Source organism: Neoarius graeffei, chromosome 18, assembly GCF_027579695.1.
Source record: "Neoarius graeffei isolate fNeoGra1 chromosome 18, fNeoGra1.pri, whole genome shotgun sequence".
NCBI lineage: Eukaryota > Metazoa > Chordata > Actinopteri > Siluriformes > Ariidae > Neoarius > Neoarius graeffei.
In genome coordinates, this window is record NC_083586.1 from 2,214,683 (window position 1) to 2,286,771 (window position 72,089).

Sequence of the window (72,089 nt, forward strand, 5' to 3'; positions counted from 1 at the left end):
GATTTTATTAACTGGTGTAAGTCATCCTTTTTAGACATAAACGTCAGCAAAACTAAGAAATGATCATTGATTTTAGAAAAAAACAAATATGTCATCTCCCCTGTATATATTAGTGATCAGGTAGTTGAAGTTGTGGAGGAGTATAAATACTTGGGTACCATAATCGACTACAGATTTACTTTTGACAAACGTGGCTACTGTATGCAAGAAAGCTCACCAACGTATGCATTTTTATCATAAACTGAGGAATTTTAACATGGACAGCAGTTTTATGAGAATGTTTTACAGTTGTTTTATTGAATCTGTTCTTTTTCTTTTATCTGCTGGTTTGGGTTGCTGACAGAAAAACAAGAACCATATTTTTAACATTATCAGTCTCTGTAGCAAAATTGCCAATACTCTCCTGAACAATATCTCCACTCTTCATAAAATCAGGTCACTCAAAAAAGCACAGGCAATTTTTAGCTGACCCCAGTCAGCCCCTGTTCTCAGAGTTCTCCCTTTTACCATCCGGACGCAGATTTGTTTTAAAAGGTTGTAGAACCAACAGATTCAAAAACTAATTTTTTACCTGCTGTAACCGTCCTTTTAAACATTTCTTGATGAATGTTTTTATTGTTCTAATTATTTATGGCTGGTTTATGTCTCAATTGTGACTGTATTTATTGTTGGTGCGTGTTTTTTCTGCTGGCTGCAAAATTAATTGCCCTCAGGGGACATTAAAAATACCTTGAACCTTTCACCACCACAGGTAGCTTGAATATTTAAAGTATACCTGCCTTTCCTGTTAATGTAATCTGTGGAATTGGCTGAAGGTTGTTTTATCTCTGTGTGTGTGCGCCATCTACAGCACCTCGACACTGGGGGAGGCCATGCGCTTGCTGAAATCCATGCATAAGCTGTTGGACAGCAGTTTCTGTTGTCGGCAGTCGTATGTACTTAGGACCAAGATGCACAGTAATCACTTTACACACTTGTCTGATTATTATGGAAACCATCGATCTAGAGAGCCCGAATGTATTTGCCGTTTTCCGTATTCTACCCTCATCAGCTAAATAATATAGGGTGCAGGCTACTTTTGTTAATACACTGACTGGGCTCCGCATGACAGTCGTCTGGCCTTCAGTGTAGGGACGCAGTAACTCCGGAAGCGAGAGCAGCGATGACTGCGACATTTGGAAGTTCTCATGCCATTCCTCCGGGAGAACAACTTCATTTGTGAAGTTTAGCCACCAGGCAGCAGTTCGCCCGGGTCGGATCCAAAAGCGGCGGCAATGTTGGTAAGCAGCAAGTCTTTGTCTTGGTGGGAGGAAAAGTGCTTGAAAAACTGCGACCCTCCTCACAGTCCTTCTCCTCTGCTCCTCATAAAGCAGTTGTAGTCCTATTTGCAAATGCAAACAAACCAAAAGTGTTTGCAAATATGTAAAAAGGACGACCACCCATGTTGCATCCATGAGACCATCAAACCAAAATATTGAGCGCCTGACGCAAATATTGTTCTGTGACGCATATCGTGACGTCGGGAAAACCTAAAACTCCGTTTTCCACTATTTACACGCAGGCATGGAAACAGAGTTTTCAAAGATATCCGTTTTCAGCGACTGAAACCTCCGTTTACGTGTAAATGAGAGGTGCAACTGCATAAATAAATATGCGTCTTCATAGATATCCGGCTACGTGTAAACGCACCATGAGAACGCGTGTCGCTTTATAGCTCTGCGGAACACTGGGAGCTGTTTGAGATGTGCTATCCTGGGGTTTAATATTGAAGGCACGTTCATGCTGTCCCTCTTCTTCCTCGTCACCTGCTTCCTCCTTTTCATCACTTTGTTCGCACTGAACCCATTTTATAATGCCAACCAAGAAGTCTTTGTAAAACTGAAATTTTGGTTCGTACCAGTCTGTATGATCGGCCTCTCTTTCATAGTCCTCTTTTATCAATCTCTGTACTGATGCTTGCAAGTTATTAAATTCAACGAAAAATCCCTCAAATAACTTAATTTGTTTCTCAACAGTTTCTTTATCTTGGCTGGATTCAATAAGGCTGTTGATTTTGTTACGTTTATGTGTTAGAACACCAAGCTTCCCTCTGCGTGTTGCAATTAACTTAAACAGTTGTCATTCATTTGAGAAATCCTGGTCTTCAGTCTCTTCCTCAGTCATATTGAAATTTAACTCAAAAGCTTTTGTGTTTAAAGTTCGTTACTAACTTAAAAAGGTTGAACACAGCGCAGTAGGAAAGGCGAAAGGCAGTGTGCGCACAGGCCGGTTCAGTTTGTAAAGTGCATGCGGCGGCCCGTTCAGCAGTTCAGCCTTATTCTCACCAACCAGAAAAGTCAGTCAATCCTACAAGCACGTAAATCCACATCCACGAACTCCCGACAAGTAATCCACAAGCTTACGACAACGCAACTTCCAATCTTCCAAAACCGTGTGCCTGCTGGTGTCTCCAAGCTTCTAAACTTTCCATACACCCTTGAGCACTCACGCGCGCTCCGCTAATTAGCACAGGTGAACCAATTAACCCTTTCATGTACCGGGCTCCACTTAAGGCCAAGGCCAACATCTCATATCATCTTGAGCCGCTTTATCCTGTTCTACAGGGTCGCAGGCAAGCTGGAGCCTATATTGCAACAGAAGGCTTGGTTCGTCTTAGAAATGGTCAATGCACGACATAGGGGATGGCGTATGAATCCCCAAGAACGTCACAAGAAACTAAATTGCTATAAAGCATAATTTTTTGACACTGAATTTTCCTGATTCAGGGATTATTCTTTTGAGTACAAATTCCAACTCTGGACCCACCAGAGAGAGGGAGAGAGAGAGAGGGGCAGGCAGGCATCCATCTATCTAAATTGTATCCGTCATTGGTCAAGGGGTTGGCTTGGGAAACAGAGAATTTTGAGGTCAAAAATCGCAATCATTGCTGATCAGTGGTGAAGGTTTTGGGTTAAGAAGCAGAACATTTAGAGTTTAAGAACGCAATTATGGCTAGTTAAGTCATGCGTCAAGAATTAGAAGGTTTTGAGGTTAAAACAGCAATCATTGCTAGTAAAGGGGTCAAAGTATTGTATACAGAATTAGAAGGCTCTGAGTGTAAGCAGACAATTAAGCCTAGTGGGGGTATCCAGTCAATCAGACTTGTTTTAAGGGCTATTCCCCACAACCCCCGAACCTAACCACAACCTCTACACCTAAACTTGACTGTGATCTCAGTACCTAACCCCAACCCCGAACCTCTCAACCCTTAAACCTAATCTCAACCACTAAAATCAAATCTTGGATCTAGACCTTCCCCTCATCCCGTTCCCGAACCCTGGTTGAGGACCAGCAGACTGATCACCAACCCCTTCGACCAACATCCAGATTAAGGTACAGAAAGATTGTTTGCTCGGGGGTGTGGTGTCTGGGCTGTGGGGGATGAGAGAGTAGATGGACTTTGGACAGGCCTGTGCAGAACGCAGGCTCCAGCTTTTGCTGGGGCAATGGAAAACTTTCACCCTAACCTAATCCTAACCAGAGGTAGCCTATTTTGGGGAGTGGGCCAAAGATAGCACTTTCTGGAACACCAAACTTTACTTTAGCATGCATACGAAAGTCACCATTTACATATACAAACTGACAATGATCAGTTAAATAAGACCTGAGCCAGCAGAGGACCATTCCTTTATCTCCAATGACATTTTCTTGTCTATCCAGCAGAATGGAATGATCAGTGGTGTCAAAAGCTGCACTAAGGTTAAGCAGCACAAGCAAGGAGACACACCCCTGATCAGGAGCCATTAGTTGGTCATTTACTACTTTAACCAGTGCTGTGGCTCTGCTATGATGAGATCTAAATCCTGATTGATACCTTTTATGGATGTTATTCCCATGTAGATATGAGCATAACTGTTATGCCACAGTTTTTTCTAGGATTTTGGAGATAAAAGGGAGGTTTGATATTGGCCTATAATGGGACAGCTGACAAGGGTTGAGGTTAGGTTCTTTAATCAAGAGTCTGACAACTGCTAGGTAAAAGGATTTAGGTACATAACCATTGCTAAAAGAATAACTGATTGTTTTTCAAAGAAGTTTGTTTGCTTCTGCTGTTATTTGTTTAAAGAATCATATAGGTAAGGGGTGAAAAAAATCCCCACAAGTACACAAGTTGAAGATTTTGATTGAATAAGTGAAATTAGTTCGGTCTCTTTAAGGAGTGTAAAACACAAATCATTGCTCATAGTCATAGTGTTGGATACTTATCAAATTGTCTAGTTTCAAATTAATAGTTTGATATTTTTGCCTGATATTTTCAATTTTGCCACTGAAAACAACTTCATTAAGCCACCACTACTACATATTGAAGGTTTGCATGTTTCTGTGGTGGTCTTATTCCTAGTTAATTTTGCTAAAGTATTCCATAAAAATTTAAGATTATTTTTGTTATCTTCTATTATGGTGGAGAGAAACATTGAACAAACAACATGAGAAGCTTGTCTCTGGAGTTCCAGTGGCTCTCATTCCATGCTAATTGGAATACTATCAATTTTGTTTGACACCATTTTCTAATTTTACATGTGTTTTGTATGTTTTAAGGTGCATGTATGATTGTTATACCAAGGTGCTCGTTTTTTTCCTCCTGAATTATTTTCTTTTAAGTGGAGCTACATTATCTAAAGTAAAGCAGAATGTTGACTCGAAGCATTCAGTTCTCTGATCAAGTTCTGTGAGGTCTAATGGGGATCCAATCATAGTTGATAACTCTGGGAAACTACTGATAAAACTTTATGCAGTAGTTGCTGTGAATGTACTTTTGATGTGATGGTGTGCAGGGTGCATATATTATTGTTAAGACATTTCAAAAAAGATGAGGTAATGGTCCGAGGGAGCATCAGACTGTGGAAGTATGACTATATTTAATACAAATGCAAGTGCTAGATCGAGAGTGTGACCACTAGGAATCATATAAAAACCTGAACAAAAATAGGGTTAGGTCCTGTGACATTCTGATTCACCCCAACTGAATCTAGAATGGACACAGATGCTGTTCTCAGAGTCTTCCAGGTGATCAAAACAATATCTCTAACAATTAATTTGTTGTCTAAAGATACAACCAGGTTTGAGAAATTCCGCAAATTCAGAAACAACTTCAGAATTTAAACCACGGGTCTGTAAATAATTAGTTGAATCAACTGCGTAGATTTTTTTTTTAAGCTACATACATTAAGATAAAGAACTTCAAGCATACTGAATTTTTGTTCAGGTTTTTGTACAATTCCTAGATTATTATAAACAACTTTGATGTCTTCTCCTCAACCAGTCAGACGAGGTGGATGCATATGGTTGGACAAGCTTCATTTAAGTGCTCTGTACTCATTTGGTTTGATCAACATTTCCATTAAACATTAAAATCCTGATCAGTAATAATTCCATGAACAATTAGTCTCATGCTGCAGTACTACACTGATGAGTGTTACAGTTAAATCATTATTTGTATGGTGGTAATTAATGACTACTTAAGAGCAAAAGAAAACATTAACGGTCTCATTTTAAACATCACTATAAGGTTACAGATTTTAAATCAGTCATAGAATACTGGTCTACAGCCAAAATGTTTCTGAAATAAATATAGTCAAACTTTACTAACTCTGGATAGCTGAGAACGAAAATGAAACTTAAAATTGTTCATTGGCTCGTTTCCAAGATTGGCTCTATGAATAAATCTATGAGTGGGTTTGGATAGTACTTACTTTTTTGGCAAAACAATGAATGATGCAATCTGAAGCCGGTATTGCATCATACATGACATTAGGTTATTCCTAAAAGTCACTGATGATGCAATCATAAGTCAACTGACATCACTCTGCTGAACAAACTGGTCTTATATCAGCTCAAAAAAAAAAAATCATACAGTGCTATGCACTCGAGATCAAGTCTTTGCTTGACAAGAGATGCTCCGTTTCATGAATACAAGAGACAAGCTGCCAATAAATAAATAAATAAAAACCCACTGCGTACACACAGAATAAGGACGAAACCTATTCAGTACTTATACATAATTGGTTTTTGCAATTTGGTTCATAATACATTTTATTTATATAAACTTTTTGCTGATTTTCTAGTGTAACAAAGAGAACAGGTGAAATATCATGTAAACTGACCATAAACACATGAAGAGACCTAGTTTTACAATTTATATTTAAAACATTATGATCTACACAATGTACATAAGTATAAAATTTAAAATCTTAAATATCTTGGAAGCCATAGCCAATCAGCTGATTAACTGTCACTTCTAATTCAACACACCAAATTTCATAATAGCCAATTTCATCTCTGAAGCAGACAACTTCTGAAAAATTGTTGACCAGTGTAACATGAACAATAAAGTTCAAAGTACAGGTCATTTTCAGTTAAAACTGTAACAACCATATTTAATTTAACAACTTTAAATCATGCAGTGTCTCTGAGTTAGTGCACTTGAAGGTCTTAAATGTAACTAAACAAGCAAACATCTTCCCACACTGTGAGCAGTGATACGGCTTCTATCCTGTGTGAATGCGCTGGTGTTGTTGGAGATGACTCTGACGAGTAAAACTCTTCCCACACTGTGAGCAGTGATACGGCTTCTCTCCTGTGTGAATGCGCTGGTGTATTTGGAGAGTACTCTGCTGAGTAAAACTCTTTCCACACTGTGAGCAGTGATACGGCTTCTCTCCTGTGTGAATGCGCTGGTGTAGTCGGAGATGACTCTGACGAGTAAAACTCTTTCCACACTGTGAGCAGTGATACGGCTTCTCTCCTGTGTGAATGCGCTGGTGTGTTTGGAAGTGACTCTGACAAGTAAAACTCTTCCCACACTGTGAGCAGTGATACGGCTTCTCTCCTGTGTGAATGCGCTGGTGTATTTGGAGAGTACTCTGCTGAGTAAAACTCTTTCCACACTGTGAGCAGTGATACGGCTTCTCTCCTGTGTGAATGCGCTGGTGTAGTCGGAGATGACTCTGACGAGTAAAACTCTTTCCACACTGTGAGCAGTGATACGGCTTCTCTCCTGTGTGAATGCGCTGGTGTGTTTGGAGATGACTCTGATGAGTAAAACTCTTTCCACACTGTGAGCAGTGATACGGCTTCTCTCCTGTGTGAATGCGCTGGTGTTGTTGGAGAGCACTCTGATGAGTAAAACTCTTCCCACACTGTGAGCAGTGATACGGCTTCTCTCCTGTGTGAATGCGCTGGTGTCGTTGGAGATCACTCTGACTAGTAAAACTCTTCCCACACTGTGAGCAGTGATACGGCTTCTCTCCTGTGTGAATGCGCTGGTGTATTTGGAGAGCACTCTGCTGAGTAAAACTTTTCCCACACTGTGAGCAGTGATACGGCTTCTCTCCTGTGTGAATGCGCTGGTGTTGTTGGAGATGACTCTGACGAGTAAAACTCTTCCCACACTGTGAGCAGTGATACGGCTTCTCTCCTGTGTGAATGCGCTGGTGTATTTGGAGAGTACTCTGCTGAGTAAAACTCTTTCCACACTGTGAGCAGTGATACGGCTTCTCTCCTGTGTGAATGCGCTGGTGTAGTCGGAGATGACTCTGACGAGTAAAACTCTTTCCACACTGTGAGCAGTGATACGGCTTCTCTCCTGTGTGAAAGCGCTGTTGTGTTTTGAGAGCACTCTGGTAAGTAAAATTCCTACCACACTGTGAGCAGTGATGTGGATCTCCTCCTGTGTGAATGCGCTGGTGTGTCTTGAGTGCATTCTGATAACTAAAACTCTTTCCACAATCTGAGCAGTGGTGAATTTCCTTCTGTATATCATTATGGGAAGTATCAGAATGGATAATATCAGTTGATGTTGGTTGACGACTGGAGCATTTGGAGGGGATCTGAAGCTTATATTTAATCTCTCCTGATTCTCGCAGTCTCATGTACTCTTCATAGTGGCATCTCTGGATATGCTTGTCGAGGTAAATTGGAGATGCATCGGAACGAGGGCATGTGGAGCATGAAAAGACTTGCAGCAGAGCATTCTTTACTTCTGGAGAAATGAAAGGACAAAAATAAATTGAACATGAAATGCAACAAGATTATAAAATATAACAACACTAACCCAATGTAAGGAGTGCTTTTATTAAAACTTAATCAAGATTCTACATGAATTAAGACTGAGACAAAAACAAAAGGTTGCGGACTAAGATATAGCAGCTTCTAGCTTGGAATACTGGGAGATTCAATAAGGTCCTGGAACAGCAGCTATGCACAGCATTGGCCATAGCCCTATGGGTCTGAGCGACCAAAGGGGAGTTGTTGGCTCCTGTTGGACATCATGTCAAGTCTAGGTAATGGCAAGCCTAGCCTTATTTACATTTCATCCAGGATTGAGAAGGAAACTCAGCCCTCACATTCAAGGTTCTGAAAGATCCAAAAATGGGCCTTATTTATCAAACTGGATATGGATAGATTTATTTGCAAATAGTTTTTTCTAGTAGCATTTACACAAGCAAATATGTATTTTCTATCTGGATTTTTTATATGGATTAGGTTGTCAAGTTTAAAACACTTATTAATTTCAATTACACACTAATTTCATGAAATTAAGTTTTGTGGGATTTTGTGAAGCCCAGTTGATTCATATTAATGTAATTGATGAAAGCAAGCCAACATCCATAAATTAAGACACATAACAATAGTCATTTAATTTAAATGTAGGTGTATAAAAAAAAAAAAAGGGACACTGCATCGGTTCAGATGGCATTCAAGTAGGTCTGCAGCAATAGGAATTTCCTGACTGCAGTATTTGAAGAATGCCATGGTGTGATTTGTAGTAATGAAGCAACCAAACCTCCATGTGTTTGTTTGTTAATTCATCAGACGCTATTTGTTCCTTAACATGTTGAAGTTCTTCAGCTGCAAGAGTTTAAAGTGCATATCCTGGACCAATTTATTTATTTATTTTTTAATATATGAAAAGTATGTTCCTTTACACACTCATCCAGAAGGGTAATTTTGCACAAGACCATCCGTCGACAGCAGAAAAAAATAAAATAACAAAACGCGTCTGGAAAAATCCCAAGGGAGTCTGGAGCCAGATTCGTGACATCACCTGCGGAAGCGCCAGCAGGCTGCAAGAGCTTGCACGGTTTCAGTGCACAGCCTGTGTAGACCAAGCACTCCCATTTCTCTCTCATTGTCCAGTCTTTTGGGAAACGATGAGTACTAATCCCATCATGATTGGTGTTGCTACACCCTCCTACGATACATCTGTTAACCATTTTAATAATTACGTGATAACGTTGAAGAAATTTGCAGAAAACCACCAGGTCGTTTTCTCATAAACAAACCAGCGCTGACGTAGGATTCAGAGGGAAGCGTTCCGCACGCGACGTCACGAAAATCAGTGTTTGCCGGGAAATTCAAATGCCAAGTTTTTCCAGAGGCGGACCAATTCGCCTCAAATGGCTTGATTTCAACCGAATTTTTCTGGTATTGCGCAAGGTAAAAAAATTGCACAATGTTACAGATATTTGACCAAAGTTTAATATAAAATAGGAGAATTACATTGATCTTGCTCCTGAATTTACTCGTGATATGCACTTTAAGGAGCTAAAATTTAACATAAAAAGATAAGTTCTCCATGGTATGACTCTTGTGGAATTATTGAATTCCATAAAAATACTAAAATTGTTATTGCTTGTTAAATTGCTTGATAATATAACCATCACATATGCTCCTGAAATAAAGCAAATGTGTTGCAATTGATTTTTATAATGGTTGATGGGTTTGACTGACATCTGCATTATCCAATTAACAACTTCTCTTGGTTCAGACACACTGCACGTGGGTGTCCAACTAACTTCTTTCCAGCCAGCTGGTTATATTGCACTGAAGGTATTATAATGCCGCACCCCCTCCCCAGTGTTTCTGTAATATGGGGAGGCCTGACATTATCCTATATTATGTGTTTGCTGTGAACGGGCATTCCCCCCCGATTTCTCCCCAGTTTTCTCCCTAATTTAGCCATGGCCAATTCCCACCCATCAGACTCCTCTCCAGTATCACATAACAGCTACCAACCAGGGAGGGCTATCATGTGCTTCCTCCAAGACAAGAAACACCAGTTGACCACGTTTTACTCATACAATGTCAGGGGGCTGCAAAGCACACTTGGACGAAAGCCCAATCCACTTACTTCCTATTAAATGTGCTCTCACACACCCATGACTGGCCAGTGTAACTGACAGGGCAGAGAAGAGAGAGCATGCCATCTCTCCCTCCCAGAGAGCCCAGACAATTTTGCTCTCTTGAGCTCCCAACCACAGATGATTGTGGTGTCATCAGGATTTGAAAGTGGCAATATCTGGATGATGGGGAAGATGACAGGGACAACACTTTTCTGCTGTGCCACTCGGGATCCACAGGGCATGCATTTTATGCTACTTCTGGTTAAACTGGGCATGATGAATAAAACTACAACAATATCTTGTGGTTTACTATATACAGTGGTGCTTGAAAGTTTGTGAACCTTTTAGAATTTTCTATATTTCTGCATAAATATGACCTAAAACATCATCAGATTTTCACACAAGTCCTAAAAGTAGATAAAGAGAACCCAGTTAAACAAATGAGACAAAAATATTATACTTGGTCATTTATTTATTGAGGAAAGTGATCCAATATTACATATCTGTGAGTGGCAAAAGTATGTGAACCTCTAGGATTAGCAGTTAATTTGAAGGTGAAATTAGAGTCAGGTGTTTTCAATCAATGGGATGACAATCAGGTGTGAGTGGGCACCCTGTTTTATTTAAAAAACAGGGATATATTAAAGGCTGACCTTCACAACACATGTTTGTGGAAGTGCTCATCAGGCTGGAAAAGGTTACAAAACCGTCTCTAAAGAGTTTGGACTCCACCAATCCACAGTCAGACAGATTGTGTACAAGTAGAGGAAATTCAAGACCGTTGTTACCCTCCCCAGGAGTGGTCAACCAACAGAGATCACTCCAAGAGCAAGGCGTGTAATAGTCGGCGAAGTCACAAAGGACCCCAGAGTAACTTCTAAGCAACTGAAGGCCTCTCTCACATCGGCTAATGTTACTGTTCATGAGTCCACCATCAGGAGAACAACAATGGTGTGCATGATAGGGCTGCAAGGAGAAAGCCACTGCTCTCCAAAAAGATCATTGCTGCTCGTCTGCAGTTTGCTAAAGATCATGTGGACAAGCCAGAAAGCTATTGGAAAAATGTTTTGTGATGGATGAGACCAAAATAGAACTTTTTGGTTTAAATGAGAAGCGTTATGTTTGGAGAAAGGAAAACACTGCATTCCAGCATAAGAACCTTATCCCATCTGTGAAACATGGTGGTGGTACTATCATGGTTTGGGCCTGTTTTGATGCATCTGGGCCAGGACAGCTTGCCATCATTGATGGAACAATGAATTCTGAATTATACCAGTGAATTCTAAAGGAAAATGTCAGGACATCTGTCCATGAACTTAATCTCAAGAGAAGGTGGGTCATGCAGCAAGACAATGACCCTAAGCACACAAGTTGTTCTACCAAAGAATGGTTAAAGAAGAATAAAATTAATGTTTTGGAATGGCCAAGTCAAAGTCCTGACCTTAATCCAATCAAAATGTTGTGGAAGGACCTGAAGCGAGCAGTTCATGTTAGGAAACCCACCAACATCCCAGAGTTGAAGCTGTTCTGTATGGAGCAATGGGCTAAAATTTCTCCAAGCCAATGTGCAGGACTGATCAACAGTTACCGGAAACGTTTAGTTACAGTTATTGCTGCACAAGGGGGTCACACCAGATACTGAAAGTAAAGGTTCACATATTTTTGCCACTCACAGATATGTAATATTGGATAATTTTCCTCAATAAATAAATGACCAAGTATAATATTTTTGTCTCATTTGTTTAACTGAGTTCTCTTTATCTACTTTTAGGACTTGGGTGAAAATCTGATGATGTTTTAGGTCATATTTATGCAGAAATATAGAAAATTCTAAAGGGTTCACAAACTTTCAAGCACCACTGTAGTCAGTTTCGCAATAGCAAGATATGCAGTGGGCGGACTTCACGTATCTCAAAGGAAGCTGATAGCCTTCACCCTCTCTGGTTGGTCACGGTCATATGATCGAGAAGACCTACCTGGTTGGTGGAACAGGCCAAAATGAGTTCTCTGGGGAATGCTCTAGTTATTGCAGCCTGCATTGTACAACAGCTTTCATCCCAGAAACACTGCTAGGCTCAGAAACGTCACGAAATGATGCAGAAAATAACCTCTATAACCTCTTAGACAAAAGTAACACCTTGCTGTCTGGTTGTTCCTGTAGGTGCAGGACTGAGTTCTTTGGTGTACTCCTCTTCATACCACACCAAGAGCTCCTGTCCTGGGTTAATGGATCGACAGCAACGATACAGAATTCCCCCTTGATACTCAAATGCCACAAGATTCTGTTCTTCTTCATTACGGGCACAATTCACATACCTAAAAAAGAGTGAGGCAATGTTTCAGAAAAAGGTAAAAATCAGATCAGAGTTACAGACTTGGAGAAAGCATGGCGGAGATATCAATGACATGAAGATAAAGTTCTTCCAACAAATGAGGATCTGTAAAATCAAATCACTAAAAAGACCCAACAGCTGGTGTACTGCTCACCTCATCCAATTCACATGCGTCTCTCTTTTGGCATCGATGTATTCTTCACACTGCATGCTCCTGTATACCTGTAGAAAAATACCACATTTACTTTTTTTTTTTACAAGAAATCAATACAGTGGGGCAAAAAAGTATTTAGTCAGCCACCAATTGTGCAAGTTCTCCCACTTAAAAAGATGAGAGTGGCCTGTAATTTTCATCATAGGTACACTTAACTATGAGAGACAGAATGGGGGGAAATAATCCAGGAAATCACATTGTAGGATTTTTAATGAATTAATTGGTAAATTCCTCGGTAAAATAAGCATTCGGTCACCTACAAACTGTTAGGATTTTGCTGGGATTCAAACCTGGTTCGCTCGTGTGATAATCCAGCAAACCCCCACTAGGCCACCAGGGGAATGACTCAAGTGCAGAGGCGTGAGGCAGAAGTAGAAAGGTATCAAAAACAGTTTATTTACACTATGTACAATCTAAAGGAAAAAAGAATAATCCAAAGCTCAGAAGATAAACCAAAAATAAAAATATCCAAAAGGTACAAAGTCCAAAATCCAAATAAGAAAAAAGGCAAAAACTCAAACGCTCAGAAGATCAAAAAGGTCAAAAACAAAATCCACAAAGTCCAAAAAGAAAGAAGCAAAAACCAAGAATACAAAAGACACAGGCAAGGTACATGGGACAGAGGGAACTAGCACTAACAGCATAGCATAGGAAAAAGACTCCGTGACAAGGGAACAAACAGAGGGGTATTTATACAGAAACTAATTAAGGACAGGGCGGGGCAGGAAACAGGCAATAAGACAAAAACAAAACACAGAACACAGTGGTGACCTCTAGAGGCCCAAAACAAACATGACCAGAAAAGGAAAAAACAGTGGCCTCTAGAGGCCAAAACAGTCCCAGTCCTAACAGGACCCCCCCCCCCCCCCCCCAGGAGTGTCTCCTGACGTTCCCAGGACGATCAGGATGGGCTGAATGGAAGTCCCGACAAAGTTCTTTATCGAGGACGTCCCGAGCTGGGACCCAGCAGCGCTCCTCAGGGTCATAGCCCTCCCAGTCCACAAGATATTGGAGGCCCCCGCGAACCCGGCGGGAGTCCAACAGGCGGTGCACGGTGAACACAGTCTGACCCTGGAAGATGCGGGGTGGCGGGGGGTTCCTAGGGGCAGGGGCATACGTGGACGTCAGTACGGGCCGCAACAGGGAAACATGGAATGTGGGGTTGATCCTTAGCATACGTGGTAACTGGAGCCGGTAGGAGACAGGGTTAACTCTGCGTACAACCTTGAAGGGGCCAATGTAGCGAGGAGCAAGCTTGCGGTTCTCCACCCGCAGCAGAAGGTCCTTGGTGGACAGCCAAACCCGCTGCCCAGGGCGGAAAGTGTGGGCAGGTCTCCTATGGCGGTTGGCCTGAGTCTGGTTGGTACTGAAGGTCTGGATGAGTGTCTTCCTGACCTTGCTCCAGGTCTTGCGACACCGTCTCACGTAATGGTTGACCGAGGGCACCCCAGCGTCCTCCTCCTGGTCCGGGAACAGAGGTGGCTGGAACCCGAATTGGCACTGGAACGGCGACAGCTTGGTGGCCGATGACTGCAGGGTGTTGTGGGTGTACTCTGCCCATGGCAGCCAGGTGCTCCATGATGTCGGGTTATCCATAGCCAGGCCTCGCAGGGTGGTTTCCAGGTCCTGGTTGAGCCTCTCCGTCTGGCCGTTGGACTGGGGGTGGAACCCAGAGGAGAGGCTGGCAGTGGCCCCAATGCTCTTGCAGAAGCTGTGCCATACTCGGGAGGAGAACTGGGGCCCCCAGTCAGAGACGATGTCCTGAGGGAGACCAAAAACTCGGAAGAGATGAGTGAACAACAATTTAGCAGTGTCAAGGGCAGAGGGGAGTTTGCACAGTGGAATAAAGTGGCAGGCCTTGGAGAATCTGTCCACTATGACCAATATGACAGTGTTACCTTGAGACTCAGGGAGACCCATGATGAAGTCGACCGCCACGTGGGACCAGGGACGCCGGGGAATAGGCAGAGGATGCAGGAGACCCTGGGGACGCTGTCGCGGGTTCATGGTTCTGGTGCAGACCTCACAGGACAGGACGAATGACCTCACTTCCTTCTCCATGTTAGGCCACCAGAAGCGTCTTTTCAAGAAGTCCATGGTCCTCCGAGCTCCCGGGTGGGCGGTGAGAGGGGAAGAGTGACCCCACTGGAGAACCTTGGCCCGGACTTGACGAGGGACATACAGGAGGCCCGGTGGCCCCGTCCCAGGATCAGGGTCCCGGCGTTGAGCTTGATGAATGGTCTCCTCAATACCCCAGCGGACAGGAGCCACAATCCGGGATATAGGGATGATAGGCCCGACTTCACTCTCCCTGTTAGTGTCCGAGAACAGCCTGGACAGTGCGTCAGGTTTGGTGTTCTTGGAGCCGGGGCGGTACGATAGGGTGAAGTCAAACCGACTGAAAAACAGGGCCCACCTAGCCTGTCGTGGGTTCAGTCTCTTGGCTTGCTGGAGGTACTCCAGGTTCTTGTGGTCCGTCCAAACCAGGAATGGATGTTGCGCTCCCTCCAGCCAGTGCCTCCACTCCTCAAGGGTCAGTTTGACCGCTAGCAGTTCTCGATCCCCCACATCGTACCGGGACTCCGCAGGACTCAGGCGGTGGGAGAAGTAAGCACAGGGGTGCAGCTTTCCTTCCGAACATTGAGAGAGCACTGCACCGACACCACTGTCTGAGGTGTCCACCTCCACGATGAATGGTTGGGAGGTGTCTGGGAGGACCAGAATGGGTGCCGTGCAGAAGCAGTGCTTGAGGTCTTTGAACGCCTTTTCCGCCTGAGGAGACCAGACATAAGATCCACCTGTCCCTTTGGTGAGGTCCGACATGGGTGCTGCTACAGAACTAAAGTTCCTGATGAATTTGCGGTAGAAGTTAGCAAATCCTAAGAACCGCTGAACCTCTTTGACGGACTTGGGAGTGGGCCAGTCCCGGATGGCCAGGGTCTTGGCTGGGTCCATTTGGAGTTGGCCTGTCCGTACAATAAAACCCAGAAAGAAGACCTCAGGAACATGAAATTCGCATTTCTGGGCCTTGGCGAACAGATTGTTCTGTAGCAGCCTCTGGAGAAACTGGCGGACATGGTGGCGGTGCTCCTGCACGGTCTTGGAAAAGATAAGGATGTCGTCGAGGTAGACAAAAACGTACAGGTTAATCATGTCCCTCAAGACGTCGTTGATTAGGGCCTGAAAAACAGCTGGTGCATTGGTGAGTCCGAAGGGCATCACCTGGTATTCGTAGTGCCCAGACGGGGTGTTGAAGGCAGTCTTCCACTCGTCTCCCTGTCGGATACGGATGAGGTGGTATGCGTTCCATAGGTCCAACTTGGTGAAGACGGTGGCACCTTGGAGCAGGTCGAATGCTGTGGACATCAGCGGAAGGGGATATCGGTTGCGCACAGTGATCTTGTTCAGGCCCCTGTAGTCAATACATGGTCGGAGCCCCCCCATCCTTCGTGCCGACAAAGAAGAAGCCGGCACCAGCGGGTGAGGTGGAGGGTCGAATGAACCCAGAGACCAGGGCGTCTTTGAGGTATTCCTCCATGGCCTTGCGTTCTGGCTGAGAGAGGGAAAACAGTCTGCCACGAGGAGGGGTAGTCCCAGGGAGCAAGTCGATGGCACAGTCGTAGGCATGCTGCGGAGGAAGAAGGAAGGCGGCCCTGCTCTTGCTGAAAACTTCCTTAAGATCCCAGTACTCTGTGGGAACTTGAGATAACTCGGTGAGATCAGGAGGCTCGGCAGGAGACACAGGAGAGCTAGAGAGCAGACAAGAGGCATAGCAAGCAGGACCCCACTCCACAACCTGGCTAGTGACCCAGTCTATACGAGGGTTATGGCGGGTAAGCCAAGGGAGACCTAGAATAACTGGGAACTCAGGTGAAGGAATCAAGTGCAGGGATATTTCTTCCTTGTGACCTTGAGACTGGAGGAAGACTGGAGAAGTTACTTGGGTGACTCTTCCATCACCTAAGGCTTGGCCATCCAGGGCAGACACAGACAGTGGGACTTCAAGAGGTGCAGTCGGGACATTGATACTTTGGGCGAAGTGAATATCCATAAAGTTTCCAGCCGCCCCCGAGTCTAACAAAGCTTGACAAGAGTGGACGGACTCACCCCAGGAGATGGAGACCGGGATGTAGATTCCTTGGCCAGGGAGTCCGGGAGAGAGGGTAGGCCCCGTCACAACCCTCCCTCGGCTGGACGGGGCGGTCCTTTTCCTGAGAGTTCGGGACATGATGCTCGGAAGTGACCAGGCTTGCCACAGTAGATGCAGCACTTGTCCCTCCTTCTGCGCTCCCTCTCAGATGAGGAGAGGCGAGTACAGCCCACTTGCATGGGTTCTGGACAGTCACTGGAGGAGGTAGACGGTTTCCAGGTAGAGGCAGGGAGGCCGGGGAGGCTCAGGACTTGGCGGCGTTCTCTCATCCTGTTGTCCAGATGAGTAGAATGTGAGATCAGTGTTTCGAGGTCACTTGGGCATCCGATAGAAGCCAGATCGCCTTTGATGGGGTCAGACAGACCATGGTGGAAGGCTGACACCAGGGCAGTCTCGTTCCATCCACTTACTGCTGCACGCGTCTGGAACGAGATGGCACAGTCTGCGACGCTTCCCCCTTGCTGGATGGACATGAGCTTTCTGGCTGCGTCTTTACTGATGTCTGCTTGATCGAAGACACGCAGCATCTCCTCAGTAAACAGCTGGAAATCAGAGCACTCAGGTCCCTGTCTCTGCCAGATAGCAGTAGCCCAGGCTCGCACCTTACCAGCTAACAAGGTTATCACAAAGGCAATCTTGCAGCGATCTGTAGTGTAGGTGGTAGGCTGAAGCTCAAAGGTGAGTTGACACTGGCTAAGGAACTCTCGACACTCACTGTCATACCTCTGTGGTGCAGGAAGGCTGGGTTTGCGAGGTGAAGAAGGCAGCATGGCAGGAGGCACTGGAGCAGGAGCGGATGGTGGAGCAGGAGGAGGAGATGGGGGCAGAGAAGTCAGCTGTGCCAGGGTTCTCCCAATCTGCTGAAGCATTATCTCGTGGTGAGCAAGGGTCTCACGTTGGCTTGCGAGAGTCCGTCCATGGTGGATCCGAGGCATGTTAACGCAGCCATCATTCCCTGAAGGCTGGCCGGGTAGACAGATGAAGAAGCCTCTGCTGAGTCGGTCATGACAGAGTCTTTCTGTTAGGGTTTTGCTGGGATTCGAACCTGGTTCGCTGGTGTGATAATCCAGCAAACCCCCACTAGGCCACCAGGGGAATGACTCAAGTGCAGAGGCGTGAGGCGGAAGTAGAAAGGTATCAAAAACAGTTTATTTACACTATGTACAATCTAAAGGAAAAAACAAAAAGAATAATCCAAAGCTCAGAAGATAAACCAAAAATAAAAATATCCAAAAGGTACAAAGTCCAAAATCCAAATAAGAAAAAAGGCAAAAACTCAAACGCTCAGAAGATCAAAAAGGTCAAAAACAAAATCCACAAAGTCCAAAAAGAAAGAAGCAAAACCCAAGAATACCAAGACACAGGCAAGGTACATGGGACAGAGGGAACTAGCACTAACAGCATAACATAGGAAAAAGACTCCGTGACAAGGGAACAAACAGAGGGGTATTTATACACAAACTAATTAAGGACAGGGCGGGGCAGGAAACAAGCAAAAGACAAAAACAAAACACAGAACACAGTGGTGACCTCTAGAGGCCCAAAACAAACATGACCAGAAAAGGAAAAAACAGTGGCCTCTAGAGGCCAAAACAGTCCCAGTCCTAACACAAACAAGCAAGATTTCTGGCTCTCACAGACCTGTAACTTCTTTAAGAGGCTCCTCTGTCCTCCACTTGTTACCTGTATTAATGGCACCTGTTTGAACTCGTTATCAGTATAAAAGACACCTGTCCACAACCTCAAACAGTCACACTCCAAACTCCACTATGGCCAAGACCAAAGAGCTGTCAAAGGACACCAGAAACAAAATTGTAGACCTGCACCAGGCTGGGAAGACTGAATCTGCAATAGGTAAGCAGCTTGGTGTGAAGAAAATCAACTGTGGGAGCAATTATTAGAAAATGGAAGACATACAAGACCACTGATAATCTCCCTCGATCTGGGGCTCCACACAAGATCTCACCCCGTGGGCTCAAAATGATCACAAGAACGGTGAGCAAAAATCCCAGAACCACACAGGGGGACCTAGTGAATGACCTGCAGAGAGCTGGGACCAAAGTAACAAAGGCTACCATCAGTAACACTACGCCGTCAGGGACTCAAATCCTGCAGTGCCAGACGTGTCCCCCTGCTTAAGCCAGTACATATCCAGGCCCGTCTGAAGTTTGCTAGAGAGCATTTGGATGATCCAGAAGAGGATTGGGAGAATGTCATATGGTCAGATGAAACCAAAATAGAACTTTTTGGTAAAAACTCAACTTGTTGTGTTTGGAGGAGAAAGAATGCTGAGTTGCATCCAAAGAACACCATACCTACTGTGAAGCATGGGGGTGGAAACATCATGCTTTGGGGCTGTTTTTCTGCAAAGGGACCAGGACGACTGATCCGTGTAAAGGAAAGAATGAATGGGGCCATGTATCGTGAGATTTTGAGTGAAAGCCTCCTTCCATCAGCAAGGGCATTGAAGATGAAACGTGGCTGGGTCTTTCAGCATGATAATGATCCCAAACACACCGCCCGGGCAATGAAGGAGTGGCTTCGTAAGAAGCATTTCAAGGTCCTGGAGTGGCCTAGCCATTCTCCAGATCTCAACCCCATAGAAAATCTTTGGAGGGAGCTGAAAGTCCGTGTTGCCCAGCGACAGCCCCAAAACATCACTGCTCTAGAGGAGATCTGCATGGAGGAATGGGCCAAAATACCAGCAACAGTGTGTGAAAACCTTGTGAAGACTTACAGAAAACGTTTGACCTCTGTCATTGCCAACAAAGAGTATATAACAAAGTATTGAGATGAACTTTTGTTATTGACCAAATACTTATTTTCCACCATAATTTGCAAATAAATTCTTTAAAAATCAGACAAATGTGATTTTCTGGATTTTTTTCCCCTCATTTTGTCTCTCATAGTTGCGGTATACCTATGATAAATTACAGGCCTCTCTCATCTTCTTAAGTGGGAGAACTTGCACAATTGGTGACTGATTAAATATTTTTTTGCCCCACTGTATATGGCTTTAAATGAGGTTTACAGAAACAAGAACAATGGCTCATGCCAATATTTTTAAGCCTCATGAAGGCTGAATTAAACGTTTTCGACTGTATCGTAAGATTCACAAAACAGCTGACAAGCTCTGAGATGAATTTAGTAACTATAGGAAAATGCAGGCAAGGCTTTATCAGAATTTAGGCAAAGGAAAGGTTTCTCATAAAAGGCTTTATTTCTGACATGGCAAAGCTGTGCTGTGAATCAGACCTCTCTGATAAATATCTGTCCCTTGTGTTTTGGTCTCTAAACAGACAGCTACAAAAATACACAACTTTAAAAGTCAGTTCTGTCTCTAAATGGGTTTTATATAAAATATTCTTAATCTGTACAAGTAATATTTATTTGGGCGCCAATGTTGTTTTAGTTCAGTGTAGCAGTGTTCATCTTTAATTTAAATTATTTTAAATTTACTTTTGGTCTTGTGTCCTGAAAATAGTAGTTACATTTTAGACTTTTTTTTTTTTTTGGTCAAGATTTCATCAATGGAACTCAATTTTAATTTTAGTCTAATTCTATCAACGTTTTAATCATAATTTCCTCAGATAGTTGCATGGTACTTGTAAAATATGCCCTGCAGTTTTAAGAGGGCCTGTTGCAGCAGGGGTTTAGCCGGATTCCCCCCAGCATATGGCTGGTTTTGTCACTATGCAGAAATTACAGTACTCAACGTAAATGAGTATACCCCCTTTGAAAAGTAACATTTTCAACAATCTCAATGAACACAAACAATTTCCAAAATGTTGACAAGACAAAGTTTAATAGAACATCTGTTTAACTTATAACGTGAAAGTAAAGTTAATAATATAACTTAGATTACACATTTTCAGTTTTACTCAAATTAGGGTGGTGCAAAAATGAGTACAACCCACAACAAAAACTACTACATCTAGTACTTTGTACATGGCCTCCATGATTTTTAATGACAACACCAAGTCTTCTAGGCATGGAATGAACAAGTTGGCGACATTTTGCAACATCAATCTTTTTCCATTCTTCAACAATGACCTCTTTTAGTGACTGGATGCTGGATGGAGAGTGATGCTCAACTTGTCTCTTCAGAATTCCCCAAAGAAAATAATTTCTTTACAAAACAAAGGTGAAGGCTACAAGATGATCAGCAAAACTTTACTGATCAGTCAGAATACTGTAGAAAAAGTGGTACAAAAATTTAAGAAAGCTGGAACTGCACAGAGACATCCAGGTCGTCCACGGAAGTTAACACCTCGACAGGAGCGTCTTCTGATGAGAAAGGTTGAAGAAAATTGGCATGCAAGTTCACTGCAGTTACCTAAAGAAGTAGAAAGCCAACTGGGGTGACTATTTCCGGTGACACAATACGGCATACACTGCAGAGGAATGGCATGCATGGATGCCGTCCACGAAAAAAGCCTCTCCTAAAGCCCAGGCACAAAAAAGCCCACCTAGAGTTTGCCAGGGCCCATGCTGACAAAGATGAAGACTACTGGGACTCTGTACTCTGGAGTGATGAGACCGAGATAAATGTTTTTGGAACTGATGGCTTCAAAACTGTATGGCGTCGCAAAGGTGAGGAATACAAAGAAAAATGCATGGTGCCTACAGTGAAACATGGTGGTGGCAGTGTCCTTATGTGGAGCTGCATGAGTGCTGCTGGTTTCGGGGAGCTGCGTTTCATTGATAGCATCATGAATTCACAGATGTATTGCTCTATCCTGAAAGAGAAGATGCTACCATCACTCCATGCCCCTGGTTGTCATGCACTTTTCCAACATGACTAAACACACGTCTAAGGCCACTGTTGGATTTCTGAAGAAGAACAAGGTGAAAGTGATTCAGTGCCCAAGTATGTCTCCTGATCTGAACCCAATCGAACACCTATGGAGAATTCTGAAGAGACAAGTTGAGCATCACTCTCCATCCAGCATCCAGTCACTAAAAGAGGTCATTGTTGAAGAATGGAAAAAGACTGATGTTGCAAAATGTCGCCAACTTGTTCATTCCATGCCTAGAAGACTTGGTGTTGTCATTAAAAATCATGGAGGCCATACAAAGTACTAGATGTAGTCGTAGTTTTTGTTGTGGGGTGTACTCATTTTTGCACCACCCTAATTTGAGTAAAACTGATAAATGTGTAATCTGAGTTATATTATTAACCTTACTTTAACGTTATAAGTTACAGATGTTATTTTAAACTTTGTCTTGTCAACATTTTGGAAATTGTGTTCATTGAGATATTGTTTAAAATGTTACTTTTCAAAGGGGGTGTACTCATTTACGCTGAGCACTGTATGTGGAGTTAGCCACGACTGTAATGGTGATGAGTGCTATTTTCATATGAAGACGTTACTTTGTTCAGACCAATGCCGTGTGTGTGTCCTGACTCATATACCCGTTAGAATCCAGGAGCATTATGAAAGCCATGCGAGCAGGGAAGTGAGCGAGTCTAGCAAACCGGATTCACTCCCGCTTCCCAACTACGGTCAGGAATATGAAAAAGAGGGAAGGCAACATACTGGAATGGATTTTGCTAAGGATATTTCCCCTAGCTGTAAAAATTCCCTTGAGAAGTAAGCTAGGATGACTGTCTGAACAGAACCAGCTATCTTGAGTCACGTTTATTCGTCAGGGCATAATGAACAGAGATTTTGTTTTGCCGTGCTTTTACCGGCCCTCTCTGTGGGCCTGTCATTTCAGGTTCACATGACAGCATACGTGTTCTCACCAGTCAATCACAACCAAGTTAGCGAATGCGCATTAACATTCTACACTAATGCAAAAGCAGTGTGCAGCAATGAAACAAAAGCCATGGAAAGGTCAAAAATTAAAGGAGGGGCCAAAAAAACAAACAAACAAACAAACAAACAAACAAACAAACAAACCAGGCATTAGAGGCATAGCCTTCTAAATGTTTAAAAAAGAAAATCTACAAACTGTTTGGGCATCAGCACCCTGAATTGGCCTGCAATGCCATTTTCACGGACCAGAATGAAGAGCTTAAAATGGACATTAAAACATAGCTATAGACTCGGCTGTTGCCTCTCGCGGTGACCAGAGGACGAGCCCCCCTGTAACCCGAGCTGTATAGGTGAGAGGCCGAGGGCTATGGAAACGAAGGTCAGCGCCGCCCAATGTGCCTGACTGCATGGAGCGGGAAGGACTTTAGAGATGGGCTAGGCTGCATGTTCACTTAAAACTACTGTAACTTGCTCAACCATAAGTGAGTATCATATGTACCAGAGACTTCCAAGCTTGTTGGGGCTGAAGCACATCAAAGGTCAAATCAGAATGTCAAGGCACACCAAATTAAAAGTTGGCTATCAATTATGAAGAATGTCACACACATTATGATGGGCTAGAAAGTCATTTGCAAAATTTGACCCAGATTGCACTTCAGCAGATTGTCAAATAATTATTAAAACAGATAGGTAAATCAGACAGGCAATTGTATAATTTATTAAAAACGTGAGGCAACGTTCATTACAGTGTTTTCCATGAGTTACCTAGACTATAGTGACGGAAGCATTTTCAGAACACAAACACTATTTGATTTGAGACTGATAACATTAACTTTACAGTGTCCACTCCAGTCATCCACTAGTCCAAACACAATGCTATGGTTATCAATTTAAAATAGAAAACAGATAACATCAATGGAGAAGTTAGCATTGATAATTAGCATTCATCAAACTTGAGCTTAGAGAACGTTAACATCAGCATGTCCGAATCTCATATCCTCGCTTTAAAACTGCACGGTTAAATTTGTAGAGTTTTAGCTTATTTGAATCAAAAAAGCTGCTACCACATCCGGTAGCATGTATTTGTCATTCAAAACACAAGTGCATGCTCTAACCAGAGTTCAAAATAGGTTTATTTTTGGCTAAAATGCATGCTCTCTATTCAATATTTTAAATTTTCTAAAAAAATAAATAAACCAGTTGAACACAGGTAACCACTTCTGCTTCATTTCTTTGAGGGCTGAAGTGTATGCTCTAGTCATTTTTTTTAACCGTTTATGAACTGTTAAACTCCTTAACCATGCTTTGCGGGTGTGGCCTTTTTGCTGTGGCATCACCATTCATATCAATACAACTAGTGTGTTTATGCTTAAATTACTAAAGCACAAAATTGTTTTGTGCAAGGTCTTCATAGATCTAAAACTCTTAATTTTGCTCTCAAAGTGCACCAGTTTGATACATTTAACTTTAAAATAAACAAAATTATCTCACAGGGGAGCATGCCCCCAGAGCGAGGGCCACTGACCCTAGTTTCACAAAATCCTGAGGGAAACACTAATATTCTGTCTTTTTTTTTTTAATAACTACTGCCAGAGGAAAAGCTACCTGTTCTTTTGCAAGTTAGGGTAGCTGTGAAAGAAATCTCTCTCAACTCAAACGTAGAAGTAGGTGACCGTGATTATGCAACATATCCTAGAAGCATGTTGATGTTCAAAAATAAACTTGACGGGTAGTGAACTAATGTGGCAAGTGTGTGTGGAAGGAGAAATCATGAGACGGAGAGCTCCACTTTTGAATATAAAAGTGTGTCATTGCATATCGTACAACGAAATTGGATGCCATCCTACCAGTGCAACATCTGCTTATTAAAAATAAAGAAATAAAATATGTCCACATAATATATATTAACAACTCAAAAACTCTAAAGAGACATACACGCACAAAACATTCACACACTGCTGTTTTTTTTTTTTTAAATTGCACAGTCCCTTTAAAACAAGCACTGTTTAGTGCAGTTATGGCTCTTGGGTAGAAGCTCTTTTTCAGTCTATAGACCCCTTACACTGACATCACATTTACGTTAGCAACGGTCACTACCCTACCCTATACCTGGGGGACAAGCAAACTTTGTTTACATACTGTTCACATACTGAAGCCAAGCAAAGATGTCAGACATCCGTTGCTGTTGTCTGAAGAAAACTACAGCTAAAAAAGCTCTACTAACAGATTACTTGGATAATCTTAGTTATAAAGAAGTGAAGGATACATGGAAATTAGAGTTTATTAGTGACTACGATCTGTATAAAATTCCTCAAAACCAATCCATTGGTTTTGATGAATTTTATACAGATCGTAGTCACTAATAAACTGTGGCGGTGCAGATTTGTGGCCTAGTGTTAGCTACATGTTGGAATGTACTTTCCTTTTCCGGAAGAATCCGGACATGGAAGAACAGTTTAAAAAAAAAAAAAAAACTGCACACCGCACTACATAAACAAGAAAACCTTTGTGTAAAGAATTTTTACCGACATCAGCTTTAGGGAGGGCGGCACGGTGGTGTAGTGGTTAGCGCTGTCGCCTCACAGCAAGAAGGTCTGGGTTCGAGCCTCGTGGCCGGCGAGGGCCTTTCTGTGCGGAGTTTGCATGTTCTCCCCGTGTCCGCGTGGGTTTCCTTCGGGTGCTCCGGTTTCCCCCACAGTCCAAAGACATGCAGGTTAGGTTAACTGGTGGCTCTAAATTGACCGTAGGTGTGAGTGTGAATGGTTGTCTGTGTCTATGTGTCAGCCCTGTGATGACCTGGTGACTTGTCCAGGGTGTACCCCGCCTTTCGCCCATAGTCAGCTGGGATAGGCTCCAGCTTGCCTGCGACCCTGTAGAACAGGATAAAGCGGCTAGAGATGATGAGATGAGATGAGCTTTAGGGAACAGAATGCTGCAAAAGCCTGAGCATTTACTCTCAAAGGACTACTACTTGAACTGTGGGCTAGATGGTATTCCCGGCCCGCCATGTCTCAACAACCTCAAGGACATCAAGTTACAGAGCTATTTGCACTCATTTATACATTGATATTTATTTGTTAAAAAAGAAACAAAATCTCTGAAGTATTATTATTTGTAAAATAACATTATCTTGCTCTAGACTTTCAAACAATGTTGTAAGATTTTATTTTAATTTTATCTAATAGTGGATGGTACAATAATTACAAATGCAAACAGAATCGGCACATTCCAGTTGCAGCTGTAGTCATATAGCTAACTATAATCATATAGTTAACTATACCGGTAAATCACCCTTGTAATAATAATTTCAATAAACTGTTCATGTTCAGTTCCCTCTTCATTTATTCTCTATTCAAAAGGCACAACTGAGTCACACAGGTTGATAAGTGTGCAACAGACACTAACAATTTTATCCAAAATAGTTTTTCCTGCCTTAGTCGATTTATTTCCATTTCACATGCCTGCAGCTGTTGTAAAGTTCAGGGCGTTTGTGTAGAACTCTCTCAAACTGTAGGTTCATTACTACACTCTGGCTCCAGGTTGACATTTTGCACAGGACTGAGCTCCTCTGATAACAGAAGCAAAGCTTCAGCGCTTTTTGCTCTTAATCTTTTCTGTTCTTTCAGGATGTATCAGGAACATGTCGCTCCTTGTTGTTTTTTTTAACGAATTATGTCAGCGTTGTTTGTTTGGTGCCCAATCTGGGTTTTCCATGTCGAATGAGGAAGTTGGTTCATCTGGAAGAAAATCATTTGATTTTGTCTGAACACTTTCATGAAGAAGCTAATTCAAATATGAGCAGAAATAAAATGAGATTCTTAAACAAACTCTTCCATACTCTGTTGCACCTGTCTATTTAAAAAAAAAAACATTTTAAATAGTCGCAAATTTCTCTGCAATTTTTAGGGTTAGCTCCTCTCGCTGTATTCTCTTTAACCACTCATTTCTTCATTGTTCTTGAAGCATTTGCTTCTCTTTAACAGCATTTTTCTTCATAGCAGGGAAATGGTAATATCTTTTATCTATTCCTCGATTTAAATGATTGGTACAACCAAAAACAGTGTAAAAATGAACCATATTTAGGACTGGTTAAGCCTTGCTTACACGAAAACTGGTGTCTTTTCACCTGGGGGTCAATTATCACATGATGCGTAACGTCATGTGCAAGGGGTCTATTTGTCCATTTCTTAATTGACCTGAACTGCCTGCCCAAGGGCAGCAGTTCAAACAGAGAATTTCTGGGGTGGGACGGATCTTTTAATATACTGAGGGTTCTTTTGAGGCAGCAGGAACTGTAAAGCTCTTCCAGGCAGGGAAGAGGGCATCCGATGATCATCTGGGTGGTGGCGACAACCCTCTGGAGCACTTTTCTCTCTGCTCCTGTGCAGCTGACAAACCACACACTGATGCAGTATGTATGTAAATATGTTCTATATGGAGCAACAATAGAAGGACACAAGCAGTTTTTGAGGGAGGTCGTTCATCCTGAGGATCATCAGGAAGTAAAGTCTCTGCTGTGCGTTCATCATCACTTGTGTGGCATTAGAGCTCCAGGTCAGCTCCTCCTCTATGTGCACCCCAAGGAACCAGAAGTCCAGGATCCTCTCCACATATTGCGCACTGATGAGAATAGGCTGAAAGTCCGTTTTCTTTTTCCTGAAGTCTATGATCAGCTCCTTGGTTTTGGTGGTTGAGACCAGGTTTGTTGTCTCAGCACCACCCAGACAGCTGCTCAACCTTGTGCTGATAAGCAGACTCCTTCCCCCCAGAGATGAGCCCCACTATGGTAGTATCATCCGCAAATATGATGATGCCATTACAGGAGCAAGCAGGGTGCAGTTGTAAATGTAGAAGAACAACTTGTTTAATCCTAGATAAAGCCCTGGCACAGCAGTTATGCTCATATTTACATAGGAATAACATCCATGAAATGTACCAGTCAGGATTTAGACCTCATCATAGCAAAGAGACAGCTCTGGTTAAAGTAGTAAACGACCTACTGTTGGTGTCTGATCAGGGCTGTGTCTCGTTGCTTGACCTTAGTTCAGCATTTGATACCATTGATCATTCCATTCTTCTGGATAGACTACAAAATGTTGTGGGAGTTAAGGGAACGGCCCTCTCCTAGCTCAGCTCTTATTTAACTGATTGCTATCAGGTAAATGGTGATTTTTCTAGACATACTGCATATATATATATATATATATCAGGGCTTTACATTAGCGCCCGCCAAATGCGGGTAAAATTCGGCTTTGGCAGGTAATAACTTTAGTCTCACTAGCCACTTTGGTGGGTGGTTTATTCTGTGGTATGACAATATATTTTAATTGTAGTTTTCTCTGAAGGCATCTGATATAATAAACACATTGCAATGTAATATTACACGCCTACAACTCTCATGAGCACCTGCGTAAACATTCTGACATGTTAGAATTGTTTAGAACAGGGCTTTTCAAAAGTGTGGGGCGCGCCTCCCCTGGGGGGCGCCAGAGTTCTTCGGGGGGGCGCAACGTGAGGAAACATAAACCAGAATAAGTTACTATTGCGGACATTTAGCGAACTTCAGCTAGCCTTTGCCAGAGACAAAATGGATCGATTTTTAGTACCTAAAGCTACAGTGAGTGAGGAGACAGAGTCTGGGCCAAGCAAAAAACCAGACCCTCCAGGATTTCGCGATGTTGCGATTCAACCAATCCCCGCGAATTCAGGGCGGTGTTGCAATTATATCCAATCACCGCAACGTTCCCGCAAATTTGACCAATCGTTGGCGTCGTCTTGAGGTGACGTCAACAAACTACCTTCCGCCTTACTTCCGTGTATACGTTCAAGGGAAGCAGCATGTGCGCAATGTTGCCAGATTGGGCGGTTTTAAGTGCATTTTGGCGGATTTTGAACATATTTTGGACTGGAAAACGTCAGCAGTATCTGGCAACACTGCATGTGCGAGACAATGTTTATATAGGCTTAAATTCTGTTACTGAAAGTGTGTTATATTTACAGTGAAGGACTGTGTGCACTTTACATTATTTTTTTACTTAATACAAGAAATTAATGGCTGCCAACATTTTTGCCAAAATGGTATTTTATTTTCCATTGTTTAGGCAGCTTCAGCATCATACTGTGAGATTCTGTTCAAATTGTTTTTTTTCTTCTATGAAGCCTGAGCCATTTATTTTATTAGTTTATAATTATTGTTTAATTTAGTCTTCAGGAGAGACTGCCTGCACACAGTACTGATGTAACCCCCAGTTCAAATAGGACTATAAATAATCCTAGTGAAATAAATAAGAAATATTTCTGAATAAATAGCAATAAACACATAAATAAGACACAGCCATTAATAAATACACTTATTAGAATCCACTTGGTACAAGTTTCTATGCTTTTAATGGTGTTTGAACCATCCCTTTAATTTAAAGACACTGCCCCTTTAAGACACTGTCCCAGTTATGCACGCGCTAGTTCTAAACACTAACGGCAGACGCTAACAGAAATCACTACGAATCAACACAAAATATAGACCTCTTGAATCAGTATCCAAATAAATCGCATTTAACATCTCTAATATAGTTCATCAACAGTCAACCCGACAACATCTTAGCGGTGATCTTGATAAGAGTGTTTTGAAGAGTGTTTTGGTTAGTTTTACTTTGTTTTTGTATGTTCAACGAGTTGAATGAATGTATTACAATGTAATAAGCTAGCGAGGTGAAACGATGGTTACGTATGTAACCGCGGTTCTATGAATTTCGGATGACCGCCAGAGGCAGTGCTTAAAGCACCTGAATGTTCATCACATGCTCATGCAGTTCGAGTGTATATACCAACAAAGTCGCTTGCGACAGGGGTGACGTATGCCACTGCACCGGTACTTAAGGTACGTTCACCCCGGAAACATTCTCTTGGCAGTCTTCTCGTCAGCCTTCCGAGTGACAGCCAAGCTCTGGCGGTCATCCGAAATTCATAGAACCGCGGTTACATACATAACCATCGTTCTATTTCATTTCTCCTGACCGCCAGAGGTGGTGCTTAAAGCACCTAGATGACTAATACCAACAGGGTCACGAGGAAGACCTACTTACCCTACGAACGGCTGAAAAGGGTGGCTGTGGCCAGTGGATTGTGCATGGCCACATTAACCCTATAAAACCTTGCAAACGTGCAAGTTGAGACCCATGAGGTAGCAGCACAGATATCAGAGAGTGGAACTCCACGTAGAGCCGCCCATGATGCAGCCACACTCCGAGTGGAGTGGCCTCGGATGTGGGGAGGGACCGGGAGGCTGTTGTTAGTGTAGGCATGGCTAATGCCCTCCACGATCCAGTTCAACAGTCTCTGTTTGGACAACGCGTGGCCACGCCTATGTCCAGTGTGACACACAGACAGTGCATCCGACTGTCGAAATGCAGCAGTCACTTCAATGTATGCCCTCAGTGCTCGAACTGGGCAAAGAAGGACATGACCTTGGCCCTGCTCATTCTCCTCAGGCGGTGGTCTGAAGGCTTCCAGGCTGAGGGGCTGATTGGTGTACGAAGAGGAGAAGTTCTTGGGCAGAAACGAAGGATTAGACCACAATGTTACACCCGTGCCATCGGGGCTCCATCGTAAGCACTCCCGGACGATAGACAGGGCGTGTAGTTCACCCGCTCTCTTAGCCGACGCCATAGCTAATAGGAATGCTGTCTTTAAAGATAGCCATTTGAGCTCCGTCCCCTATAGGGGTTCAAATGGAGGTTTACACAGTGCACTTAAAACCAGAGGCAAGTCCCAAGCTGGTCTTGGACTGCGTTGAGGGGGTCTCATGCGCTGAGCACCTTTAAGAAAGTGGCTCACCAGTGTGTGAGATCCCACAGTCAGCCCGTCCACCCTGTTGTGCATTGCGGATATAGCCGCTACATACACCTTGATGGTGGAGGGTGCAAGGCCCTCGTCCAGACGGGACTGTAAAAAGCTGAGAATCACCGGTATCGGGCAACACGTTGGTTCCTGATGCCGTGCTTCAGGACCCCCCACGTTAGGAAAGAGCGCTCTCTCCATGGATGCAGACATGAGGAGCAACTGGCAGTGATTCTGACTGACCTGTGCCTGTGATGTTGTGGATGTAAACCAAGGCTGTTCATCCAGATCTGTAGAGGCCCGAGTGTGAGGAGGCCCAAAGGAACTACCGACGAGGCTGCGGTGAGCATCCCTAGCAGTGTCTGGAAAGACCTGAAGGTCAGGGTTCATCCCTTCCTGAAGCGGTGTAACAGTCGGACAATATCGCTCACCCATCGCTGAGACAGGGTTGCCCTCAACAGCTGAGAGTCCAGCTGAAGGCCAAGAAACAGTCTTCTGGCTGGGTGTGAGGGAGCTCTTGGCGTGGTTCACCCTGAGCCCAAGTTTCAAGTTTATTTATTTGTACAGCGCTTTTAACAATAAACATTGTCGCAAAGCAGCTTTACAGAATTTGAACGACTTAAAACATGAGCTAATTTTATCCCTAATCTATCCCCAATGAGCAAGCCTGTGGCGACGGTGGCAAGGAAAAACTCCCTCAGACGACATGAGGAAGAAACCTCGAGAGGAACCAGACTCAAAAGGGAACCCATCCTCATTTGGGCAACAACAGACAGCCTGACTATAATATTAACAGTTTTAACAGGTATAACCCTCAACTGTCCTCATGGGGCCGTCCTTCACAGGAGTGGGGCGATAAAACTCCGACCAGACACAGGGCACCAGGATGGATCAAGCAGGTCCGAGGGGCAGAAGAGGCCAGCATCTCAATCCCAGGATCAATATGTAACTCAGAGGGACAGATGGGGGGGCGGGGGGGGGGAAGAGAGAGAAAGAAAACACGTTGTTAGGTATGCCCTAAAAATGACAAGTATTAAATCTGTGTGGTAGGCTCGCAGAGACGAGAGTCTTTACATCAGGCATGATGCACAATGGCATGTTAATATGGTAAAAAATATATCATGACCTGCTCTGGCTGGATGCTTGACTGGGTGATGGGAGCACACTCCTCAGCAATGATGAGATGCAGATGGGACCGTTAGGCCTGGCCAAGACAATTCAGTTACATTTCACCGGGTCTGGGACATGCGACAGAATGTCTGACGGCCGATTCCCTGCAGGCTACGATAGCCAGTCGAGGTCCCCACCGTCTCCACCAAAAGATTTCCTGTTGACTCCATGTAACTCAGAGGGACAGATTTGGGGTGGGGGGGGGGGGGGGGGGGGAGAAAGAAAACACAGGTGGTTAGGTATGCCCAATGTCACCTGAATAAGTAGGAACAGTATACATATTGCACCGAGTACAAGCAGGGACTCCGGCAACTAACTATGACAGCATAACTAAAAGGAGAGAGCCAGAAGGTAACACAGGCATGAGGGAGCCCCGGGACATAAAGCAGCCAGCCACTGCACCGTCAACAAACTCGAGTGAGCAAGCGAGTGGGGACTGACAGCATCCATACATCCCAGTTTACCAAAACACTCTATGTCTGAGGACCCTCCAGATCTACTCCTTTACCTCATAAACACCATTAACAAAAGGCTTGACTAAACAGATATGTTTTCAGCCTAGACTTAAATGCTGAGACTGTGTCTGATTCCCGAACATTACTTGGAAGGCTGTTCCATAACAGTGGGGCTTTGTAAGAAAAGGCTCTGCCCCCTGATGTAGCCTTCACTATACGAGGTACCAGCAGATAGCCTGCACCTTTTGATCTAAGTAGGCGTGGCGGGTCATAGAGGAGCAGAAGTTCACTCAGGTACTGTGGTGCGAGACCATTTAGTGCTTTAAAGGTCAATAGTAGTATTTTATAATCAATACGAAATTTGATTGGGAGCCAATGCAGTGTGGATAAGACAGGCGTGATGTGGTCATATTTTCTAGTTCTAGTAAGGACTCTTGCTGCGGCATTTTGAACTAACTGGAGCTTGTTTATGCACTTATTGGAACATCCAGACAGTAAGGCATTACAATAATCCAACCTGGAGGTAACGAAAGCATGGACTAGTTTTTCTGCATCATGCAATGACATTAAATTTCTTATCTTTGCAATATTTCTGAGATGAAAGAAAGCTATCCGGGTGATGTTATCAATGTGAGTTTCGAATGAAAGACTGGGGTCAATAATCACTCCGAGGTCTTTTACTGCTGCACGTGAAGAAACAGAAAGGCCATCCAGAGTTACTGTGGAATCAGAAAACTTACTTCTAGCTGTATGTGGTCCTAGCACAAGTACTTCAGTCTTGTCAGAGTTAAGCAGAAGGAAATTTATAAGCATCCAGTGTCTAATGTCCTTAACACATTCCTCAATTTTATTAAGCTGGTGTCTCTCATCAGGTTTTGCAGAAACATACAACTGTGTGTCATCAGCATAACAGTGGAAACTAATACAATGTTTACGAATAATATCGCCCAGAGGTAACATATATAGCTTGGTGATGTGAGAAACCAGCACAGCTGAGTCGCTGAGCGCGTCTACCCTCGACTGAGAACAAATCAATCAGTCGTCCAGGTAGGGGAGGATATGCATTCCCCTGCTCTGAAGTAGGGATAGTGCTGCCGTGACGAATCTCGTAAAGATTCTGGGTGCTAGGGAAATTCCAAACGGTAATACTCGGAACTGGTAAGCCCTCCCTTCGAAGGCGAAGCGGAGGAACTGCCTGTGATGAGGAGCGATGGGAACGTGGAAGTATGCATCCTTCAGATCGATGGTTGTGAACCAATCGTCCCGTCTGATGCTGTTTAAGACGTCGGATGTGCGCAGCATATAGAATTTGAAGACCTTGAGGTGGTCGTTCAAATGTCTCAGATCCAGTATGGGGCAAAGCCCACCCCCTTTTTTGGGGATGATGAAATAGGTGGAATAAAACCCACTGTTTTGTGAAGGTGGATCTAATGGCTCGATGGCACCCTTTTCCAGGAGGGCCAAGACCTCCTGGCGTAGTGCCAGAGCTTGATCTTTTACTATGGTCATTTTGACCCCTTGAAATCTCGGCGGTCGGCATCTGAATTGTATGCTGTAACCCTGAGAGAGGGTGGATACAACCCAGGGGTCCGATGTTACCACTTCCCAGTAGGCGAGTTGTTGACTGGTGAAGTGTCCGACCGCCGGAGTGGAGTAGTCAACGTCTGCCTCCACGCCCCCTACAGCCCCTGGGGGGGGGGGGGGACTGGGAATTGTATCCCGACGTGCCTGGCGAAAGGGGCGGTTAGCAGCTGGCTGGTGGAATGTATCCGGCAAGGGTGTCTGTACAAGTCTGTACAAGGGGCCGCGGAATTGGTGGAACAGCGGCAGGCATCAAAGGTGGTCTTTGCGCCCGCGTGGACACACGCCTCAGGCTGGCAAACTGCTGCCTGGCTTGAGTCACCTGAAGGGTGCGCTCCAAAGCCTGTTGTGCAGCGGCACCAAAGAGCTGTCCCGGAACAACTGGGAGAGTGCGGAGGGCCCTCCTGCAGGGCTCCGAGAGTGGTGACTGAGCCAACCATACCTGACGCCTGGCGAGGGTTAAAGACAACATTAGTCTGCCCAGCTCCCTGGACATGAAAGCAAATGCCTGCAGCGAGGCCTCACTTAGGCTTTGCAGTGATGGGTCTGCTCCAGAAGACTGAAGGGCCTGAGACTGGGCCAGGATCAGGTGAGATAACGAATTGCCTATGCGTGCAGCCTGTGCTGCAGCGTCATTGCTCTTCCCGATGAAGTCATCGGTCAAACGACACTGTGGCCGTGGACAGCGAGCGTCGGGTCTCAACGCCTCGTCCAGCGAAAGGATCAGGGCAGCAAGGGCCGGTTCGATTGTTGGCATGCTGACCAGACCATGACTGGACGCATCCTGCATGCTAGCCAGCGCCCGGCAGTCGCTAGGAAGGTGGGAGAAACGCCTGGGGTCCGCCCAGCATCTCTGTAGCTCCTCAATAAAGGGGGCTGAAGGTGGAATAGTGAAAACAGCAGAGGGGGAGGCCTGTCTAAAAAAGGCACTCTGCATCCGTACTTCAGATGGCGCCGTGTCCAACCCCAGGCGGGCTAGCACCATTTTTACCGCGGGCTTGACCACTGATGTTCGGCTATCCACTGAGCCCCTCAGTGAACTACGGCCAGTGTCTATGGAGTCGCCCCCAGAGCCGTGGGACCTGTCTACCTGTTCGTCCTCCCATTCTTCCGCATCTAGGCTGTCAGACGCCATAGTGGAAAGCACGTCCTCCTCTTGAAGCTCCACGGCCAGGGACAGCACCGGAGGCTGTGGCTCAGGAGGAGTAAATGAAGCAGCAGTGGCGAGAGCATCAGCAGGCCGTGCCTCAGGCGGTTGTAGGTTATAGAGCAAAGCCTTAATCTCAGCAAACTCTGAAGCCAAGGTGTCCACTCGTTGCGCCAAGGGGTCCACCTTCTGGTGTTTGGGCCTACAGGGAGCCTCATGTGACTGCTGCTTAGGGCGCTTCCTAGACTTAGGAGACAGAGCGCAGTCGCTCGGTGCTGGGGGCAGTCGAGAGCCCAAACTGCTTTCCAGCTGAGCAAGCCTAGCATTGCGTGTGGCTAAACTGAGGCAACTGCAGTTCATACATGCCTGTTCAGTTAATCCCTGTCGCAGATGATCGATGCCGAGGCAGCTCAGGCATCGATCATGACCATCCTCTGGCTCGAGAGGGGCTCGACAATCAGCACAAAACAAACATGACCGCTGTTTATTTTACTTACCTAAATATGGATTAGGTGACGGTAAACAAGCAGTGTCAAAGTACCAATACAGAGCCAAGCAAACAAAACGAAATATCCGCGGTGGAATCAGGAGCGAACACACTCACCCAACTGCGTTCAGGTAATCAGCAATCAAAACTGAAATAAACAAGCTACAGCGTGAATCAAAAGTGCACAAAAACACCAAATAAGTATCCCACTTGCAACAAAACGATACTTATTAGGTCGCTACAAGGCGAGAAAACACCCATATGATCACGGTGAAACTGAAACTTATAATTAGAAGTTGCTAGCTGCTGAAGTCAGCGCATACTCACTCATAAACGGCTTAGCTGAAAATACTTTACTTACCTTAAAGCTTCGAGACAAATCACTTAACCAAATGGCAAATCGCAGTCTTAAGAGGGTGAGAAAAACGCAGCTCCAACCCGTTAAGGGTTTGCAAGACTCCAGGCAATTGCTCTTAGCAAAAATAATACGGCTCAAAACAAACCTGCTTTGCACGAGAAGATGCAAGAGAACGTTTCCGGGGTGAACGTACCTTAAGTACCGGTGCAGTGGCATACGTCACCCCTGTCGCAAGCGACTTTGTTGGTATATACACTCGAACTGCATGAGCATGTGATGAACATTCAGGTGCTTTAAGCACCGCCTCTGGCAGTCAGGAGAAATTAAATAGAACCTATGTTTCCACCTGTCAAAACACAGTTATTCAAGGTGTTTTCACTAGCTTCTGAATGTTTTGTGTTAAAGAAGGGAAATGCATGATAGATTATTCCCTATTCCTCGACATTTTGTCGGTTAATTTGTGCTTTTGAGTAATGGCTAATCCCGAGTTCATTTTACGCTGCTATGGTGACAGTCAGTAGCGAGAGGAATAGTTTAGCATTCCTCCGCTATCGCTATGTAAAATTAGAGTATACAGTTTTACTGGTGAGAGGAATATTTATTTATTTTATGTATTTTTATGGCCTGTGTGCAGGCCAGGTTTTTTTCCTACCCCCGGGAGAGTTTGAGGACAGCTCGACGGATCGGACCCTTTACTTCGGAGTGCTTCGAGGTCAGCGCGAACCCAGCGGCGGCCATATTGGAAGTCAAAGGTCGCTGTGTCAGTGCATTGTTGTTGTTCAGTGAAGCAAAAAGGGGTGACAATGCCGAATACGTGTGTCATTGTTGGCTGTAGTAGCCGGGGGGAAAAGGGTGGCAAAAGCTTCCACAGACTCCCTAAAGTCGTGACTAACCAGGGAATTGCAGCACAGGAGAAAAGCGAGCGGAGGAGATGACAGTGGCTGGCTGCCATTAACCGATCAGATTTAGGACAACTTGACTGTATCCGGATTTGTTCTGATCACTTTGTGACAGGTAGGTTAAATTGTCTTGAATTTCATAGTTACTAAAATAAATGTGATACAAACTATTATCTTTTCTATGTACTTTCAGCAATGATTAATGGATATATTTGTCACATTAGGTAGCTTATGTCTACTGCAGTGCATTGTTGCATCAAATGGCATTTAAGATCTAGGCCTAGTAATGTTTATGCACACATGCTTTAGTTCACAAAATGGACTTGGGTGAAACACTAGATAGTTCACAAGATCGATGTATGTCACATGCGGCAACAAGCTGGGGTCAGCTTTCCATTCTTTCTCACTAACAGTGTATGGATCTACATTCCCAATGAAACATACCTTCTCAGCATAACGCTCCCGTGCCTGCTTATCCAAACTTTCACAGTAGTGCTCCATCACTTCAGATGTCTAAATTCTTAAAAAATCCAAGCTTCTAAGCCCTTTAACACGGAAACGAATTGGCGAATGTGTACTCTATGATGTGTGCTCTATGAGCGCTCTGGAGCGAGTGACTTCCAAGATGGCCGCGCAGACCGCAGTGTTGCTATTTTTAGCATCATCTCGGAGCACTCTATTCAGCGTTTGCGAGGCAGCATACGAACTGAACGATAATTGAAGTGGACACTAGATGGCGAGCCTACCCAAGAGATTCTAACCCCTGCAAGGATTGAAACCAGCATTTGATACACGGTTTGACTCGAACTGAGCTATTCTTTGAATATTGACTGAGCTATTGAACAAATCGAATTGGACGGATCCATTGGACTGAAAAGTTAAAGTGTTGCAACACAGTAATCTATTGAAGGCCTTCAAATAGAATAGAAACTTGTGAAGTGTGAATGGGTGAATGTGTGAGTGTGAATTGGTTAATTTGTTTATTTTTTCTTTTATGGTTTTCCTGTCAAAGTAAAACTGAAAAGTTAAACAATTAATCAAACAAAAGAAACATTTAAAAAACTTACCTAAAATACTTACCTGTTAAAGAGAAAGAGCTAACTCAAAGAAAACTAGAAACGAATAAATTCAAATAGCTTAAACATAGCTAAAGCAATTGTTACTGAAATAAGCTATTCAGACTATAACAGATCGGTCAAGAAAAGCTAGAATAAACCCATATTCAAACTTATTTAAATTTATTCAACAAGAAAAGATTAAACTCATAGGACTTATTTAAATACGCATTTTGCACTGTAAATATTTATTGATCTATTTATTCACTTACATCTTGTACTGTATATTCATTGATCTATTTATTCATTTATCTCTTGTACTGTGAATATTTATTGAACTACTTACACTCAACCAATCCAACTTACTGATCCTTTTCATATTCATTATTATTCAGTAAACTGCCGGCTTATTTGTATCCATGTCTCATGTCTCTTCCTCTATACTACACACACCACTAACCAATCTAGAACTGGTCCAGTAGCATTATTTATTAATTATTGCATTTACAGTGTTACAAGTGCTACACTAGTATTAATAGTTTTTTTCTTACATGAAAGCTGAGGCATTTATATTATATTTTAAGGTAACTTCATGTTGTGCTGTGAGGTTCTATGCACTTTAACTTTTGAACCAACAGGTGCATTTGGATAAGTAAAGCCTATTTTTCTGCATTTTTGTAGTCCTGGTAATCTTTTATATTGGTAAAGTTGTTTATAGGACCATTTCTCAGTGTCTGTTTTTTTAATCAATAGTTTTTCAGTAATAACTTAATATTTAACGTATCACTCAATTTTAATCACAAAAAGAGAAAATCGCAACAATTTCTCGCAATTTTCACTTCCTCCCACAATGTAATCACAAGAAAAACCTAAAAAACACCGCAACCTTCATCGCAATTTTTTGGAAAACCCCCCGCAACATCAGACATTTTAGCCCGCAACAATCACAAAAAAGACCCGCGAAATCCTGGGGGGACTGAAAAAAGAAGGAAGTATGATCACGATTATTTAAAGTTTGGATTTTCATGGACTGGATCTGAAGATGCTCCACTGCCACAGTGTGTTGTCTGCCAAGAGGTGCTAGCTAACAATGCTATGAGATCTTTCGATTACGTTCATTATGTCTTATATTAAATATAGTTAGTTTTTTTTTTCTTTTTTATCAGACATCTAATTTTTGGGTTCAGAAACAGCAGCTGATAAAAGATGCGTCACCAATTAACATCCGGTGACACTCTGAGGAAGACGGAAGTTGTACGTCGAAACATGTCAGGTAAACAAACCCAAAAATTAGATGTCTGATAAAAAAGAAAAAAAAAAAAAAAAAACTAACTAATGCTATGAGATGTTTAAAATATGTAAAACAAGATGTTTTAAAAAGAAAAGCACAGATGTTTAAAATGTGTAAAAGAAAAAAATGTGTACAACAACCATTTTTTTTAAATACGAATGGAACATTAAGTATAGCAACAACAAAAATTGTGAGGGGGGGCGCTGGTGTTTATTTGCTCTCTGAGGGGGGGGCTGACTCTCCCACACTTTGAAAACCCCTGATTTAGAACATTTGTTAACGTCTCAGATAAAATCAAATGATATGGTAACCTACGGTTAATGAACAAAGCAACAAAGTTGCTGATGACTGACAAGCGCACTGTGTGGCAGCATATAGCTGGAGTTTCAAACCCTGCTGCTCAGGAAAAAGGGGGCAGAAATGAGCAGGGCCGGAGCAGCATTTTAAAATCACCGAGGTCCGTAATGCGCAAAGTGCGCGCCGAAAAATGTTCGCCATATTTAAATGAGAGGGGTGAATTACACACCACACAAGAGATCTCATCTCATCTCATTATCTCTAGCCGCTTTATCCTGTTCTACAGGGTCGCAGGCAAGCTGGAGCCTATCCCAGCTGACTACGGGCGAAAGGCAGGGTACACCCTGAACAAGTCGCCAGGTCATCACAGCGCCGACACATAGACACAGACAACCATTCACACTCATATTCACACCTACGGTCAATTTAGAGTCACCAGTTAACCTAACCTGCATGTGTTTGGACTGTGGGGGAAACCGGAGCACCTGGAGGAAACCCACGCGGACACGGGGAGAGCATGCAAACTCCACACAGAAAGGCCCTCGCCGGCCACAGGGCTCGAACCCGGACCTTCTTGCTGTGAGGCAACAGCACTAACCACTACACCACCGTGCCGCCCAGATTGGCTCGTTCATAGCAAAACCGAAAATACCCTGTACTGCGAAGACTGTAGAAAGTCTGGCAAAGACAGGCACCAGTAATTTTAAACTCGAAACTATAAAGGACCACGAAAAGTCAAATGCACACATCGGTACTATAACATCAAAACAGGCGAAGACAGCTGGTTCACTACAGGACTGCATTGCTTTCAGTTCCTGGCGGTCATGAAGTCGGCTGAGCTGGAGAGGATGGAGCTGCTGTTTAGAAATGTTCACACGATTGGAAAGAAGTTGATCTCGCCCCAGCTATCAACTTATAGCCTGCTGGAAGCCTCAGGTCACGAAGACCATTTTTCATGGACCATTCAGACTCATCTGATGATGAATGTAATGAGGACATTTAATGTCTCTCTACACATGTTCACACACACACAATTAATAGATAATACATAACATACATAATAATACTTGATAATACACATAATACTTGCATATCAAAACATCAAATGTTTTTCAATGATAAATGTTTTGAATTGGACTTTTAATATTAGAATCAGTTCAATTGTACTGAATGTTATTTTTCCTATATGATATTTCATATTGTAAGGGGCTTGTTCAATAAACAGAATACTCTATTTATATTTTTGTCTGAATTGGTTCCATGTTTTCACAGAGGGAGCTACCTTAACAGCACTGAATACTTGAGTGCTACTGTACAGATACATTATACGCTGCCATTCATTATTAAATCTAGATCTTCCGAACTTTAACGTATCATGGTGAAGAAAAAAACTGCGATTTCCTGGCAACAAAATTGTGGCTAGTGAAAAGGCTGAATGGCTAGTGACTCAGGAAATCCACTAGCCACAGTGGCTGGTGAGCAAAAAAGTTAATGTAAAGCCCTGATATACATATTACCTCTGGGTGATATTATTCATAAACATGATATTAGTTTCCACTGTTATGCTGATGACACACAGTTGTATGTTTCTACAAAACCTGATGAGAGACGCCAGCTTAATAGAATTGAGGAATGTGTGAAGGACATTAGACACTGGATGCTTATTAACTTCCTTCTGCTTAACTCTGACAAGACTGAAGCACTTGTACTCGGACCACATGCAGCTAGAAGTTTTCTGATTCCACAGTAACTCTGGATGGCCTTTCTGTTTCTTCACATGCAGCAGTAAAAGACCTCGGAGTGATTAATGACCCCGGACTTTCATTCGAAACTCACATCAATAACATTACCCGGTTAGCTTTCTTTCATCTCAGAAATATTTCTAAGAGAAGAAATTCAATGTCACTACACGACGCAGAAAAATTAGTTCATGCTTTTGTTACCTCCAGGTTGGATTACTGTAATGCCTTACTGTCTGGATGTTCCAATAAGTGCATAAACAAGCTCCAGTTAGTTCAAAATGCAGCAGCAAGAGTCCTTACTAGAGCTAGAAAATATGATCCCATCACCCCTGTCTTATCCACACTGCATTGGCTCCCAATCAAATTTCACACTGATTGTAAAATACTATTCTTGACCTTGAAAGCACTGAATGGTCTCGCGCCACAGTACCTGAGTGAACTCCTGTTCCTCTATGACCCACCACGCCTACTTAGATCAAAAGGTGCAGGCTATCTGCTGGTACCTTGTATAGTGAAGGCTACATCAGGGGGCGGAGCCTTTTCTTAAGCCCCACAGTTATGGAACAGCCTTCCAAGTAGTGTTCGGGAATCAGACACAGTCTCAGCATTTAAGTCTAGGCTGAACGCACATCTGTTTAGCCAAGCCTTTTGTTAAGAGTGTTTGTGAGGGAAAGGAGTAGATCTGGAGGATCCTCAGACAGAGCGTTTTGGTAAACTGGGATGTATGGATGCTGTCAGTTCCCCACTCACTTGCTCGCTTGAGTTTGTTGATCCTGTCATGGCTGCTGCTTTATGTCCCGGGGCTCCCTCATGCCTGTGCTACCTTCTGGCTCTCCCCTTTTAGTTATGCTGTCATAGTTAGTTGCCGGAGTCCCTGCTTGTACTCAGTGCAAAATGTATACTGTTCCTACTCATTAGGTGACATTGGGCATACCCAACAACCTGTTTTTTCTCTCTTTCTCTCCCCCTCCCCCCATCTGTCCCTCTGAGTGACATGGCAATCCTGACCTCTTCTGCTCCTTAGACCTGCCTGATCCATTCTGATGCCCTATATCTGGTTGGAGTCTCATCACATCGCTTCTGTGGAGGATGGCCCCATATGGACAGTTGAAAGTCACACTTGGAAGATGCTCTGGACTCTTACAGTAATGCTTTTATGGCTGAGCACTACAGCTGACTTGCTAACTTTAGGACTGCAGTTGTCATGAACAGTTTTGCACTCAAGTTTCCATCAATGAAGAGGTAGAACATCAACAAAACTGATTTCATGTTAAATATGTTAGAATCACATTGCCTCTTAACACCCAAATGAGGATGGATTCCCTTTCAAGTCTGGTTCCTCTTGAGGTTTCTCTCTCATGTCGTCTGAGGGAGTTTTTCCTTGCCACCGTTGCCACAGGTTTGCTCATTGGGGATAGATTAGGGATAAAATTAGCTCATGTTTTAAGTCATTCAAATTCTGTAAAGCTGCTTTGCGACAATGTCTATTGTTAAAAGCGCTATACAAATAAACTTGACTTGACTAGAGGGTGAAGAGTGGGGAGCCATTGCTGAGGCAATCAGACAGGAAATCCTTTATCCAGAGGCAGATGGATTAAGACAGTCCCAGGTCTGTCAGATTGGACACCAGTCTGTGAGGGAGAATGGTGTTGAATGCTGAGCTTGTCCACAAAGAACAGCCTAGCATAGCTCTCCTGCTGCTCAAGGTGAGTGAGGGCAGTGTGGAGAATTGTTGCTATGGCGTCCTCTGTAGACCCATTAGCTCTACAAGTATACTGGTGTCTAACATGGGTGGGGAACTTGAGATGATGCAAGTCTGAACCAGTTGCTCAAAGCGCTTCATGATGACGGGAGTAAGTGCCACTGGTCAGTGGTCATTCAGGCTGCTAATGGTCTTTTTTTGGCAACGGAAGATGGTGGTATAGGACTTCAGGCAGAGTGGGATGGTGGACTGGGAGAGGGACTGATTGACTTATGTGACATCCTATGCTCTGTACATAACATGGTTCTAGATGTTGTTTTATTTTACTACAAGATACATGCCTATCAGAAATACTGGACAGAGGTGGTCAATTACTGCAGGAGTCTTGGTCAAGGTGGCTCATTGCTATTTAGCCCCTAATGTTCTCCAAGCTTTAACATTAACAGCCCCATGAGCCTTTGAACTCTGGCAAGGCTCCGTGGAAATGGCAACAACTAAAGCGACTGCCTTTTCTGGTCGCTACAATAATAATCCTCCTCCCTGGAGCCAAATTTATTTTCAAAATGGGATTAAAGGCCATTTAGATAAAAAAAAAAGTTAAAAGTGACTACCTACAAACATTTTTAATGAAAAAGTAGTCATTGTTGTATTTAAAAAATATATTATTTCATGAGCCTACATGAAAATGCATGGGGTTGCTCAAAATTCCACAGCACACTTCACTTTGTCTCACAGCACACCGGGTATATACTATCTCATCTCATCTCATTATCTGTAGCCGCTTTATCCTGTTCTACAGGGTCGCAGGCAAGCTGGAGCCTATCCCAGCTGACTACGGGCGAAAGGCGGGGTACACCCTGGACAAGTCGCCAGGTCATCACAGGGCTGACGCATAGACACAGACAACTTGAGCACTGAGGTGTTACTAGTATTTTTATTAAACAGGCAAGTTCCACCACACTGGCTAAAAGAACCAATGTCGGACCGCATTGTGCTCAAACTTGCGATTTACACCACTACTCCACATATCATCTGCAAGAAGAAATTGATATTAATTGGAGCTACCTTCATCTAGTCATCATATTTTCTTACATAAAAATATACAATCTTTATAATAAAATTTATGACAAACTCACAACCGAGGAGTCTCCACTGTTCTTGGCTTCCTCTCGGTTCACCAGCTCTCCCTGGCAGGGGCCGAAGTGTGCACCTACTGGAACAGTCTCTCCCTTATTGAACACTCCCAGGCCTGCATCAGGAATACTGGACTTCTGGATTTCTAGTCCAGGAGGAAGTGTTTGTCTGGCTCGGTCAGGGACTCCCATGGGAACAGGAGTATCGGGGATGAAGAGGGGTGGTCCATGAACCTCGCATTTGTTGAGGAAGAAGGATTTGCAAACTTCACAGTCTAGGAGTAGAGAAAACACAACAGGAAGAAATGAGGCCCAAATGTGTGTGCAATCTGTGTGTGTCTATCTAAGACCATATACAGTACATTAGTACTGTATAAAGATTATCCTAAGAAAGCTTGCCAGTAAGGTTCACTGAGCATCTGGTTGAGACTAGGTGTCCATCAGGACTGGGATCAAACAGGACACAACAAAGTACCAGTATTGGCAAAAAATATGGAAAACACCTACCAAAATGACAAAACACCACAATTTGACCTTTTGTTCTCAAGTTCTCTTAATAAACTAAACATTTTCATCATAACAAACAAATGTTACAAGTAACCAGAGTAAATCATTCTAAAATATTATCAATATTTGGTATGGAACCCCTTGATACTGAAGTGCACGGACACGATCAGGCATGCTATCATAAAGTTTATGAATAAAATCAAGTGGAATTGATCTCCATATGTCTTGCAACACTTCCCAGAGCTGTGGCAGGTTTGAAGGAGCCCTTTTCACCTTCTCTCGCTCCATGTAGTTCCAGACTTGCTCAATTATATTCATGTCAGGACTTTGGGCTGGCCAATCAAGAATTGCCAAGCTGCCATCTTGTTCTTTGTTTTGTAAATACTGTTTAACCATCCTGGCTGTGTGTTTTGGGTCATTATCTTGCTGGAAGATAATGTTGTTGCCAATGAGAGCTCTTCCAGAAGGCACAGCATGATGGATAAGGATTTGTCTGTACTTGTCAGCAGTGAGGGTCCCATCCATTTTGTAGAGATGACCAACTCCATTGTAGGTGATGGCTCCCCATACTTGCAGGACCCCTCCGCCATGTTTTACTGTGGGAGAAATACAGTTTGCCTTGTATCTTTCTCCCTTTGTGCACCTGCCTTACTGTTGCATAGCGTTGCCAAATAATTCAAAATTTCTTCTCATCTGAGAACATGACCCTTTTCCACTGCTCAGAAGTCCAACTCCTGTGAATTTTTGCCCAGTTAAGTCTCTTCTGCTTATTTCCACCTCTCAACAAAAGTTTTGCGCACTGACACATGACCTTTGAGGCCTTCTGCTGAGAGCGTCTTCCTAACCAGGTGTGGGGAGACATCCTTGCCTGTAGCATCTTGGAGGTCCTGTGCCAGTTCCTTGCTGGATTTTTTCCTCTCTCGTAGGGATGTAGTCTTGAGGTACTGGACATCAGCTTTAGTCAACTTTTTCTTCCTTCCTCTGCCTGAAATGTTCTTGAAGTTCCCAGTCTTCTGGTGATGCTTGAGGCATTTCCAGACAGCACTGTGGGTCACATGCAGTTTCTTTGCTATGGCTCATTATGAATGGCCCTCCTCCCGCAAAACTTTCATCCTAATACGCTGCTCTTCTGTAGTTTCTCCCTCTGATGCCATTTCTGCCTGTTGCCTGGCTGTAGTCAGAGGATAAATACTTTTTCGAATGAATTATTTGTAGAAACCACATGATTTAGTTAATGGTTTTCACCTGTGGAATAATTAGCATATCATGGTAGGATTGTCCAACAAGGAGTGATTAAGGTGGTTTTTGGGGCTAAACTAAACAAAAAGAGATACTATTTCCAATATTTTTATGATGTTTATCACACAACGATGGCCAACACTGCTAGTGTTTTCATGGGTAAAGTATAAACTTGTGGTTAAAAGGTGTCTCTGTATCTTCATAATGTATTTCAGTTGCCTTCAGTGCAGATTCTGATGTCATTTGCACAGATTAAGTATGCAAAATCGATCTTTTCCTAGGCATTTCCATATTTTGTGCCAGTACTGGATACGAGTATGAGTTTTTTTTTAACTTCCTTGTGGGAGTAAACAAATGGTCAGATACGAAGCTTGCAGGGCAAAATAAAACGAATGTTCATTAACATGACTGTGGCACTGCATGATGTATTTACAGTATTCTCTTCGGACTTGCCTGGTCAGGGTTGTTTTAAATTCAGCTACTTGTTTGCTTATCTTCTGGGGAACAGAATTTCCCAAATTTGTTATGAAAATCACATGCAGGTACAAACAAAATTAACTGTGGCATGGTGGTGTAGTGGTTAGCACGGTTGCCTCACAGCAAGAAGGTTCTGGGTTCGAACCCAGCGGCCGACGAGGGCCTTTCTGTGTGGAGTTTGCATGTTCTCCCCGTGTCTGCGTGGGTTTCCTCCGGGTGCTCTGGTTTCCCCCACAATCCAAAGACATGCAGTTAGGTTAACGTGGGGTGGCCTTGGGCTGAGGTGCCCTTGAGCATGGTACCTGACCCCTGACTGCTCCCCAGGCGGTCTGGTGTGGCTGCCCACTGCTCTGGGTGTGTGCTCATGCGTGTGTTCACTGCTTCAGATGGATTAAATGCAGAGGATGAATTTCACTGTGCTTGAAGTGTGCATGTGACAAATAAAAAGTTTCTTCTTCTTCTGTCCACATAGTAAGAAAGTAAGTAAATAAATAAATAGTCCAACAGGGAGGAGAACTTGCAAAACTTCACACAGACAGCAACCCGAGCTTAAAATCGAATCCAGGACCCCGGAACTGCGCCACTGTGATGCTCCGAAATCCGTATACTTGGACTCCTGTCTCTCACACCCACTGTCTCTTATTGAACATCCCATTCCAGAGGCATAATGAGGGGCATACTCTCTGTCCCCTATTAAATCACAGCTGGTTGGGATCTTCTGCGAGCTTATGCATGTGGGGAACAGAGCACATAGCACTGTCCTCCAGGTGTGTTTTGCTATCATGTGACACAGCATGAGCTGCAATTGAAAAAGAGGAGTTTGATGGCTTTACATGTCTTGGAGGAAGTACGTGTTAGCCTTCACTCACATGGTTAGAGAGACCTGGCTAGTGGGTGGATACTAGCAGGTGACCACACTGGACGACAAATGGGTGGAAAAAAGAGGGGGGAAAACCCTATAATCTTCTAATGTGGTGAAGACGTTAGGACACATTTATTTAACATTTATGGAAGGAGACCCAGGTATCAGTCAGTAAGCTTCCCAAGATGGAAGAGTCTTCAGGACAGAGGACTTTGTGCTTTCTGGTTTCTCAGTCACACGACATCCCACATTTTTTTTTTTTGTCTCAGAATAAAACACAGGAGTGGCTGGAGAGAATGACAGACATTCTGCAACATTAAATGTAAACAGAAACAAATTAAACATTGAATGTGTCATTCATTAATAAATTCAAAATTGCAATAACAAGCAAATCACTATGGTTTGAGGGGAATCATACATTTTGGGCCATGCTGTAATATGAAAATAAAACCACGCAGCATAGACTTTTTTAATACACACCCATCGTGTGATATTCCATGCTTTTTTTGTTCAGGTTAACATCCTCGGTTTATAACGACTAAAGTATTTTAAATAAATAAATAAACAAACAAATAAAGTTTCTCTCACTCCTCGCTACCATGTTACACGCTCTATAAACAAAGCTCATACTTTAATCAATAAAAAAATCTAAATTTCAATGACAATTTGTTGATTAAAATTATAAGAGAGACTGAGGCTACATGCCAAATGTACTGTATCGCACTTTTAGTGCACCAGATAGTGTGCAGAGTAGAATAAACAGTGAGTGTTACTGAGCACCAGAGTGGCCGAATGTCTTACAGAGATAGTCTTTATCGTCAGGATCTTCCACTTTAATGGAGAGACCTTCAGGTGGGTTGTCGAGATCGTCTCCATAGCTGTAGGTATTCAGCTCCAGCGTCTCCTCTTTCTTCACACAGGCTTCTGAGGTCTCTCCATCCATGGATGTCTCTGTTTTCATGTCCTCACACAGCTAAGGATCAAACAAATCTGTTAGGGCGGGACGGTATCCATCCCACTCGGGAAGATGCTGCTCTCATTTCTCGCAGCATAGCTCATAGTCTCAGAACAGGCCTAGTTAATCCACGACAATCCAGAGCCAAGGCCAGGGAGCAGACGGACAGGCTAAACTAACTGTCTGCTGCCTGCATAGAGTCATCACACAGGTTTCATTACATTGAGACTGTGCCTGTTCCCCAAGCTATACAAAGAAGTAGAAATACTCAGAGTTTGTTCTAATAATCTAATTAATATAAAATTAGATCATACTGACTGTACAGCCGCTGCCAGCATCTTTGACCTACTGTAAAAGGTAAGACTTTTAAATATTTTCTCTCTTATGTCTGAAGCACGAACTGTTAATGAACTGCTTACTGATCAGCAGTTTAATGTACTGTGTTTAAACAGAAACATGGATTAAACCAAAGGAGTCTGTAGCATTAAATGAAACTAGTCCTCCTGGTTGCAGTTATATACACCAGCCTCGTCTAACTGGCAGAGGAGGCATCGTGATTCTTTATAATGATTATCTCGGCATGACACAAAAACCTGGACAGTTAGTATGAAGAACTTCAAACGCATTTGTGGCAGTGGGGGCGTAGCTTAGTGTCAGTTTGGGAATGTAGGGCGGGGCCAGGGAAGGTGAGTGGCAAAGTCAATGCACCTGTTGTCAATTAAATGTGTGTTTGTTGCAGTGACTGTGGAGAACAGAAAAAGAGGGAGAGAGCAGAGAGAAGAGATTTCCCCAGACCAAAACAACTGTGTGTACGCACATGTCTGTGTACCTAAACGGACGTTAAAGCTGAAAAACAACACAAAAATAAAAAGGTGTGCGTGAACGTCATCTCTCGCCTGCCATGTTTCTGTACTCCACCCACATGAGGGACGTATTAGAGTGGTGCCGAAACCCAGGAGTACAGAAGGGAACCACTACATGAAGTCTTCCCCATTGAAGGATCTCATCCATGCCCTCGCTACTGCCCAGCAGAACCAGAATCAAGCGCTGACCGCCCTCCGGAAGGAACAAGAGCAATGCTTTGAAGCCTTGATACTGGCCCAGCAGGAAGATCGCCAAGCGTTCCGGCATCTGCTTGTGTTGTCGGGGACCTCGACCACAGCAGACCCTCCCCACAGCACCCTCACAAAGATGGGCCCGTACAACGATCCGGAAGGCTTTAACTGCTCACTTCAAGCCAGCAGCCGAAGTGTGGGGGTGGCCAGTCGAGCAGAGCGCAGCACGCCTACTTCCGCTCCTGACTGGCGAGGCACAGCCCGCCACACACCAGCTTGCTGCCGGCAGCCAGCTCATATACACCGACCTGAAGAGAGCCATCATGCAGTGTGTCGGCCACTCTCCGGAACAACATCACCAGTGCTTCTAGACACGGACATTGGAGGAGGTCAGCCGGCCGTTCACATTCGACCAATAGCGGCTGAGGGTGGAAGACCATGACACCAACAGGATCATTGATCTGGTGACACTGGTACAGTTTATCGCTCAACTTCCAGAAGGAACGGCAGACTGGGTCCAGCGTCATCGCTCAGCATCCCTGGAGCAAGCCATCAAGTTGGTGGAGGGCCATCTGATGCTGGTTCCGACAGCAGGTGGATGGGTCGCCTCTTCTCCCTTCTCTTCCTGTCCCCACCCCATTCCCCCACCACAGAGACGGGGGCTGGCTCCCCACAGCTGGCCCACCGCACCAGCGGTGTCCTCCCGTATTCTCCTTCCGTGTCTGTGATTGAGGAATCACACAGTGACTGGAGCAGCCCGGCGGTCCTGGTACCCAAGACTGATAGATCGGTCTGGTTCTTTGTAAACTATAGAAAAAAGTCAACATGGTGTCTAAATTCGACACATACCCAATGCCTCGCATTGATGAGTTGCTTGATCGGTTAGATCAAGACTGTGAAACAGAAATGACAAAATACGAAGAAACAATTTTAGCAGGGGGTCTGGGGAGCACAGCCCCCCAGGAGCTGGGGGCCGCAGGGCCCCAGAAGCTGAACAGATTTTGTGTATATTGATAGATTTGAAGCATCTGCTGAAAGCAAATATTTTCTCAACCTCATCTCATCTCATTATCTCTAGCCGCTTTATCCTGTTCTACAGGGTCGCAGGCAAGCTGGAGCCTATCCCAGCTGACTACGGGCGAAAGGCGGGGTACACCCTGGACTACTACCTAACTACTTAATGTAAATTAATCTAATCTAAAATAACCTAATATAATATTGAGAGTGGAAGAAAGGATGATGTGGTGATGGTGTGTGTGTGTAAACAAGTATCTTCTGCATTATAGCAGGTAACAGCATAAACCTGTTTATGCAGTCATACAATCATCAGAGCATTACATTAAACACAGAAAAACAACTGTCACCTTTCATAACCATTATCTCATCTCATCTCATTATCTCTAGCCGCTTTATCCTGTTCTACAGGGTCGCAGGCAAGCCAGAGCCTATCCCAGCTGACTATGGGCGAAAGGCGGGGTACACCCTGGACAAGTCGCCAGGTCATCACAGGGCTGACGCATAGACACAGACAACCATTCACACTCACATTCACACCTACGGTCAATTTAGAGTCACCAGTTAACCTAACCTGCATGTCTTTGGACTGTGGGGGAAACCGAAGCACGTGGAGGAAACCCACGCGGACACGGGGAGAACATGCAAACTCCACACAGAAAGGCCCTCGCCGGCCACGGGGCTCGAACCCAGACCTTCTTGCTGTGAGGCGACAGCGCTAACCACTACACCACCATGCCGCCTCATAACCATTATTATCAATATTAATCGATGTGTTGTAATAACTGTAAACTAATTATCATCAGTGCAATTGTTATTTCAATGTTCATTATTAAAAATAATCATTAATTATCTATAATCCATGAATAATTGTTTGTATTACTACTACTAATAATAACAACTTTTTTAATAATTAAAAAAATGAACTCAATTTTATAGCATTTTAATTACTACTTAATTAATAAGCAGTGATTATCAAAATGTAATTTAATAATTAATTAGTAATTATTATCAACTACTACTTAATTATACTAATAATTAATAAGTAGTGATTATTAAAATGCTATAAAATTGAGTTATAAGATTAGTTAAAATTATTATAAAAAAGTAGTAATTATTATTATTATTATTAGTAGTAGTAGTAGTAGTAGTAGTGGTGATACAAACAATTCATGGATTATAATAATTTGTTTTTAATAGTGAACATTAGGCTTGGCACGGTTATGGGAAAAAAACCGAACCGTTCGATTTGCCTGTTGCGGTGCAATACGCGTATAAACCGCGGTACCCCTATTTAAGACGTTCGCCAAAAAAAAAAAAAGCCGAATGCCCGTATGAAACCACGTGGTTCTCTTTCGCGCGAACAGGGGTGATAGCGTTCCGGCGCCGCGCCGGATTTCTGGCGTACCGCGGCGCCGGAAAAAAAAAAAAAATCTAGTTCGCCCATTATCCTGTGTCATTCTGAGATGCGCAGATAGACAGTAAAGGGAATACATCCTCACTCTCAGGGATTAGCAGAGTTTTTGATTCGGTTTTTGTATATAGGTGGTTGGTTGGTCGCCACATAAAAGTTTAAGTTTTAACACACACATCTGTTCAAAAGTAAGCTTTAAGAACTCATTTTTATTTCTTCCAATTATGAAAACTCTGTATGTGACAAAAGACACCTGGTTCCTCTAGATGCCACAACATGGCAGCAAACACTCCTGACACTTTGTATAAATACTGTAGTAAATAAAAAAGCTGTTGAAATCATCCATGTCTTCCCTCTTGCTGTTTCAAAATACTACCTGGCTTTTCATCAGAGATTGTTCATAAAATGTGCTTATGTCAACTCAAACTCAGTTTGTGCATGATTATTTCATTGTAACTATAATTTTAACCTCTCTTAAATGCTGTATCCTAAACTATGTTTACTTAAGGTAAATAGTAGGCTATATGCCCAAATACAGAGTACTTAAGATTTAAAAAAAAAAAAAAAAAAAAAAAAAAAAAAAACGCAATACGTACCGAACCGCGACTTTTGTGAACCGTGCCACCCCTAGTGAACATTGATATAACAATTGTACTGATAACATTAACAAGTATTACTAATAGTATTATTGTTTATTATTAGTAGTAGTAGTACAGTTATTTTATATCAATGTTCACTATTTTAAAAAATTATCTATAATCCATGAGTATTTGTTTGTATTCTACCAATTACTACTTTTTAATAATTATTTGTAATAATTTTTAATAACTTAATCTTATAACATTTAATAATCCCTAGTACTTTAATACTTTAATATATTAATATAATATAAAAACTAATTAAATCACTAATTCATAAGTAGTAATGATTAATAATCAATCAATAATTACTACTACTAATTATTATTAGTGGTTGTTAATATTATTCTTATTATATTAAAAACACTGTTGTAGATAAGTAATAAAACTAAACTTTTTGTACAAATTATTTATATTGTACTATATTTAGAATTATTGTATTTTCTGTAGTTCTTTTTAACTGAGTTTTGAAATAAAGGTTTATATATTTATATTAAACTTAGTACAATAAACAATGTTAATTATGTAAAAAAATGATGCTAATCATTAGTAGTAGTAGTATTATGTCCTATAAGTCCCATTTTTCATCTGACTCGTGCACATGCGCGAACCCCCCTGCGTTTCACTCCGGAGTGCTTGACCTCGCGCGCGCGCCTCGTGTCCGTGAAAAACCAGTTTCCCAGTCCGCCATGTCCCCAGCGCTGCGTTACCGTCTTTAAACACATTTGTGCGATCCAGCGCTTTTTGTCGCAAACGATTCTTCTCCTTATTTTGGGGGCGCTTTCTAGCGCCCATGTAAACTACCTGCGCATCTCTCACTCTTCACAACCACCACACTGCACCACACTTCCTCCAGTAGCCTCCTAACGTTAGTTCTTGATCTACAGAATGCACAGAACCAATGCTGCCCCCAAAAGGTACGCTGATCACTTAAAATTACAGTTAAAAAAAATACCCCAAACCGGATGGAGACATTTCACTCATTCAGTCCAATATTAAATTTGATACCTCCCTTTCGAAAATTCCAGTCATTCTAAACAATTTAAGACGTTTTTAGGCCTTGAAAACCAAAAGTTGTATTTAAGACTTTTTAAGGACCCGCGGGAACCCTGTGATGATCAAAACCTTCAATCAATCAAAGAAAACCTGCAATAAAAATAGAAATGTCCCTCTGTCACTTTGAGTCAGTGTGAGCAACAAGCCAACAGCATAACAGATACGTTAAACATGTTTACTTTTTGTAATGTGTGTTTATGAGAGAGCAGAGTAGGGCCTGCTGACTTTTATCAGTAAACTAAATTTTTTTTCCTCAAGACAAAGAATCACATTAAGACTATAAATATACCACCACAAGTAATACTTAAGCAAATGTGCAGGATTTTATCATCAAAATGTACATTAATTACTAAAAGTCAAAGTAGTCATGTATGAAAATGCTCGCTTTTCTATTTAATCAATGTAGGTTGTTAAATCATATATTACATTTAAATGTAATTTCTTTCTAAGTCCATACGGAGACATTTAATCACAGTTTATCACAAACAATCAAACAAATACAGAGAAATGTGGTTTTCCCTGGACAGAAGGAGAATGCAACAATGTAGTCTGAATAGATAGATAAATATATAGCTTTCATCTTTAATCTTCTTGTTTAAAAATACACCAACAGTTAAAAAAAAAAACTCTACCCCAAAATCATGAGAGTAATGCCTACCTTCAATGATCTGAATTTTCTTTAAGCTTGTTTGCTTGTCAGTACAGTTCAGGCTGCTAGCGGTCGGTGAGAGCAATGGTGGCTTTTCGTGCCGTTCGCCTAGCTCCGTCTAAAGGCAATTAGCCACATTAGCTTTTCATGACCACAATGGCGGCTTTTTGTGCCGTTCGCCTAGCTCCGTCTAAAGGCAGTTAGCATCGTTAGCTTTTTAGCTTGGCTTAATGTTCTCGTATAGAAACTAACCTACCGTAAAATCACCAGAGAGTAATATCTAGCTTCAATAATCTCACTTTTGTTAAGGATGTATTTATATCTGTGATTGAGAGAATGCGACACTGGCTTTTAATTCCTTGACGTCCTCATGAACATGTTCGAGTATATCAAGTTTGTTGTTTATGGATTCCAGTAAACTGATCTCGATGGATGTGACCTTGGCAGTACCAATAGCGGGGGGAGTCTCTGGCAGGGGTGGGCGTATCGATCTAAGTAGCGATAGTATTGATACCAAGGTGAGTATCGGAATCGAATCGATACTAGCGTGATGAGATCGATACTTTCGTCGCAGTTTCTCTTCAATACGTCCAGTAAATTACTCGAATTTACTCACAGAGTTCATGCGAGCGTAGTTTCTCTTTAAATCTGTCTGTGTAAACAGTGCACCTCTCTATTACCCTGTCCACACTAGGGATTTTGTACCGATACGAAACTACTTTCGTACCGCAACACCTGTCCACACTAGCAACTATACCGGTACTGTAGCAGTATAACTGTATCGGTACGAAACCCACAAATGTATGGGTTTCGTACCGGTACAGTATCGGTACTGTAGCGCTTCTCTGTAGTGTGGACAGATGAAGCGGCTCTGTATCGATACAAATATAATGCGCATGCGCAGTCACACACCTCAATCAATGTCTTCGCTGAATAAAATAGTGAAGAACAGAGATTCATTTGTTTCTTTCTCAACTGCCTCGCGCGTTTTATACAATTCGACTGAATAAATGACCACCAGAAATACAGACTGTACATTGACAACAAAAAGCACACACACGTTGTTTCATCCATACGGAAGCCGAGAGAGGCCCTTCATATAATCGTTTTCTTTTATTCACCTTGTTATCCCGAGATAACAACATAATTAATTCAGGATCTCGAGAAAACAACACAACTAATTCGAGATCTCGAGAAAACAAAACCGTTATTTCGAGATCTCGAGAAAACAAAACAATTATTTCATGATCTCGAGTAAACAGCTGAGAAATGGTTCATTCAGGTACGCCAAGAGACTTGTGATATGCTGACTTTGGGGCTATTTCTCATTCTGTATAGACGCAACTTTGGTCATTAGAATGTCTGGAATAATCGATCACCTAATAAGGCAATATTTTGATCAGGGGTTGACACAGGGAGAGATTGCATCAAGTCTTTTAATAAGGGATAATTTCAAAATTAGTCCACGGCACCTCTGCAGAAGACTGGCCCGGCTTCGTCTCTACCGACGCAGATACAGTGATCCAGCTGAGATCATGAAATAATTGTTTTGTTTTCTCGAGATCACAGAATAATTGTTTTGTTTTCTCGAGATCTCGAAATAACGGATGCCATATATTCTCGGAAGGAAGTTACTCGGTAACCACGGAAACATTTCATGCACGCGCATTTCAACTACCGTGAAAGAAAACCGCAAACATTTCTCGCTAGCGTGGACAGATGCACTAAACTGTACCGGTATACTTTGTATCCATACAGTTATACCACTTTCGTACCGGTATAAGTGTGAACACAGCATCTCTCTCTGCCGCTCACACCTTGCCCCTCCCCCTCCCTGCTTTGTCGGAGAGCGGAGAGTCAGAGCACTGACTGAGAAAGAAAGGATTTTCTCTAAGGCGGGACAGTTAATAACTCAGAGTAGAAGTGCAATAAAAGGGAAGAATGTAAACATGTTACTGTTCCTGAACAAAAACCTTTAAATCTGTTATCAACATGGGAACAGAGCCAAAAGGGCACCTCAAGGGATACTTCCTTGGAGGGCTTTGTGCGTAAAGAGCCAAAGGTTACAAGCCACTTATAGTTTACACCTGATTTGCACTACTGACTTTATTTTTTACACAAATATGCGTGCAATGGAAGGTATTTTTTTGTGTTGTTTATATTGTTATATTTATTACATTGTTGCTTTTGTTTACTTATTTTGCACTACTGACTTTGTTACTTTATTAATGACTTTATTTTTCACAAATATTTGCGTGCAATGGAAGGTATTTTTTGTGGTGTTGTTGACATTGTTATATTTATATTTTTGTTACATTGTTGCTTTTTTGTTATTTTGCACTAGTGACTTTTCTTAAACAATTTTGTGTAGCAGAAGGTGATAAGGGAATTATTTTATTATTAATATAATGTTACTCATCTCATCTGATGAGTAGCATGCTATAGATGCACAATGGTGTAACATAGGGAAAAAAGTTAAAAATTCAGGTTTTGATTTTATGTACTGAAATAACTATTAGGCACAATTTTTACAATATCTATATAAATTAGTTGTTTTTACCCATTTTAACCTTGAAATCAGCATTTTAATGATTACCCATAATGCATTGTTTATCGCGCTAAAACAAGCAAAAACGTCATAAGACAGTGGAAATACTACCTTTACTACCTTCACGTGGCGTCTTTCTCGATCGCACGTGCCTAGAAGCGTACCTTCTAGAACATTCCTGGGTGGTCACAGACTGTCACGTAGCCTAATTCGGTTGTGAAACTCGCTAGGATGGAGTATTTTCGCGAGTTTAGTGGCAAACTTTTGCGCCGCAATTTCTCTATTCTCGAACTTTGTAACCAAGAAATGTTTCATAATGTTTGGGATTTTGAAAAATGCTTCTAGCAAGTTTATTTCACTGTATTTTTCCGTGAAACTTGGCATAAATTATCCTTAAGTGATGAGCGTGACATTGTTATTTTGGTATGGGTCACGGAGTTAGTTGGAAGCGGGAGAAATGAGAGTTTCTCAACTACAGCAGCACTTCTCACCATAGATGGCTGGCATGTTTCACAGCGTTTGGGATTTATTAAATCGACTAAATCTCCAGCTCTACTGAAGCTACGAGGATATAAATCACCAGGATTCTAATTTACTGGGTGAGAAGTATTATATATTTTTTTGAAAGGTTTATTCGCGCTACAAGTCCATGAAAGTTGGAATTGTTCGTGAAGGGGTTAGTTAGATTTTGGTAGCGTGACGCGCACAACAAGCAAAAGAAAAAACAAATTTTCTTCCGAATTTCCTTGCTTTATCAAAATTATTTTTTGATACATTAAAAGACTGTTTATAATATTTAAGCGATTTTTTATTATAGAGAATATCTGATCAAAACTTTCAAAACAGCATTCAAAGTGATTTTTCACGGGTGTAAATGTTACGCGTGACGTCCATAATTATGTTAAAGTTTAAGAACTAAAATTCTGTTAAAAATTCTAGATTTGTGCTATCATTCTGGGGTTTTGCTGAATAATACTTTAGGGAGTTCTCTTACAATGCTGAAAATTCAATGAGTTTTGGTGAAATTCTAGAAAAAGTTATTTACATTTTAATGCGCCTGATAGCGATTGTACTCACACAGCGTGCTACTCATAATCTCATTATCTCTAGCCGCTTTATCCTGTTCTACAGGGTCACAGGCAAGCTGGAGCCTATCCCAGCTGACTACAGGCGAAAGGCAGGGTATACCCCGGACAAGTCGCCAGGTCATCACAGGGCTGACACATATGGCCCTTTTCCACTACCCTTTTTCAGCTCACTTCAGCTCGCTTCAGCTCACTTCAGCCTGACACGGCTCGCATTTCGACTATCTAAGAACAGCACGACTCAGCTCGCTTCAGCCCTGCTCAGCCCCCAAAACTCGCACGGTTTTGGAGTGGGGCTGAAGCGAGCCAAACCGAGCTGAGTGAGGCTAGGGGCGTGAGCAGACACTCCCCTGTGCACTGATTGGTGAGGAGGAGTGTCCTCACACGCCCACACACGCCCCGCAAGCACGCTGGGATCTGTAAACACCGTAAACCCGGAAGAAGGAGAATTACGAATTACGAGAATTATGAAGCCTTATGCGCCTCGCCTCATCTATACGCTCTTGCCAGTATCTGTTGGCGTTGTCGGTGACAAGCCACAGCACCAAGACCAGCAACACTAATGACTCCATGTCCTCCATGTTTATTGTTTACTCTCCGGGTTGTGAGACTACCACTTAAAAGGTCACTGATGTCACTGTTTGCGCTGCCTAACGACATCACCTGACGTCCACCCACTTTCGCTAACTCCACCCAATGTGTCCACCCACTTCCAGCCAGCACGATTGTAGTCGAAATGCAATGCCAACAACCCCACTCAGCTCGACTCAGCACGGCACGGCTCAGCCCAACTCAGCCGCGTTGGTAGTGGAAAAGCGGCAATAGACACAGACAACCATTCACACTTCATTCACACCTACGGTCAATTTAGAGTCACCAGTTAACCTAACCTGCATGTCTTTGGACTGTGGGTGAAACCGGAGCACCCGGAGGAAACCCACGCGGACAACATGCAAACTCCGCACAGAAAGGCCCTCGCCAGCCACGGGGCTCGAACCCGGACCTTCTTGCTGTGAGGCGACAGCGCTAACCACTACACCACCGTGCCGCCCTAATATACTGTTACATTGTTTTATATTGTTGTAGTTAGTTAATAAAAAACATTATTTGCCTAAAATCTCTGTTCTGTGTTTTATCATACTCATAATCAACTAAAAAAGGCAAAATCACAAAATTATTCAATGATCATAACATTTCAAGTAAAAAGTATCGCTATCAGTATCGGCGATACTAGCCCTGTATTTACTTGGTATCGGATCGATACCCAAATTCCCAGTATCGCCCGACCCCTAGTCTCTGGAGCCTCGTCTGTCTCAGTTGATCAGTCGCGTGTTGGGCGTTTCTTGCTGGGTTCAGATGTCATGGTGTCCAGAATGAAGAAGTGGCCGTCGGAAAAGGTAAACAGATTGTCCGGTTCTTGTTGAGAGGTAATAACCAGTTTAAACAGAAGGAAAAGAATATTCCTGTAATCCTGTGTTTACAAACGGTATTCAGCGCGCCGCCATGTTGGATCTCACCCAAAGTCTCGCGATAGACTCAGTGTAACATCGTCACCTCAAATTAAAAGCCAGTCTCGCATTCTCTCAATCACAGATCGACACACTCATCTCATCTCATCATCTCTAGCCGCTTTATCCTTCTACAGGGTCGCAGGCAAGCTGGAGTCTATCCCAGCTGACTACGGGCGAAAGGCGGGGTACACCCTGGACAAGTCGCCAGGTCATCACAGGGCTGACACATAGACACACAACCATTCACACTCACATTCACACCTACGGTCAATTTAGAGTCGCCAGTTAACCTAACCTGCATGTCTTTGGACTGTGGGGGAAACCGGAGCACCCGGAGAAAACCCACGCGGACATGGGGAGAACATGCAAACTCCACACAGAAAGGCCCTCGCCGGCCCCGGGGCTCGAACCCAGGACCTTCTTGCTGTGAGGCGACAGCGCTAACCACTACACCACCGTGCCGCCCAGATCGACACACTCATATTAGAAAACAGTGAACTAAAAGGAAATGTCACAAACTTATCCAACCAGGTAACTCATCTCACTAGCGAAAATAGAATCATAAAGGAAAAAATACTAGACCTCCAATGCCGCAGCATGCGCAACAACCTCATTTTTTCAGGAATCCCACTATCAACAACTATACCCAATGATCCTGAGAAAGCTGTGAAAGAATTCATGTAGTCATCTCTGAAAATCCCATCAGAGGCAGTCAACAGGATTACCTTTCATCGAGTCCACCGTCTCACTTCCAAAGACAATAAAAAGCCACCTCCGATAATAGCCAAATTCAATAATGGGCACGAGCAAGGGTAGTCCCAGGGAGCAAGTCGATGGCACAGTCGTAGGCACGGTGCGGAGGAAGAACGGCGGCCCTGCTCTTGCTGAATACCTCCTTCAAATCCCAGTACTCTGTGGGAACTTGGGATAGCTCGGTGAGATCAGGGGGCTTGGCAGGAGACACAGGAGAGCTAGAGAGCAGACAAGAGGCATGGCACGCAGGGCCCCATTCCACAACCTGGCTAGTGACCCAGTCTATACGAGGGTTGTGGCGGGTAAGCCAAGGAAGACCTAGAATGACTGGGAACTCAGGTGAAGGAATCAGGTGCAGGGATATTTCTTCCTTGTGACCTTGAGACTGGAGGAAGACTGGAGAAGTAACTTGGGTGACTCTTCCATCACCTAACGCTTGGCCATCGAGGGCAGACACAGACAGTGGGACTTCAAGAGGTGCAGTCGGGACATTGATGCTTTGGGCGAAGTGGATATCCATAAAGTTTCCAGCCGCCCCTGAGTCTAACAAGGCTTGACAAGAGTGGACGGACTCACCCCAGGAGATGGAGACCGGGATGTAGATTCCTTGGCCAGGGAGTCCAGGAGAGAGGGTAGGCCCCGTCACAACCCTCCCTCGGCTGGACGGGGCGGTCCTTTTCCCAAGAGCTCGGGACATGATGCTCAGAAGTGACCAGGCTTGCCACAGTAGATGCAGCACTTGTCCCTCCTTCTGCGCTCCCTCTCGGCTACAGAGAGACGAGTACGGCCAACTTGCACGGGCTCTGGACAGTCACTGGAGGAGGTAGACGGGCTCCATGTAGAGGCAGTGAGGCCGGGGAGACTCAGGACTTGGCGGCGTTCTCTAATCCTGTTATCCAGACGAATAGCATGTGAGATCAGAGTTTTGAGGTCACTTGGGCATCCCTCTTTGATGGGGTCAGACAAACCATGGTGAAAGGCTGAAACCAGGGCAGCCTCATTCCCTCCGCTGACTGCTGCGAGCGTCCGGAACGATATGGCGTAGTCCGCGATGCTTCCTCCTTGCCTGATGGACATGAGCTTTCTGGCTGCGTCGGTACTGATGTCCGCCTGGTCGAAGACCCGAAGCATCTCTTCAGTAAACAGTTCAAAATCAGAGCACTCGGGTCCCCGTCTCTGCCAGATAGCTGTTGCCCAAGCTCGTGCCTTACCAGCTAACAAGGTTATCACAAAGGCAATCTTGCGGCGATCCATAGTGTAGGTGGTAGGCTGGAGCTCAAAGGTGAGTTGGCACTGGGTAAGGAACTCCCGGCACTCACCGTGCTTGCCGTCATACCTCTGTAGTGCAGGAAGGCTGGGTTCACGAGGTGAAGGAGACAGTGTGGCGGGAGGCACTGGAGCAGGAACAGGAGCTGGATCAGGATGAGGAGATGCAGGCAGAGGTGTCAGCTGTGCCAGGGTTTTCCCAATTTGCTGAAGCAGTACCTCATGGCAAGCAAGGGCCTCACGTTGGCTTGTGAGCGTTTGTCCATGAGCATCCATGGTCGCTCCGAAGCGTGTTAACGCAGCCATCATTCCCTGAAGGTTGGCCAGGTAGACAGATGAAGAAGCCTCTGCTGAGTCGGTTATGACGGAATCTTTCTGTTAGGGTTTTGCTAGGATTCGAACCTGGTTCGCTGGTGTGATAATCCAGCAAACCCCCACTAGGCCACCAGGGGGATGACTCAAGTGCAGAGGCGTGAGGCGGAAGTAGAAAAGTATCAAAAAGTTTATTTACAAAATATATACAATCCAAGGGAAAAAACAAAAAAAATAATCCAAAGCTCAGAAGATATACAAAAATAAAAATATCCCAAGGTTCAATGTCCAAAATCCAACTAAGAAAAGAAGAGACAAAAACAAAATCCATAAAGTCCAAAAGAAAGCAACAAAACCAAGAATACTAAGACACAGGCAAGGTACATGGGACAGAGGGAACTCGCACTAACAGCATAGCATAGGAAAAAGACTCCGTGACAAGGGAACAAACAGAGGGGTATTTATACACACACTAATTAAGGACAGGGCGGGGCAGGAAACAGGCAATTAGACAAACACAAAACACAGAACACAGTGGCGACCTCTAGAGGCCAAAACAAACATGACCAAACAAAGGAAATAACAGCGGCCTCTAGAGGCCAAAACAGTCCCAGTCCTAACAAGTCGCTATTGCAGGAGTTGTACTGTACTGTGTGAATGTGTGACTTGCTATGATGCTCCGATGCTATGATCATGTGTGTGTGTGTTTGAGAGAGAGAGAGAGAGAGAGAGAGAGAGAGAAGCCCCTCCCCCATCTGCTCCCTGACTGGAGCTCGTTGCCATGGTGACGGTGCACAGGTGGAGGCAGAGAAGACATAATATCACAGGCACAGAGAGCATTTTCTCAGAATTTCTTCTCCTCGAACAACGGCGATTTACACTAAAACTAAAAGAGATTTCCACAAAATTCTTTCACATTGAGCGCTACAAGGCTCTCATGAACACACTGATGTAATTTTTTTCTCCCTAGTGTAAAAAATGTGGACAATAGAGCGAGCTGAAAACAAATGACATTTCTGATTTTGTAGTAAAATTGTTGTCAGGTTTATAATGGGAGTCTATGGAGCAGCGTGCCTGTCTTCTCGTTACTTTCAGGCTTCTCATTCAAAAACTGTAAATCCTATTGTTCAGGTAGACACATTGTGTGACAGGGTATCTGCACATTTTTCAAATACAAATTTAAAGGCTTTTAAGACCTTTTCAAGACCTCTAAATGGAAAAATTAAGACTATACCTTGACAAAGAAAATGATAAATACGACAACTTAAAACTTTTCTGCAATAGTTTTTTTACGAACCTTAAGAAGAATGCACACAATTGGTGAACAACAGGGTGCATCAATGGCAACTGTTAGACATGCAAACAGCTGAAGCAAAGTCGTGTGTTTTGGGCCTGCAGAACTACTGTAGCAGCAAGGAGAAGACTGGTGTTTACTGGAGAAAACACCATGAATCATTTCAAAAATGAAAACAATAAACGGCAATTAGAACCAGCTGAACAACCTTAGCCGGCACTATTTCAATACCCAAAGATTATCTTTGATGATGTGTGATTTTGTGTCTGACAGCAAAATCAGTCTGAGTGTCGTACAGTATACAGATGGCTGAGGAAGTTCTCGAGTATCTTCTGCATTATAGCAGGTAACAGCATAAACCTGTTTATGCAGTCATACAATCATCAGAGCGTTACATTAAACACAGAAAAACAACTGTCACCTTTCATAACCATTATCAATATTAATCAATGTGTTGTAATAACTAAACTAATTATCATCAGTGCAATTGTTATATCAATGTTCATTATTCAAAAATAATCATTAATTATTATCTATAATCCATGAATAATTGTTTGTATTACTACTACTAATAATAATAATAATAACTAGACAGGGACACTCTAACGAGTGCAAACCCCGCCTTTTCCCTATTAAAATACATTGGGCGAAAATTTCGAAGTTCTGCCATGACCTTGACCTTTGACCTCCAAAATTTAATGGTTTCCTTCCTGGGTGATTGGCAACACGTAAAAAATTTGGTCCAAATCGATCCATTGGTTCTTGAGATATCTTGCAGACACACAGACAGACAGACAGACAGACAGATACACACACACACAGACTGACGCAGGTGAAAATAATAACCCCTCCGACTACTGTCGGCGGGGTTAATTACTTTTTTAATCATAATTAAAAAAAATTAACTCAATTTTATAACATTTTAATAATCACTACTTATTAGCTATATTAATTAATAGCATAGCAATTATTATAATTCAGTATTATTACTACTTAATAAGCAGTGATTATCAAAATGTAATTTAATAATAAGTAGTAATTATCATCAACTACTAAATTATACTAATAAATAAGTAGTGATTATTAAAATGCTATAAAATTGAGTTATAAAATTAGTTAAAATTATTATTAAAAAGTTGTTATTATTATTATTATTATTATTATTATTACTAGTAGTAGTAGTAGTGATACAAACAATTATTCATGGATTATAGATAATTTGTTTTTAATAGTGAACATTGACAACAACTGAACTGATAATAATAATAACATTAACAAGTATTACTAGTAGTATTATTATTAGTAGTAGTAGTAGTACAGTTATTTTATATCAATGTTCACTATTTAAAAAAATTATCTATAATCCATGAGTATTTGTTTGTATTCTACCAATTACTACTTTTTAATAATTATTTGTAATAATTTTTAATAACTTAATTTTATAACATTTAATAATCCCTAGTACTTATTAATCACTAATTAATAAGTAGTAATGATTAATAATCAATAATTACTAATACTACTAATTATTATTAGTGGTTGTTAATATTATTCTTATTATATTAAAAACATTGTTGTAGACGATAAGTAATAAAACAAAAACTTTTTGTACAAATTATTTATATTGTATTTATATTTAGAATTATTGTATTTTCTGGAGTTCTTTTTAACTGAGTTTTGAAATAAAGGTTGTTTATATATTTATATTAAACTTAGTACAATAAACAATGTTAATTATGTAAAAAAATAATGCTAATCATTATTATTATTAGTAGTAGTAGTATTTCCTATAATGCTGTTTTTCCACTACCAACGCGGGTGAGTTGGGCTGAGCCGTGCCGTGCTGAGTCGAGCTGAGTGGGGCTGTTGGAGTTGCATTTCGACTACAACCGCGCTGAACCGTGCTGGCTGGAAGTGGGTGGACACATTGGGTGGAGTTAGCGAAAGTGGGTGGACGTCAGGTGATGTCGTTAGGCGGCGCAAACAGTGACATCAGTGACCTTTTAAGCGGTAGTCTCACAACCCGGATAGTAAACAATAAACATGGAGGACACGGAGTCGTTAGTGTTGATGGTCTTGGTGCTGTGGCTTGTTGTTGCCGACAATGCCAACAGATACTGGCAAGAGCCAGCGCTATGTTGACGTTGCTAACATTTGCACCCACGTTTCAGCAGCGAAAGTTCATAAAATGGATAACGGAAAGTTCATAAAAATGGATAACGGAAAGTTCATAAAAATGGATAACGGTAATGGATAACGGAAAGTTCATAAAAATGGATAACGGCAATGGTGAAAATTATAAGTTGGCCTTATAAGTGCCAACAGATATTCAAGGTATAAGTAGATGAAATGAACATAAAAGGGGTCTTATTTTCAACTAAAGTGTACTGCAGATGTAGGGAGTTGAAACATTTTCTGAATGAGCTAGTTGGCCCCTTTAAATAAACGGGTCTCTATTCATACAGTGAGATCGCCAAAGTTTAATAAACTGAAAATGCAATAACTGTAATTTTGAAGTAGATGATGTATAGGACATGTGTCGCTTGTGTCTTGCGACTTATTGTAAAAATGATATAAAGGGTTCAAAATCGCATAGTTACAAATATAATAGTAACTTCATATGATAATATTAACCACTGGTTATTTCAGAGAGGAAAAAAATGGGGACACTATTGCTTCCATTTGGGACAATACAACACAGAATTCGGGACCACTGGGGGACACAAAGAAAAAAAGTTAATTTCGAGCCCTGGCAAGAGCGTATAGATGAGGCGAGGCGCATAAGGCTTCATAATTCTCATAATTCTCCTTCTTCCGGGTTTACGGTGTTTACAGATCCCAGCGTGCTCGCGGGGCGCGTGTGGGCGTGTGTGGACACTCCTCCTCACCAATCAGTGCACAGGGGAGTGTCTGCTCACGCCCCTAGCCTCACTCAGCTCGGTTTGGCTCGCTTCAGCCCCACTCCAAAACCGTGCGAGTTTTGGGGGCTGAGCAGGGCTGAAGCGAGCTGAGTCGTGCTCTTCTTAGATAGTCGAAACGCGAGCCATGTCGGGCTGAAGTGAGCTGAAGCGAGCTGAAGTGAGCTGAAAAAGGGTAGTGGAAAAGGGCCATAAGTCCCATTTTCCACTTGACTCTTGTTCGCATGCACAAACCCCCCTGCGTTTCACTCCGGAGTGCTTGACCTCTAACACACAGACGCACGCACCTTGTGTCCGTGAAAAGCCAGTTTCCCAGTCCGCCGTGTCCCCAGTGCTGCGGTACCGTCTTTAAACACATTTGTGCGATCCAGCGCTTTTTATCGCAAACGAGTCTTCTCCTTATTTTGGGGGTATTTGTCATCCCCCAACCACTTGTCGTTAAACAGACATCTTCCCATAATTATCAACGCTTTCTAGCGCCCGCGTAAGTTACCTGTGCATCTCTCACTCTTCACAACCACTGCACCACACCACACTTCCTCCAGTAGCCTCCTAACGTTAGCTCTTGATCTACGGAATGCACAGAAAACACAGAATCAATGCCGCCCCCAAAAGGTACGCTGGTCACTTTTAAAATTACGGTTAAAAAAATACCCCAAACCGGATGGAGACATTTCACTCATGCGGTCCAATATTAAATTTAATACCTCCCTTTCGAAAATTCCAGTCATTCCAAACAATTTAAGACATTTTTAGGCTTTGAAAACCGAAAGTTGTATTTAAGACTTTTTAAGGACCGGGAACCCTGTGTGAATCAAGACAAGTGTGACTCCAACTTTTGACAAAATGATGTGTGTAGAGTGAAATTTGTGGCTGAAAACACAGTTTTAATGAGAAATGTAGAGCATTTTTTTAAAGCTGTGTACACTGTAGCTCGACTGCATAGTCACTCATTATAAAGTCTGAATTTCTCCAGAATTGATCATGGTGTTTGATCTGTGACTGATCAAAAAGTATAGAACCTAGCAAAAAAGTTGAATGCCAGATCCACACAGGAGAAGTTTGTCTCCGTTTTAAAGTTTGAATCATGTCTCTAGGAGCAGCGGATGTTTGAAAAACGTTGAAAATGTGCGATTTTTTTTTCATTTATTCCCATAGAAATGAATGGGAAATTTTGCGTGATTTTTTCACGACTACGTCGCAAAAAAATCGTAGAATGCTGAACAAAGTAATAGCACACCGAGTCCGATCGAGCCGCACGGTTTGATGTATTGTTTCTGTGTGCGATGTACGGTTATTGGGTTATTCGAAATTTGTAGGGAAGATGAATAAGTTTAAGAAGAAGAAGAAGAAACACGCAGAAGAAGAGTTTGCAGTGCCTAATAAAGCCCTGCGTATAAAACCAGCCCTGAGTTAAAGTAAGAGGTTTCATTGCTGCCAGAGCTAATTGTTAGACACAGTTCTCTCTCTCCAGGGATCAGAGGCTTCGAGCTCAACACCATACGATTCTTCCAACAACAAGACCTCCCGGTTCGGGAAACCATGCCTAAAACAGTCCCCTATGATTTCATCCATTTTCATTTTCAGTGTGTAAAGCTTTCTGCTCAACACACTGCAGAGGGGGTGATTCTGCCTGATTAGCTTAATAATAATAATAACAATAACAATAATAATTTTTAAAAAATAAATAAAAACCCCGAGAAAAAAAAAGTCTGTGAGAAATCAAGTTGAAATTTTGAGAAATAAAAAGTTGGACTTGCGAGGAAGTCGCAATTTAGAGAAAGAGAAAAAAACAACCCGTGATGGAAATAAACTTGAAGTGAAGATTTAAATACTTTCAATATACAACTAAACAGGTTAGCCAAACTACAACTCTCTCCTGAGTGGATAAATAGTGCACTATCTAGGGTGCACACGGCATTATTTCATACTGAACGGAGTTCCTAAAACAGTAAAGTGGAGATATATTTGGGATTCGACAACACACCTTCAGTTTAACTTACCTCAGGGTTTTAAATCCTCAGAGCCAGACACAATAACGTGTTTTTATTTTTATAACTCGAGGGGCTAAAGCGGTTTTTTCTTCTCCAGTGTTTTCTGGCGGTTGGAGAAGCAGCCACTGGACGCGTTACCGCCACCACCTGGACTGGAGTGGAGTTTCAGGGTGGAGGACGCTTATTCCAGCCCAACCCAAAAGCCAGTATCTCACTGGGCTGCGACAAATTGCGAACGTCATGCGCGAGAGAGTTTCAAAAGTGTCTTGAAACATTCGCGGGGCTTCTCAATTTCCTCGCATGAGTGTTTGAATTTAATGGGTTTGAATTTACCATTTTTTCTTCGGTATGGTGCGCCGCTGGAGCTCCGCTATTTGTGTGCGTCTGTTTGTCAGAGGGGGGCGGCACGGTGGTGTAGTGGTTAGCACTGTCGCCTCACAGCAAAAAGGTCCTGGGTTCGAGCCCCGGGGCCGGCGAGGGCCTTTCTGTGTGGAGTTTGCATGTTCTCCCCGTGTCCGCGTGGGTTTCCTCCGGGTGCTCCGGTTTCCCCCACAGTCCAAAGACATGCAGGTTAGGTTAACTGGTGACTCTAAATTGACCGTAGGTGTGAATGTGAGTGTGAATGGTTGTCTGTGTCTATGTGTCAGCCCTGTGATGACCTGGCGACTTGTCCAGGGTGTACCCCGCCTTTCGCCCATAGTCAGCTGGGATAGGCTCCAGCTTGCCTGCGACCCTGTAGAAGGATAAAGCGGCTAGAGATAATGTGATGTGATGTGTGTGTGTGTTTGTCAGAGGGAGAGAGAGAGAGAGAAAGGGTGTGTGTGAAAGAGAGTGTGCTCATAGATGTTGCATGTGCATGTGAGTGCATACTTGTGAGAGTGTATGTGTGTATGCATAAATATGCATATGACTGTGAGTGTGTGTATGAGTGTGCACAGAATTGTATATGTTATATCATCAGACTCATCTCATTCATCTCTAGCCGCTTTATCCTTCTACAGCAGGGGTGGCCAACCAGTCGGAGCCCAAGAGCCACAATTCTTACTGTGTTACGGCAAAGAGCCACATCGGCACATGAACATGGGCACACGAATATTACCCTTCCTTCTGCGCGTGCGGACACACACACACAGCCACATTGATGTCACACTCCAACTTAACCAATGCCCCACACCAACATGATAATGATACATTTACTGCAGTACCAAGACCACAGGCCAGTCATTTTCAACAGTGGTGACTGGTGAAGAAAATTGTAGGTGGGGCACAAAGGCAGACATTGTTTACATGTGGGGATTCCCCCCATTGGGGGGGGTTCCGGGGGGCCTCCCCCGAAAAATTTTGGATTTCTTAGATGCAATTTCCTGTATTCTAGTGCATTTTGGAGTTACCTGTTTAACATCGAAAATGCAAAAGCCATTTTGATTCAGCTTGAATTCTCAATTGCATGACCTGCACAAGACCTGCATTCAAATAAATAAGTATTCAAATAAATACAGTCAGTCGGAAAATGGAAATTACAAAGTGCTAATTTAATTTCCTCAAACAGTACAAGCTCCATAGGCACTGGGAACAGTGATCAGTGCAAGTGCAAATATAGATAAAATATAATACAATGCTGGGGCGGCACGGTGGTGTAGTGGTTAGCGCTGTCGCCTCACAGCAAGAAGGTCCTGGGTTTGAGCCCCGGGTCCGGCGAGGGCCTTTCTGTGTGGAGTTTGCATGTTCTCCCCGTGTCCGCGTGGGTTTCCTCCGGGTGCTCCGGTTTCCCCCACAGTCCAAAGACATGCAGATTAGGTTAACTGGTGACTCTAAATTGACCGTAGGTGTGAGTGTGAATGGTTGTGTCTATGTGTCAGCCCTGTGATGACCTAGCGACTTGTCCAGGGTGTACCCCGCCTTTCACCCATAGTCAGCTGGGATAGGCTCCAGCTTGCCTGCGACCCTGTAGAACAGGATAAAGCGGCTAGAGATAATGAGATGAGAGAGATAATACAATGCTCAAATTTTTGAAAGAACGCACACACACAAATTGATAACTGGAAAACAAATGAACATAATGTATATACACTACATGCCAAAAGTTTGGACACACCTTCTCATTCAATGTGTTCTGTGTTCTCATGACTATTTACACTTACAGTATACTCTACTCTCACTCAAGGCATCAAAACTGAATGAGCACTCACCCACTACTCAGGCTTGCGCGCCCAGCGCGTATCCCAAGCCTCAGCAGCAGGGATAGTACAATACTCATACACGCAGTTAGCATCACAAATGGTCACCCGCTACTTCAATGAGAAGGTATGTTCAAACTTTTGGCCTGTAGTGTATCTGAATTCACATCAGCACACATTCACATACTCAAATATACACACACAGCAGCAGAAGTGCTACTTGTAGGGGAATTTAGCATATCATCTCACGCACCTGCGCATTTGTCATGATGTGAAAATACCGTAATGAAACCAAGCGAAGCACCTTTAATAAAATAACCGTAATTAACTGCAGTGAAGCGAAAACGCACATAAAACCACAAACGAACACCAACTTGGATGTGAAGGTGAGAGCCGCATGACACCAGGCAAAGAGCCGCATGCGGCTCACGAGCCACGGGTTGGCCACCTATGTTCTACAGGGTCGCAGGCAAGCTGGAGCCTATCCCAGCTGACTATGGGCGAAAGGCGGGGTACACCCTGGACAAGTCGCCAGGTCATCACAGGGCTGACACATAGACACAGACAACCATTCACACTCACATTCACGGTCAATTTAGAGTCACCAGTTAACCTAACCTGCATGTCTTTGGACTGTGGGGGAAACCGGAGCACCCGGAGGAAACCCACGCGGACACGGGGAGAACATGCAAACCCCGCACAGAAAGGCCCTCGCCGGCCCCGGGGCTCGAACCCAGGACCTTCTTGCTGTGAGGCGACAGCGCTAACCACTACACCACCGTGCCGCCCCATCATCAGACTCATGATATCCAATATTTTGTAAAGTTTCAGATCAATCCATCAATGAATTGAACATTTTTCCCCATTTCCTGCTTGGCCAGATGGTGGCGCTGTGCTAGGCATCTGAATTACACATGTGAATCTCATCTCATTATCTCTAGCCGCTTTATCCTGTTCTACAGGGTCGCAGGCAAGCTGGAGCCTATCCCAGCTGACTACGGGCGAAAGGCGGGGTACACCCTGGACAAGTCGCCAGGTCATCACAGGGCTGACACATAGACACAGACAACCATTCACACTCACATTCACACCTACGGTCACCAGTTAACCTAACCTGTATGTCTTTAGACTGTGGGGGAAACCGGAGCACCCGGAGGAAACCCACACGGACACGGGGAGAACATGCAAACTCCGCACAGAAAGGCCCTCGCTGGCCACAGGGCTCGAACCCGGACCTTCTTGCTGTGAGGTGACAGCGCTAACCATTACACCACCATGCCGCCTGTGAATATCATCACAATCATAATACACACTATTTTGTAAAGTGTCAGATCAATCAGTTAAGGCATTGCCAATTTCTGGCACATTTCCTGCTTGGCCAGGTGGTGGTGCTATAACAGGCAGACCCATTGGGCGTCAGGTTATCATAATAATCATAATATCTATTGAAGTAAGAAGTGTCCAACCATACAGTCAATGCACTGTGGCTTTCTGATATGTTTCCTGTTTATGTGGCAAGATATTAAAATCATAAGGCCATTTCAACATCTCATCTCATCTCATTATCTCTAGCCGCTTTATCCTGTTCTACAGGGTCGCAGGCAAGCTGGAGCCTATCCCAGCTGACTACGGGCGAAAGGTGGGGTACACCCTGGACAAGTCGCCAGGTCATCACAGGGCTGACACATAGACACAGACAACCATTCACACTCACATTCACACCTATGGTCAATTTAGAGTCACCAGTTAACCTAACCTGTATGTCTTTAGACTGTGGGGGAAACCGGAGCACCCGGAGGAAACCCACACGGACACGGGGAGAACATGCAAACTCCGCACAGAAAGGCCCTCGCCGGCCACGGGGCTCGCACCCGGACCTTCTTGCTGTGAGGCGACAGCGCTAACCACTACACCACCGTGCCGCCCCCATTTCAACATATTACAAGATATCAAAAATCCCTTTGCAACTTTAATATCAGCGACATCTTGGCATCACGTATAACAAATTTCACATGAATCTCATGAACCGTCTCAGAGGAGCATGTTAAAATTCATCATGTGTCAAAACACACATATTCAAAACCCTATTCTTTCCTTGGTGGTGCTATACCAGACAGGCCCATAACGGCTAAAGAGTATCAGAATCAGAATCATATTACAAGATATCAAGTTCAACATTCAGCAATGTCTTGGCATATTATGTTATAATATTTCAACATATTACAACATATCAAAAATCCCTTAGCAATTCAACTTCAGCAATATCTTGGCATCATGTTTGCCAAGTTTGACATGAATTTGATGAACTGTCTAGGAGGAGTACGTTAAAAATGACCACTCCAAATGGCCTTATGACATCATCATTCCAAAGTTCTACCCATTCATTTCAATGGGAAATGGAAAAAGGGGCGCTATGAAGTCCCTGGGCCATGCCTGGGGCCAAAAGTCTGTGGCTGAGTAGCGATGACAATGACTGATGTGTGTATCAAATTTCATGAGTTTTCATGCATGGGAAATGCTTCAATTAAGGCCAAACGTGGCAGCAGAATAATAATAATAATAATAATAATAATAATCCTTCGAAAAACAA

The 72,089-nt window shown here is 43.2% G+C and overlaps 1 protein-coding gene across 1 annotated transcript; it reads right to left on the bottom strand.

Moving 5' to 3' along the window:
* Positions 1-6,054: 6,054 nt before the first annotated feature.
* LOC132865872 (zinc finger protein 345-like) lies at positions 6,055-48,204 on the bottom strand. Its single transcript, XM_060898383.1, has 5 exons — positions 47,662-48,204; positions 43,779-44,050; positions 12,651-12,718; positions 12,301-12,479; positions 6,055-8,020 (listed from the first exon to the last, which is right to left on the bottom strand). Exons 1-5 carry the CDS (start codon positions 47,819-47,821, stop codon positions 6,528-6,530), a joined length of 2,172 nt encoding a protein of 723 aa, XP_060754366.1. The 5' UTR covers positions 47,822-48,204; the 3' UTR covers positions 6,055-6,527.
* Between the last annotated feature and the right edge of the window lie 23,885 nt (positions 48,205-72,089).

What these genes read in the sequence shown, in the direction of transcription:
- LOC132865872 (XM_060898383.1), bottom strand. Translation starts at nt 47,821, where the DNA reads ATGAAAACAGAGACATCCATGGATGGAGAGACCTCAGAAGCCTGTGTG. An exon ending in TGACGATAAAGACTATCTCT is followed by an intron (nt 44,051 to 47,661) that starts GTAAGACATTCG and finishes CTCTACTCCTAG; the next exon opens with ACTGTGAAGTTTGCAAATCC. An exon ending in ACAGTGGAGACTCCTCGGTT is followed by an intron (nt 12,719 to 43,778) that starts GTGAGTTTGTCA and finishes ATTTTTCTACAG; the next exon opens with GTATACAGGAGCATGCAGTG.